The following is a 72089-nucleotide window of genomic DNA, read 5'->3' as shown; positions in this document are numbered from 1 at the left end:
TTTTTTAAATCCATCCTTGAACATAAAACCATACAACTAAGGGTGATACTCATGTATCCCACTATGAAACCAAAAACATTAGGGGAATCACCAAAACCCATTTTCATTATGAGGCTAATTATGCTCATAGTGATTGTAATCGAGGAATGTTTACCAAACCGCTCCCTAGTATGTTTTGGTCAATTTCAATACATTTAAGAAAATTCATTGACTTTAGTAGATTTTTTTTTTAAGAAGTGAAAAGGGGAAGAGAGATTTGAATTCAATACTTTTAATTTTTAAAATCTCAACCTTAACTATTAAATCAAAATTTCCTCGACAACCTTGTTACAAGTTAAATAATGTTCTTCAATTGATTAGCCGTTTGATCCTAATGTAAGAACATTAGAAATGGGGTTGTTTCATTTTTTGTGCTTAATTGAATGCATATACAAACTTTTTTTTTTTCAATAATTGTTTTTAGTTCTAGATATATAACCGTTGTAAAAGTTTAATAATCATCTCAAGCAATCCTATATTCCTATTCATATTTTCTTAAACAATGCATCATTCAACAAATTTTATCACATTATAAGCCATTGATGCATAAAAGAATTTTCTTTTTTCTTTTTGATTTGGCATTTTACTTTGAACATTTTTTCTTGACTAACAATATGTGTAATAATGTAAGTATCACCAAACCCTTTTTGTTAAATTACTTCACGTTATAACGTCTATTGCACGTGCTCACAATTGTTTATAAACAAAATTACGAGTTTCCATCATATTAATAAACTCTCACCTTCTCTCATTGCACGAGTGATCAACTTGTTTATCAATAGTAATTAGTACTCTGTTTGATTTGTCTTCATTCGATTTTTTAATTGTCTCTATTGTAAATATAAGCTCAAATTTTCTCCCAAAAAAGGGGATTAAGGGGAGACACGTAAAGCGTGGCATCAGTAACGGGTCTTTACGAGAAAGGCGTACAGCTTTTCACGCTTTTCACTCCATAAACCCTACTGACCTTCAAACGGCACTGCCCAAAACCCCTCTCCACTTTCTCTCCAATTCAACGGCAATGGCAAATCGACGTTGTATTCAAACCCTAATTAGCCGTTGTTTTTCCATATCTCATTCTCCAAACCCATCTCCCTATCCCATTCTCAAAACCCTAACTATAGCCCCTCATTTTCTCCTACAAACTGAATATTCCACTGTGCAATCCCTAACCCCGACGGATCCCGGCAAAATTTGTTCTGCGTTTCCGTCATTTTCGCGGCATCACTGCTCCGATAATCGGACTAGTATGGGCAGCATTGATAATGATGGAGACGAAGAAGAAGAAGAAGAAGAAGATGATGATGATGATAAAAGTGAGGATGAAGAGAGAGTACATTTGAGTGGGAAATCAGATGAACAAAAAGCTGAAGAGGCTGCGGAAATTGGGTATAAAGTTATTGGCCCGCTTGAGGAGTCTGACCGGGTTTTTAAACCCTATGAGCCGGTTTTTGCAGTTGTTCAGGTAAAATCTTGATCATTGTAATGGTTTTTTTAGTTAATGAATTTTCATTGTGGAATGTGCATTTGGAGCAATTATAATGTTCGTCTTTTGGGGTTGTATTTGGTTTGATGGTGATTGCCAGGAAGAGGTGATTCTTGTACGTTTTATAGTTTCTGCTAATGAATTTTCGTCATAGAATATGCATTTGAAGTAATTCAAATGTGCAATTTTTTATTGGGATAACTAGTGAAAAATTCCTTCTTTATTGTAAATATGATATAGACGGCTTACCCAAAAAAATAAATAAATAAATTGATATAGACAGTGCAATTTTGAGTTCAAATACCATAAAGGGTATTTGTACTGATTTCAAAGTTATTGTGTTGGTACACAGGGAAAATGTACTTTGGTGTACAACAATATTATAGCATACATGATACAGCTGTCCTTTTGAATATATAACTCAACATTGGGCTCCTAAGAGTGCTCACTTTCCGCAAATTTTTGCTGTGGAATTTTCACTGTTTGAATGTTCTGAATGTAGCAAATGGGTAAATTTTCACTGGGAAAAGAAAAGTGGATTGCTCGAGGTATTGTTATTATGCTAAATATGAGTGTAGAAATATATGTGATAACGATCATGTGGTTCTGTGTAGGTTGGTTCACATCAGTTTAAGGTGAGCAATGGAGATAGCATATTCGTAGAGAAGTTGAAGTATTGTGATGTGAATGACAAGGTGAGTGGTTTTTGTTTTTTTGTTTCTTATACAAATTGGATAAATATACTGTGTTAATTTTTCAATAGTTTTCTGTACTGAATGACCTGACTGAGTGCTAAATTTGTATAATGTAGATTGCACCAAACTGCTTTGTATTATTAACGTTCTAGTAAAAATTATTTTTTGTTATCTTTATAAAGTGGTTGACACCTTGACGGTGCATCTTGTTATGCATTTCAATGCCTTGTCATTAAGTTTTAGTGTGTATCCTAAAAGTTAAGCTTTCGAGAGAAGGCTGTGCTTTGTGTGGAGTATTGATTTTGGAAGTATTCGGCCCTACTTTTCATTGTTTAACAGTTGTTTCTTTCCTTTCCTGGTAATAAACCAAATCAAAATGAAAAAACGAGCTGCTGATTGGCATAAGTTGGAGGAATTTATCATATGATGGGCTTAGTTGATGTTTAATATGCTAAAAGTTGAAGCTTTCCCAGTAGTGTGAGAAAATAATTTGCTGATTGTTGTGTGCTAAGGGTTAAAGACGATTTGCTTCCTTTTAGTTATCATGATTGTCTGTTGGATCTCCTATGTAGGAATACAGATGTTTCCGCTGATACTCATTGTGCCAGGCTGCTGTGTACTTCACTGTCTACTGTTCATTGATGAATGTCGATGCATATGTTACCAATGGTTTTCAGACTTTGCATGTTAACTGAAGTAATGATGAAGGAAGGTCTTGTTTTTTTCTTGAAGGCTTATTTTCTGCCTAAAACATGTAGCATACATTTTCTTGGAAAAATCTCATTTCCTTGTGTGTTGTTAAGTGCCATATGAGAGACTGTAGAGATAAAAAATTTTGTTCTTCATATATTCTTTTGTACTGGGTAATGAAAGTGTCTTAAGCAATGAAGTTTCTATGGCTTTCCTTTTACTACATCCTTTCCTACCATATAAGCGGCATAATGGTGAAGCTGCTTTCCACTCCATTTTCCATGGTTATCAAACTTTTTCCAATCATAAGAGCTGCTTTGCAAGCATTTGGCACTGAACTCTTTGTTCTTTGTTTGACTAGTTAGTCTTAGGACTTAAATGCGAATTCCCTTGAGCCATTTGTTTGAATATACCTATCATGCACATAGATAATGGTGGAGTGATGCTATTATGCAACGGAGTGATGAATTAAAAATTTTCTTATTATCTTTTGTTTAGTTTCCTTTTGTTTTCTTCTGTGACCGTTGAACTTTTGATAATTCTGCTTTCTGACATTACCAAAACATCAACTCTGGCTTGAATATTTATAAACATATGCTCCTGCAGTTAATCTTAAACCTGGTTCTCATGCTGGGGTCTACGGCCCAGACAATTATTGGTCGTCCAGTGTTGCCTGATGCAGCTGTTCATGCTGTTGTTGAGGAGCATGTAAGATACAGAATCTATCACTTTGATCTTTTGATTTCAACTAAAACAGATCTGTGTTTTGACCTTGCATGTGTGGCTATTGAACAGAACAATTGCCTTTTCCCTCATCTGCATTAATTTTGAAGTTCTAGGGCGTTTATAAAATTGCCTTTTCCCTCATCTGCATTTATAAAATTGCAGCAACCAGCCCAATGAACTTTTATCTAGGGCAACACCTTTTTCTCTTGGCACATTGAACTCAATTCACAATTACCACTTTCCATTTTTACTACATGGCGTGCTATATATGTTGGATGTTGGAAAGAAAATTGGAGATTAACTAAGACTGTGGCACTGTAGCATTTTGTGGCTTTCTAATTGTAGTTAGTTCTGCAGGGTAGCTTATTAATGATGGAAGGGCTAGTTGGCATGTATCTTGTAGACAGTTGTGGGCGAATAGGATGAATGTGTGCGTGGCATAAAGTTTCATTCTATTGTAATAATTTTGTCTATGATTTATGGGTATATTATTGATGAGAGAAAAACTAGTTTTTCTCCTCAAAGTTGAAATGCATCATGGTTTCTAATGGTGTATTACTGAGCTAACTCGAGTTTCTTGCAATGGAGTGATGATCAATAATGTCAACAATTTTCTCTGTTTACACAATATTAACATCCAATTCAAGCTTGAAGATTTGAGCTGACATGAGAAGAGTTGTGCTAGGTTAGCGGGGACTTATTGAGTACTTGGTGAGAGGTTAAATGGAGGATGGATCACTTTCTTCTTTGAGGAAGAATTTACATGTTTGGAAACTTTACCAATTAAACTGAGATAGTGGCATTCTTATCTTGGGGGGAAGAGAGAGAGAGAGAGACAGAGAGACAGAGAGAGAGAGAGAGCTTGTAATAGACTCTTTAAGTCCTATCTCCAAATTAAAGTTCCAATTAGAAAATAATGCATTTTGGTAGTCAAGGGCAAAGTTATTTTCTTTCTCCTATTGTCCAATCATCTACATCTCTTTTAGTAGATCAGCACCTGTTTCCTTTTAGTAGATCATCACCTGTTTTCTGGAGTTTCAGGACATTTGTGCATTCTGTTAAAATGACATCAGTTTACATCTTTCCTTGTCACCAATTAGCTGCACTAAACATGTGTTCACGCTATCTAAAACTTGGTTACTTCACCAGTTTAATTTTGCACGTCGCCCTGGCTTTGCTTTTCGTTTATGGGGCCGCTCTTTTCATTATACTGTTAGTCAGGTGTTATGCCTGTGCCTGCATTTTGTTGTTTAGCTGAAGTTAAAACAATTCATTATATGAATTATTCTTCATTAGCTCTCTTTCTCAGTTGCCCATTGTAATTCTTTTACTTAAATGCTTCCTGTCAGGCATTAGATGCAAAAGTCATCATATTCAAGAAAACTCCATCATATTTAGTAGTTCTAAATTTTGATCTTTCTTCATATTGAATATCTGGAGGGCTTGGTCTAGGATAATAATTTTTTGAACTTACCATTTTCCAATTATCTTTGTTATTATAATTCTTTCTTTTTATTCGATTTATTTGATTATTTTCTTCTTCAAATTGGTTTTCTATTGGTGAAAGTATATTTTCTTCTAGATCTGAAGCTATTGATTCTTCTGATAAATCTTCTGATTCTTCAGTAGAATTTTCTTCCATTATTTGGTCTAATGTGTTTATTTTTGGAGTTGAAAGTTTAGAATCTGTAGTTAGATTTTGTAATGCATTAGATATTTTATTTAGTAAATTATCTGTAGTATTTATTTTTTGACTATTAATATTTTGTACTAAATCTTGCTCTTTTTCTCTTGTCAGACTTCTAGGTTGAAAATGAGGTGCTGATATATCATTTGGGAATTTTAAATCTGGTTTCTTTAGAGTATCAATTTTTGTATTTAATACTTCCATATGTTGAGATATCGTATGTAGAATTTGATTTGTATAATTATTTTGTTGATAAAATTTTTTAAGATCTTCTAGATTTATTGAATTATTTGTACTTGATTCAGCTTCTCTTCCTTTCTTAAAAGGTGAGGCTATAATTTCTCCTTGTCCTAAATTAATTTTTACTTCTTGTAATGGAGGGTGTATTGAAGTTATAACTTGTTCATCTTTTAATTTTCATTTTTTATATAAATTAGTTTGAACATTTATTTGAGGTGTATTATATATATCATTTATTCCTAATTTTGACATATAAAATGATAACCATGTAAAGAAAGGAAAATCAAACTTTTGTTTATCTATTTCATTTTTCCATTCTATAATTAATTTTTCTTTATAATCTGATTCTAATTGAAAAAACCAAATTCTTTTTTCTGTATTTTCTTCATCATCAAAATCTTCTTGTAAATATTTATGATTTATTTTATATGGTCTATCTATTACATTTATTTCTCCTTGCATTTGTGAATGTGTTGGAGAATAGTTTGATTGATTTTGATTTATTACTTCTGGTATGGGTGTTTTATACCTAAAATTTGAGGTACTTTCCATAGGAAAATTAACTTCAGTTGACTCATAATTTGAACGTCTAGCTGGTAACCATGAATAAGAGGATTCTGGTCTTTCTCTTAATGAGGTGAATCTTATGAGTGTACTACCATCTGTTTTTTCTATAATATCTTCTGCAGTGGTTTGTTCTATATTTCTAGCTATTTGTGGATTTTTAATTTCAAATTCACTTGGTATAGTTATTTCGTTCCATTTTAATCTTTTTGGTGTGTATGTTGTAGGTTTATCTGCATCTACTTGTAATAAAGTTGTTTCATCTTTCAGAGTTGGAGTCATTATAAATTTTGGATTTAAATGAGATGATAAAGGTCTGTAATATATTCTATATATTATTGCAAAATTCTTTGTATGTTTTTCGAATTCATTTCCTTGTAGATGAATGTCTAATATTAAAAAATTTAGAATATGAGGGTCTGTTAGATCTATTAAAAAATTTGGAGCACAGTTAAAATATATTGGTCCATTACATACATTTGTTTGAATCATAGATAGTAAAGAAGTTTTGTATCTTTTGAGTCTAGTATCTCTTAAGGCTAGATATATAGGAGCATCTACTTCTAGATGGAATAAAGGTTTTACAGCAATTTGTATTAAACCTATATGAATGTATCGATATTCTTTACTTAAATATTTTTTAATTGTATTATGATTTAATAATTGTATGGTTTGATATTCTTCTTGAATAGATATTGTTTCTTCATGAGTTTTAACTGATAAAGCAGTTTTGAAATCTAAAGGGCCAATTCTATAAATGTGTTCAATTTTTTCCTCTGGGATTGTCCAATCTGAATTGTTTATAGGCATATGATATTCATGACTTTGTACTACATTATCTTTCCTTGAATTAGATCCTATTTTTAATTGTCTAAGAAATGCAGCCATGTTTAATATTTAATTAAATTTTTACTTAGACGGGAACAACCGAGCCTATGCCTGGAACATCCTATCCTGGACTTACCAACGGTCTGACAAAGCATCAAGTCTTACCAACGTTTTCAGTAAAAGTTTAATAAAATATGCAAACATAAATGCATGAAATAGCCAAGTCAAAATAGAAGCGTAATTCAAATAAAGTAAATGTAAATCAAAGTTTAAATATGCGTATGCAAATTAAACAAGGGTGTGGCTCTGATACCACTTCTACCCAGGTAACATGAAAATAACATGAATGTATGAAACTGTAATTAGTATAAAGAGTTGGACTTACAATCAATTTTGAGAGTTGCAATAAGTTCTACGGAAGCTTTTCACAATTTCTTGAATCTTGACTTTAAGTAAGACTTTTGAAACAAGAGTGGTTGGGATATGTTGAAAAGTGAGTTGAAGTTGAGAATGGTGTTTGAGAGTGTTTACAATGGTTTTCTTACTTCTGAATTGCTAATTCACCGATACCTTCTGTCTAACATTTTGATTCTATTTATAGAGGCTCGGGAAGTTACATTTGAACTTCATTTCATCTTCATTTGAATTTCATCTTCTTTTTCTTGTTGAATGGCCGACATCTTTTTCTAAAAGTCGTTGGGGTCTTGTCCGCCTATTGGGTCTTGTCCTCCAAACGGATCAAAAGTTGAATCTGATGAGCCTGCTGACTCCTCTATTTTGTCGCTTTTGTCATCCTTATCTTGCTTTTGTAGATAGTCCAAATATTCTTTAAGCATCTCGGGATTCTGCATCATCTTTTTCATCAGGAAGTCATTTGAAAATGCCTCGGATGCCATACTTGTCACTTTTTCTTTATCTTTTTTCTTTGGAGTGGTCGGATTAGGTAGAATAGTAGTTGGATTGGGTGGCATTGTCGTTGGAGTGGGCGACAAAGTTGTTGAAGTAGTGGTTGAATCTTTTGTCCATTTGAGCTTTTCTCCCGTTGTTAGAAATCTTATCACATTTGCTTGATCTCCGAATTCCTGATTGAATCCTGTCCACCATTTAATTTTGAATTCTCTGACAAGGGACATTGGAAGTGGCTTTTCTAATTCTTGATGAATTTTGAAACTCCAGCAAAATATCCACGGAACTTTGAACTCCATATGAAATAAAATTGGTCTTATATATTCCTCCCCCTTTGCTCTTTTTAGATAGGTTTGAAATCCCATAAGTACATTTGGAGGGAGTATTTCTGATTGTGGTCCAAACCATTTCCACCAGTGATTGAACCAAATTGGAAATTCTCGATTGCAATTTTCTTTGAAAGTGAAGAACCAGGAATGATTGAATGGTCTAAAAAGAAAAGCACGATACCATGCCATTTTGTAATCTTGATATGTGAATCCATCTGGAATGAAATTGACTGAAAAGGATTTTTTCGAATAAAGAGAAGTCCATTCATTGGGCGAACAAACTTTCTTTATGATGCATTTTGAATGACTAATAACATTTGGATTTTTCCTATCTGGAATAGGGTAAATTTCTACAGATTGAGTATCTGTAAGGATTAATTCATAGTAGTCCAGATTTTTTGAAGGGTCATCTGGTTGCCAATAACATTTTGGAGGGAAATTTCTTTGGACAGTTTGGTTGAGTGTAGTATATAATGGTGTTTCTTGGAATCTGGTCAAAGTGATATGTTGAGTGTTTGGTTTAGTGAAGTAAATATTTTCTTTGGATTTTTCAATGGGACTTTGAATCTGTTGAAGAGATCTTATAGGAGGAAAAGTTGGAGTACGAGCAGCTTGACTATAAGTCAAAGCTGGAAAGTCCTGTAAGATTTGAAATCTATTTTGAGAAACAGGAGTAAGACTCATCTCATAATCCTGAGGAGTCTTTGGCCTGGAAGTGCCTGCTTTTGAATCCATTTTCCTGCACAATTAATAAACAACATCTTTAAGTTGGTCAGATAATTGTTTATTCTGTTCTTGGTAATATTGAATAAATTCGTTGTGAAGAAAATCTTCACTTCTGCTTGCTCTTTGATGGGTAATGAGTCGAATGGTGTTTTTCTGAATTTGTCTTTGAATAATAAAGGCTCTTTCTTTTGGAGTAATGGTTGCATAAGGGCTTTTTTTTGAACATAAATTTTATCGGTGAATTAGCAATTCAGAAGTAAGAAAACCATTGTAAACACTCTCAAACACCATTCTCAACTTCAACTCACTTTTCAACATATCCCAACCACTCTTGTTTCAAAAGTCTTACTTAAAGTCAAGATTCAAGAAATTGTGAAAAGCTTCCGTAGAACTTATTGCAACTCTCAAAATTGATTGTAAGTCCAACTCTTTATACTAATTACAGTTTCATACATTCATGTTATTTTCATGTTACCATTTTGTAATCTTGATAAGTGAATCCATCTGGAATGAACCTTACTGAAAAGGATTTTTTAGAATAAAGAGAAGTCCATTCATTTGGAGAACAAACTTTCTTTATTATGCATTTTGAGTGGCTAATTATATTTGGATTTTTTCTGTCTGGAATTGGGAATATTTCTACAGATTGAGTATCTGTAAGAATTAATTCATAATAATCCAAATTTTTTTTGGGATCATCTGGTTGCCAAAAACACTTTTGAGGAAAGATTCTTTGGGTAATTTGATTGAGTGTAGAATACAAAGGTACTTCTTGGAATTTAGTTAAAGTGATATGTTGAGTAAATGGCTTGGTAAAATAAGTATTTTCATTGGATTTTTCTGGGGTCTTTGGAATCTGTTGAAGAGGTCTTATTTGCGAAGAAGTTGGAGTACAAGCAGCTTGACTATAAGTCAATGCTGGAAAATCTGATAAGAGTTGGAATCTGTTTTGAGTAACAGGAGTAAGAATCATCTCATAATCTTGAGGAGTCTTTGGCCTGGAATTTCCTGCTTTTGAATCCATAATCCTGCAATATTAATAAACAATATCTTTAAGTTGGTCAGATAATTGCTTATTTTGTTTTCTGTGATATTGAATAAATTCCTCACTTCTCTCAATTCTTTTCATAACTTTGATTCGAATGGTATTTCTCTGAATCTCTCTTTGAATAAGAAAGGCTCTTTCTTGAGGAGTGATAGTAGCGTAAGGGCTTTTTCGAATGTATATGGTGTCATATTTAGGAATTTGATGAGCTGGAATACTTTGTCTGCCATAGCTGGTTTGGGCAAAATATTGATATCCTCTGGATTGGATATCTTTTTCTTTGTTTTGGAGTTTGGGAGAATCCCTTTGAGCTCTCAAATAATTGGTATATTCTCGTTCTTCTCTTTGAGCCAACATTTCACGATCCATGTCCTTGTAGAAATTCTCTAGTAAGAAAATCTGATAAAGAATTATTTTCTCCTTTGATAAATTCTATTTCAAAATCAAATACAGATAAAATAGCCTGCCATCTAGCAAATATTTGTTTTGAAACTATATTTTGAACATCTTTTTGTAAAATTTCTTTGGCAGATTTACAATCTATTCTAATTAAAATTTTTTTATTATATAAATCATCTTGAAATTTTGATATGCACAAAACTATGGATAAAATTTCTTTTTTAATGGTTGAATAATTTTTTTGAGAATCAGACCATGTTCCGAAATGAAATCTAACTAATTCTTCTTTTGACTTTTCTATTATTTATTTTAATATTCCTCCATATCCTAATTCTGATTCGTCTGTTTCAACTATCATGAATGCTTTAGGATGAGGTAAACATAGACATGGTAAAGATTCAATTTTTTCTTTTAAATATTTTATTTTTTGAGTATGTTCCTCTGTCCAAGGTTTTGGATTTTTCTTTAATCTATTAAATAATATAGAACATTCTTGTCTTAATTTAGGAAAGAAGTCTGATGTATAATTTAAACATCCTAGAAATCTTTGTAGTTGATTTTTATCTTTTATTTCATTTGGAAATTTAGTAGCAAAATCTAAAGCTCTATTAATTGGTTTTATTGTTTCTTGATATATATTATGTCCTAAAAATCTTATTTTTGTTTGAAATAATTTCATTTTTGGAGCAGAAACAACTAATCCATTTTTCTTCACTATTTTTAAAAATATACTTAAATGTTTAAAATATTGTTCTATTGATTCTGAAAATATTAATACATCATCTATATAGACTATACTGAATGAACTATAAGGATTAAAAATATCATTTATTATATTTTGAAATTCTGATTGTGCATTTTTTTAATCCAAATGGCATAACTTTCCATTCATAATGTCCAAAAGGTGTTGTAAATGCTATTTTATATCTATCTTTTGGATCTATTATTATTTGCCAATATCCTGATTTTAAATCAAACTTTGAGAAGATTTTTGCATTAAATAGTCTATTAAGCAAATCTTTTTTATTAGGAATAGGATATCTAATCCATTGTAGAACTTTGTTTAAAGGTTTATAGTTTATTACTAATCTTGGAACTCCTCTTTCTTTTTCAGCTTGATTCATTACATAAAATGCAGCACAGCTCCAAGGTGATTTTGAAGAAGTTATTAATCCTTTATCTATTAATATTTTTATTTCCTTTTTACAAAATTCCAATAAATCAGAATTCATTTGTATTGGTCTAACTTTTGTTGGAATATTTCTTTCATTAAAATCTTTTTCATAAGGTAATTCTATCATATGTTGTTTTCTATCCCAAAAAGCATTAGGAATATCTGCACAAATTTCTTTTTGTAATAATTCTTCTAGTTCTGATATTCTTTTTTGTAATTTAATTTCTTTCAATTGTTCTTCAATTTTTAAATAAGATTTTTCTTCCTTAATATAACTTATATGTTGTTTTACTTTTGTAATAGTATTTATTGTTTTATAAATAGAAGAGGCTTGTAAGGTTTGCAATTCTCTTTGTTTCATTGGAGTTAAAAATTTAAAAGTAATAATTTTTCCCATTATATTTATTGAAATTCCTTCATGGCTTACTAAAAATGGATATATTTGAATTAAAAAAGGGGTTCCTAGTATTACATCATGATTTATATTTTTTACAACTATAAAATTATGTTTAATACAATATTCATTATTGCATATTGATCCTTTTGTAAATTTATATTTTACTTGTAAATTTTCTCCATTTGCTGCAATTAATGTTTCTTTTGTTCTTTCACAATATTTAGTAGGAATTATTCCTTCTTTAATGCAACTTGCATCAGCTCCACTATCTATTAGAGTTACATAGGTTTCTTTGAAATCTTCTACTGTAATAGTTACTAAAGCAAACCATTTTTGAAATGTTATTTTTTCTATAGTATTTAAATATTGAGATTCTTCTACCGGTTTTTCTGATATTAATATTTCTTGTGTTTTAGAGGTTGAGGGCTGATTATTTATTAATGCTATTTTTGATTCTATTTCTAAATCTTTTAAGTTTCATTCTATTATTTCTTGTTGTAATTGTTTTACCTGTATTTTGAGATTATTAATTTCTGTTTGAAGATCTTTAGTAGTTTCCTTTTTCATTATATTTATATTAGGATATTTGTCTATTAATTTAGAAATACTAAAAGGTTCTATTATCTTAGGTATTTTATCTTCTTGAATAATTAAGTTTTTTAATTATTCTAAATATTCTTTTTTAGCTATTGGATCTTCAATTTTATCTATTATATCTAATAAAAATTCTTTATCTTCTTTTTTAGTTATAACATTTATATATTTTGGAGTACAATTACAATTTTCTTCACTTTCTGAACTAGTTATATCATTATAATAATCATCTTCAGAACTTTGATTTTTTTCATTTATTAATAGATTTATTAATTTATTCTTAATTTCTTCTTCGTTAACACAGATTTCTGTAATTTTTTCTTTTAATTTACATTTATTTGCTTTATATCCTATTTTTCCACATTTGTAACAAACAATTTTTCTTTTTATGAATCTTTTCTTTTTAGTTGGTTCATTTTCCTTGGGTTTTTTATATCTTATTTTCTTATTATATTTTTTAACTTTCTTTTTATATGCTGATGGGGATTTTTTTCTCTTAATTCCAAAAGCATCACAAAATGATCCTACTTCTTTTGTTTTTGAACCATATTTTATTTGCAGTCTTAACTCTGAACATAACATTAACCCTTCCTTTTTTACAAAAGCGAATAATTGTCCAAAAGTAATACTTTCAAATGAAATTACATCTGTTCCCATTTCCTTTTGTAAACTATCCATTATTCTTTGTGAAAATAAACTTGGTAATCCTGTTATGAATCTTTCTTTCCAAAATGAAGCATTACAATCTGGTCTTCTTAATACATTAGTTAAAAACATATCTTTATACCATTTAAAATCTGATAATGTTGGACATCTTAAGTTTGTTAGAAATGTTTTATTAGAGTTTAATTCTTCTTTTGGGTTTCCTATAAAATACATTACTATAGTTACAATTAAAAATTCTGCAGCATCTGACTGTATTTGAATATTTCCTTGATCATCTTCAATTTCTTGTGTATGTTCTAATATTGATAATTTATCTTGTAATGTTAAAGCATTATCCCACCAATTTTTTAATTGTCCTGTAAATCCTGAAACTAATAATGTTGCAATATTTCTTTCTTGAATGTTTTTAATTTTGTAAGCTAGTCTAGCCATTCCCATTTCTTGTAAATTATTTAATACTTCATATTCTGTTTTATCATCTATATTCCATTCATAAATTGAATCTCCATCATATTTAGTAGTTCTAAATTTTGATCTTTCTTCATATTGAATATCCGGAGGACTTGGTCTAGGATAATAATTTTTTGAACTTACCATCTTCCAATTATTTCTTTTATTATAATTATTTCTTTTTATTCTATTTATTTGATTTCCTTCTGCTTCTTCAAATTGATTTTCTATTGGTAAAATTATATCTTCTTCTTCTGTTTCTGATTCTGTTGATTTTTCAGATAAATCTTCTATTTCTTCAGTTGAGTTTTCTTCTATTATTTTATCTAATGTATTTATTTTTGGAGTTGAAGGTTTAGATTCTGTGGTTAAGTTTTGTAGGGCTTGAGATATTTTATTTAATAAATTATCTGTAGTATTTATTTTTTGACTATTAATATTTTGTACTAATTCTTGCTCTTTTTCTCTTGTCAGGCTTCTAGGTTTAAAATGGGGTGCTGAAATATCATTTGGGAATTTTAATTCTGGTTTCTTTATTGTATCTATCTTAGTATTTAATACTTCCATATGTTGAGATATTGTATGAAGGATTTGATTTGTATAATTATTTTGTTGATAAATTTTCTTAAGATCTTCTAGATTTATTGAATTATTTGTACTTGATTCCGCTTCTCTTCCCTTTTTAAAAGGTGAGGCTATTATTTCTCCTTGTCCTATATTAATTTTTATTTCTTGTAATGGAGGATGTATGGATGTTATTATTTGTTCATCTTTTAATTTCCATTTTTTATATAGATTAGTTTGAACATTTATTTGAGGAGTATTATATATATCATTTATTCCTAATTTTGACATATAATATGTTAACCATGTAAAGAAAGGAAAATCAAATTTTTGTTTATCTAATTCATCCTTCCATTCTATAATTAATTTATTCTTATATTCGGATTCTAATTGAAAAAACCAAATTCTTTTTTCTGTATTTTCTTCATCTTCAAAATCTTCTTGTAAATATTTATGATTTATTATATAAGGTTTAATTATAACATTTATTTCTCCTTTCATTTGTGAATGTGTTGGAGAATATTCTGATTGATTTTGATTTATTACTTCTGGAATTGGAGTTTTATATTTAAAAGTTGAAGTATTTTCTATAGGAAAGTTTATTTCAGTAGATTCATAATTAGAATGTCTAGCTGGTAACCATGAATAACTTGAACCAGGTCTTTCTTTTAATGAAGCAAATCTTATTAAAGTATTTCCATCAGATTTTTCTATAATATCTTCTGCAGTAGTTTGTTCTATATTTCTTGCTATTTGTGGATTTTTAATTTCAAATTCACTTGGTATTGTTATTTCATTCCATTTTAATCTTTTTGGAGTATAAGTTGTAGGTCTATCTGCATCTACTTGTAATAAAGTTGTTTCTTCTTTAAGAGTTGGAGTCATTATAAATTTTGGATTTAAATGTGAAGATAAAGGTCTATAATATATTCTATATATTATTGCAAAATTCTTTGTATGTTTTTCAAATTCATTTCCTTGTAGATGAATATCTAGTATAACTGAATTCAGAATGTGTGGGTCAGTTAAGTCTATTGAAAAATTTGGTGCACAGTTAAAATATATGGGTGCATTACAAACATTAGTTTGAATCATAGAAAGTAAAGAAGTTTTATAACGTTTGAGTCTAGTATCTCTTAATGCTAGATATATATGAGCATCTACTCCTAGATGGAATAGAGGTTTTACAGCAATTTGTATTAAACCTATATGAATATATCGATATCCTTTACTTAAATATTTTTGAATTGTACTATGATTTAATAATGGAATTGATTGATATTCTTCTTGAATAGATATTGTTTCTTCATGAGTTTTAATTGATAATGCTGTTTTGAAATCTAATGGGCCAATTCTATAGATATGTTCTATTTTTTCTTCTAGAATTGTTCAATCTGAATTATTTATAGGCATATGATATTCATGACTTTGTACTATATTAGCTTGCTTTGAATTAGATCCTAATTTAAATTGTCTAAGAAATGCAGCCATGTTTTATATTTAATTAAATTTTTACATAACCTGGAACAACCGAGCACTATGCCTGGAACATCCTATCCTGGACTTACCAACGATCTTACAAGGCATCAAGTCTTACCAACGATTTTAGTAAAAGTTTAATTTAATATGTAAACATAAATGCATGAATTAGCAAATTTAAAGTAGAGAGATAATTCAACCAAGATAATAAATTCAAAGTCTAAATACGTATAATTTGTCTGAGTGTGGCTCTGATACCACTTCTACCCGGCAATATAAACTTGTAATAAGGATGAATATTTGAACTTACAATGAAATTGAGTAGACAACGGAAGCTTTGAGCAAAGTAAATCCTTGATTCTTTTATTGAATAAGCTTGACAATAGCTAGAGTACATGAGTTGTTTGAAGTAGGTGAGAGTAGGTTTGAAGTAAGTGAGAGTAGGTAAGAGGTTTGTACTTTTAGATGTAAACTGAAATTTTTCTCTGATATATTCACCGGTGCCTTCATTCTGCAACCTTCCTTCAATTTATAGAGGCTCGGGACTTTGTCATTTGAATTTCATTTCTTCTTTATTTGAGTTTCATCTTCTTTTTATTTGTGACCGACATCTTTTTCAAAAGTGATCGACCTCTTTTTCAAAAGTCGTTTGGATCTTGTCCGCGTGATCCTCCGAATGGATCAAAAGTTGATTCGGATGATTCTGCCGACTCGTCAATTTTGTCGGTTTCTTCTTTCTTATCCGACTTTTGTAAATAATCCAGATATTCTTTGAGTAGTTTTGGATCTTGCATCATCTTTTTCATCAAAAAGTCATTTGAAGTTGTCTCGGATACCATCTCGGTATCTTTTTCTTTCTTTATTGGAGTAGTGGTTGGAGTTGGTGCCGTAGTGGTTGGAGTTGGTGAAGACCTTGTTGTAGTGGATACAAAAGTTGTTGGAGTAGATGTTGGTTTGGTCCATTTGAGTTTATCTCCGGTAGTTAGGAATCTGATAACATTTACTTGATTTTCGAATTCTTGGTTGAATCCTGTCCACCATTTAACTTTGAATTCTATAACTAATGATATTGGAAGTAGTTTTTCAAGCTCTTGATGAATTTTGAAACTCCAACAAAATATCCACGGGACTTTGAACTCCATATGGAATAAAATTGATCTTGTATATTCTTCCCCCTTTGCTCTTTTTAGATACGTTTGAAATCCCATAAGCACATTTGGAGGTAGTATCTCTGGTTGTGGTCCAAACCATTTCCACCAGTGATTGAACCAAATTGGAAATTCTATGCTGCAATTTTCTTTGAACGTGAAGAACCATGAATGATTGAATGGTCTAAAAAGGAAGGCACGATACCATGCCATTTTGTAATCTCGATATGTGAATTCATCTGGAATGAACCTTACTGAAAAGGATTTTTTAGAATAAAGAGAAGTCCATTCATTTGGAGAACAAACTTCCTTTATTATGCATTTTGAGTGGCTAATTATATTTGGATTTTTTCTGTCTGGAATTGGGAATATTTCTATAGATTGAGTATCTGTAAGAATTAATTCATAATAATCCAAATTTTTTGAGGGATCATCTGGTTGCCAAAAACACTTTTGAGGAAAGATTCTTTGGGTAATTTGATTGAGTGTAGAATACAAAGGTACTTCTTGGAATTTAGTTAAAGTGATATGTTGAGTAAATGGCTTGGTAAAATAAGTATTTTCATTGGATTTTTCTGGGGTCTTTGGAATCTGTTGAAGAGGTCTTATTTGCGAAGAAGTTGGAGTACAAGCAGCTTTACTATAAGTCAATGCTGGAAAATCTGATAAGAGTTGGAATCTGTTTTGAGTAACAGGAGTAAGACTCATCTCATAATCTTGAGGAGTCTTTGGCCTGAAATTTCCTGCTTTTGAATCCATAATCCTGCAATATTAATAAACAATATCTTTAAGTTGGTCAGATAATTGCTTATTTTATTTTCTGTGATATTGAAAAAATTCCTCACTTCTCTCAATTCTTTTCATAACTTTGATTCGAATGGTATTTCTCTGAATCTCTCTTTGAATAAGAAAGGCTCTTTCTTGAGGAGTGATAGTAGCGTAAGGGCTTTTTCGAATGTATATGGTGTCATATTTAGGAATTTGATGAGCTGGAATACTTTGTCTGCCATAGCTGGTTTGGGCAAAATATTGATATCCTCTGGATTGGATATCTTTTTCTTTGTTTTGGAGTTTGGGAGAATCCCTTTGAGCTCTCAAATAATTGGTATATTCTCGTTCTTCTCTTTGAGCCAACATTTCACGATCCATGTCCTTGTAGAAATTCTCTAGTAAGAAAATCTGATAAAGAATTATTTTCTCCTTTGATAAATTCTATTTCAAAATCAAATACAGATAAAATAGCCTGCCATCTAGCAAATATTTGTTTTGAAACTATATTTTGAACATCTTTTTGTAAAATTTCTTTGGCAGATTTACAATCTATTCTAATTAAAAATTTTTTATTATATAAATCATCTTGAAATTTTGATATGCACAAAACTATGGATAAAATTTCTTTTTTAATGGTTGAATAATTTTTTTGAGAATCAGACCATGTTCCGGAATGAAATCTAACTAATTTTTCTTTTGACTTTTCTATTCTTTGTTTTAATATTCTTCCATATCCTAATTCTGATGCGTCTGTTTCAACTATCATGAATGCTTTAGGATGAGGTAAACATAGACATGGTAAAGATTCAATTTTTTCTTTTAAATATTTTAGTTTTTGAGTATGTTCCTCTGTCCAAGGTTTTGAATTTTTCTTTAATCTATTAAATAATATAGAACATTCTTGTCTTAATTTAGGAAAGAAGTCTGATATATAATTTAAACATCCTAGAAATCTTTGTAGTTGATTTTTATCTTTTATCTCATTTGGAAATTTAGTAGCAAATTCTAAAGCTGTTTTAATTGGTTTTATTGTTCCTTGATATATATAATATGTCCTAAAAATCTTATTTTTGTTTGAAATAATTTCATTTTTGGAGCAGAAACAACTAATCCATTTTTCTTAACTATTTTTAAAAATATACTTAAATGTTTAAAATGTTGTTCTATTGATTCTGAAAATATTAATACATCATTTATATAGACTATACTGAATGAACTATAAGGATTAAAAATATCTTTCATTATATTTTGAAATTCTGATGGTGCATTTTTTAATCCAAATAGCATAACTTTCCATTCATAATGTCCAAAAGGTGTTGTAAATGCTGTTTTATATCTATCTTTTGGATCTATTATTATTTGCCAATATCCTGATTTTAAATCAAACTTTGAGAAGATTTTTGCGTTAAATAGGTTATTAAGCAAATCTTTTTTATTAGGAATAGGATATCTAATCCATTGTAGAACTTTGTTTAAAGGTTTATAGTTTATTACTAATCTTGGAACTCCTCTTTCTTTTTCAGCTTGATTCATTACATAAAATGCAGCACAGCTCCAAGGTGATTTTGAAGAAGTTATTAATCCTTTATCTATTAATATTTTTATTTCCTTTTTACAAAATTCCAATAAATCAGAATTCATTTGTATTGGTCTAACTTTTGTTGGAATATTTCTTTCATTAAAATCTTTTTCATAAGGTAATTCTATCATATGTTGTTTTCTATCCCAAAAAGCATTAGGAATATCTGCACAAATTTCTTTTTGTAATAATTCTTCTAGTTCTGATATTCTTTTTTGTAATTTAATTTCTTTCAATTGTTCTTCAATTTTTAAATAAGATTTTTCTTCCTTAATATAACTTATATGTTGTTTTACTTTTGTAATAGTATTTATTGTTTTATAAATAGAAGAGGCTTGTAAGGTTTGCAATTCTCTTTGTTTCATTGGAGTTAAAAATTTAAAAGTAATAATTTTTCCCATTATATTTATTGAAATTCCTTCATGGCTTACTAAAAATGGATATATTTGAATTAAAAAAGGGGTTCCTAGTATTACATCATGATTTATATTTTTTACGACTATAAAATTATGTTTAATACAATATTTATTATTGCATATTGATCCTTTTGTAAATTTATATTTTACTTGTAAATTTTCTCCATTTGCTGCCATTAATGTTTCTTTTGTTCTTTCACAATATTTAGTAGGAATTATTCCCTCTTTAATGCAACATGCATCAGCTCCACTATCTATTAGAGTTACATAGGTTTCTTTGAAATCTTCTACTGTAATAGTTACTAAAGCAAACCATTTTTGAAATGTTATTTTTTCTATAGTATTTAAATATTGAGATTCTTCTACCGGTTTTTCTGATATTAATATTTCTTGTATTTTAGAGGTTGAGGGCTGATTATTTATTAATGCTATTTTTGATTCTATTTCTAAATCTTTTAATTTTAATTCTATTATTTCTTGTTGTAATTGTTTTACCTGTATTTTGAGATTATTAATTTCTGTTTGAAGATCTTTAGTAGTTTTCTTTTTCATTATATTTATATTAGGATATTTGTCTATTAATTTAGAAATACTAAAAGGTTCTATTATAATCGATTCTTTTCTGCGCAAATTCACATTTGGATTTCTTCATATATAGTTGGTTATCCTTCAGTATATTCAGAACAATTCTCAAGTACTGGAGGTGATCCTTTAGTGTGTGGCTATATCTTAGTATGTCATCAAAGAATACTAGGAGAAACTTTCTCAGATAAGGCTGGAATATTTGATTCATCAATGATTGGAAGGTTGCAGGGGCATTTGTGAGGCCAAATGGCATAACCAGGAACTCAAAATGCCCACAATGCGTCTAGAAAGCTGTCTTGTAGGTGTCTTGAGGTTTGACTTTGATCTGATGGTAACCTGCAGTCAAATCTAGCTTAGCTTTGAACACAGCTCCTGCCAATTCATCCAGTAGTTCATCTACATTAGGTATTGGAAATCTGTCCTTGATAGTGAGTTCATTCATCTTCCTATAGTCCACACAGAACCTCCAAGTTCCTTCTTTTTTTTTACCAGTAACACATGAGAGGCAAAGGGGCTGTTACTGTGTTTTACAATGCCTTTCTGCAGCATTTCAGTCACCTGCCTCTCTATTTCCTCTTTGTGGCAGTGAGGATTTGAGTTTGAATAGTTGAGCGTCTGGTTTAAGGGGTATCTCATGGTCTACACTCCTGCTAGGGGGTAATGAACTGGGAGACTGGAATATGTCTTCATACTCCTGCAGTAGTTCCTGCACTTCCTGTGGGGTGGACTCCAGTTTGCTTCCCTCCTGCTGTTGAGAAGTCATGGCCATGCACATCTACTTTTTGTATTCAATGAATATCCTCAAGTCCTTGCCCCTGATCAGGTCCATGTCACAATTGTCTGCTTGCCCGTGTAGGTGAATCTCCCCTCCTTCATGATGCAATGATATCTTGAGCTGCTGAAAATCAAATGTGATGGGACTGAAGTGTGTCATCCAGTCCACGCCTAGTATTATATCCCACCCTCCTAGTTCCATCACTTTGAGGTTGAATTTGAATTTGTGTTGGTTAATGCTCCATTGTACCCCAGGACAGATAGCATTGCTGGTGATAGAAGTCCCATTTCCCATAATAACGGAGAAAGGCTGATCCACCCACTGGTACTTGACATCCATTCCAATAACCAGTTCACTGCTGATATAGCTGTCAGAACTTCCAGTATCTACTAAGATGAGCACCTTTTCTCCATCTAAGACTCCTGTGAGTGTGATTGTCTTCCTCTTTAAGGCCTCAAATAATGCATGCAGGGACATTTCCATGGTTTGACCAGGATTTCCAATATGTTCATCCTGCTCTCCCAGAGCATCTTCAAATGCAGTTTCCTCTTCTTCTTCTAACATCATACAGTTCGTATGGCCAACCTTGCACTGATGGCCAATTCCATATTTCTCTCCACATTTGAAACACAGTCCATTGTTCCTCCTATACTGCATTTCCTGTGCAGAAAGTCTCCTAGGATCCTTAGTGCCTTCTTGCCAATTGACCAATTTAGGATGTTTGGGGTTGCTGTGGAGTGGAATCCTATATGAGTTAACCCCCAATGCTGTATTAGTGTTTCTTGACAATCCAACCCTGTTTTCTCCTAGTGGTTTGACATTCTCTTTAAAACTCTTATTCTGCAGTTTCAATGAATACTCTTGCCACTGAGACAGTTCAAATGCTTCAGCCAGGGTAGCAGGTTTCAACATCTTGATCATAGGTTTGATCTCTTCCTTCAGTCCACTTATGAAACTAGAAATGAAATAGGTCTCATCCAGATTTCGATTTCTTATCATCATCAAGGCCTTTAACTCCTCAAATTTCTCCTGATATTATTCAACATTGCCTATCTGCTGTAGCTTATTAAATTCTTCCACTATATCTCGACAAGTCCTATCATTAAACCTGCAACATAGCAGATTCCCAAATTCTTCCCAATTTAGCTTAGGTTTCTCAATTTTTACTCCCTGGAACCATTTATCAGCCCTGCCTTCCAAATACATTTCAATTACATCCACTTTATGTTCTTTTGGAACTTGATAGTTCAAAAAATATTTATTGCATTTACGTAACTATTCCCTAGGATTTTCTCCAGCAAACATCTGTAAATCAATCTTAGGAGGATTTGGAATTTGAAACTTACTCCAATCCTTCCTGAAGGATCTCTGAGCCTCGCAGTCTATGGTTAACCTCTGATGAGCTGGTGGAGTTGGTAGAATTGGCGGCTGGTCGATCATTCTGCCACTCCCCTCGGTTGCTTGTTCCTTGCCAGAATTCAGCTTTAGTAGCAGATCATTGAATTTCTGCTCAAGCATCTGAGTGAAGTTCTGCTCCATTCCTAATAACAGGCCTTCCATCCGCCTGTTGTTTTCTTCAAGCTCCATCTTCAAATCTTTCTTGATTTGCTGGTGTTCAAATTTGGAAGTGTGTAGGGATTCTATCAATTCTTGTAGCTTGATTTCTTATTTCCTGACTTGCTCTTCGATGGTGCGGAATCTTGTGCTTTCTACCATGATTGTGTTGTAAATTCCAAGGATCTACTGCTCTGATGCCACTTTGTCACGAACTCAAGGTTGTTTTTGGAATTTTGTTGATTGAACTTGGATGAACTGGTAGAGTTCAGGAGAATTGGGGGAGAAGCAGGGAATTGAAAATAGAGAGAGGAGAAGGAGAAGATTCAGAGGAGAAGGAATGGAAACAATGAACGTATATTTTTGTTATTCCTCATTCATGTGGGCCCCGCTTATATAACCAATCCTAACAACTTTGTGTTAGATGGTTAACAACCGAATTACCTAACTGATGGATTTCATTACATGAAACGACATCGGTTGCTAATGCTTAAGTAAGCCCAAAACAGCATTGTTTTTACTAACCTATTGAATTAGCAGGCTAATGCTCAGATTGAGCCTTTATTATGCTTAAGTCCCTACACTTTGCAGCTTGACAAATGCTTAGTTTAAAAGCAGAGACTAAGTTCTAGTTCTCTTGGGTCTAGAAAAGTAAACAAAATAAAGCGTATTTTGCTACTCATTTTTTTATAGGAATAATTGCAGAAACCTCCTCTAAGGTTTCTGATATTTGCACTGATCTCCCTTGTGATTTGAAAAATTACACTGACCTCCACTGAGGTTACTAATCCTTTGCAAATTTAGTCCAAACGATTAAAATATTATTTTAGGGAGTGAAATTAAAATTTTATACCAGATTTGCCGTTTGTGCTACATATCCAATGAATGACAAAGTACTATAATTAACAATTAATAAATTTTAAGGAGTTTAATTTATGGACAAACACGCAGTACTCATTTAAAGTACCAGTTCTTTACGAGTATTTTATTTTCAAATATTTAATTTATGATAAATATATCAATATTTGTAAGTAAAATTCAAAAATTGTTATAGTAATATTCTTGCAAAAAGGAAATCGATAGGTTATTTATTTAATATAAATTAAATATTTTTAAAAAAAAATAAATGGCCCATAAAGTATTATTTTTTTATGGTTTTCATCTATTACACGAGTAAAGTATTTGTTCTTTATGTGCATTTTATTATGAATCAATTAATTTATGTTAAATACATAAATGTTTGTAACTAAACTTAAAAAAGTGTTATATTAATATTTTTACGGAAGGGGGATTGGTAGGTTTTGTATTTAAAAAAAATAAATATTTGAAAGTAAATACAAATATGTATTTGAGCGTAAATATTTGTATTAAATTAAATATTTGAAAGTAAAATACCCTTAAAGAACCGGTACTTTAAATAGTTACCGATTCTTTATAGGTAAACACGCATTACTCATTTAAAGTACCAGCTTTTTACGGATATTTTACTTTCAAACATTTAATTTATGATAAATATATCAATATTTGTTAGTAAAATTCGAAAAAGTGTTACAGTAATATTCTTGCAAAAAGGAAATCGGTAGGTTATTTATTTAATATAAATTAAATATTTTTTAAAAAAATGACCCATTAAGTATTAATTCTTTATGGCTTTCATCCATTACATGAGTAAAGTATTGGTTCTTTATGAATATTTTATTCTGAATCATTTAATTTATGTTAAATACATAAATATTTGTAACTAAAATTGAAAAAGTGTTATATTAATATTTTTACGGAAGAGAGATTGACAGTTTTTGTATTTAACAAAAATTAAATATTTGAAAGTAAATACAAATATGTATTTGAGCGTAAATATTTGTATTAAATTAAATATTTGAAAGTAAAATACCCATAAAGAGCCGGTACTTTAAATAGGTAATGCATATTTGTCTATAAACTATACTCCTTAAAGTTTATTAATTATTAATTGATTTGTAGTATTTTGTCATTCATTGGACATGTAGTACAAAGGACAAATTTGGTAAAAAAAAATTCTAATTTCACTCCCTAAAATAATATTTTAATCGTTTGGACTGAATTTGCAAAGGATTAGTAACCTCAGGGGAGGTCAATGTAATTTTTCAAACCACAGGGGAGGTCAATGCAAATATCAGAAACCTCAGGGGAGGTTTCTGCAATTATCCCTTTTTTATATTATTAACTACCTTTTTATTCCACAAACACCATATCATAAAAAGTGTTATAATAATTACTTCGAATGACATTCTATCCAAACATGCTCTAAGCTTCCAGTTCTCTCAAAGCTACGTGTATTAATGTGTGCAAGGGTCTACTGTGTTCTTACAAGGGTGGAAGTAGGGGTGAACAAATTCGGTACATACCGAATTCATAACTGAATTCAAATTCAATTTTATAATTTGAAATCGGGTATTTGGTAATTTGGTACAAATTCGGTACGTACCGAATCCACCGAATTCTAATATGGTATAAAATAGGTAATGAGATTATGAATTTGATAATAACCGATTTTGCATTCAAATTTTGTAAAATGAAATAGGGTACCGCATTACCGCATTCGAATACCAAATTAGTTTATAAAATTATATAATATATAGATAAATGCTATTTAGTATTAGTATATACTACTAATATATTATTATATTATATAGGTAAATGCTATTAATAATAGTTAGTATATGGTATTATCACGTACTTATAATAATAATAATATATATAATAATGTACAATATATAATTTTTGTATTTGTTAATTGTTATATAACTATAATAATACAAATATATAGTAATACATAACAATATAACATAACTATAATACTTATTATTTTATACATGAGTAACGTGACTAGAATTAGATAATAAGTAATACGTATATGTATAATACTAAATATTAAACAATAAACAGAATTAGTAATTAGAATTTAGATATTGGTAATTTGATACATCATTCATGTCTGAATTATTGAATATTTGAATGCGTAACCTGTAACTTGCAAGTATTAATGTGCTCTAAATTTACATTACATATTTAATATAAAATTCATATTCTTTATTCACTAATCTTAAGGTTTTAAGTATAGAAAAGACAACTAAGCAGTGTAAGTGAATGCATACGAATTGCAAATCAATGTATTAGTGTATTGACTTTCATAATAACATATGTAAGTAAATAAGTTTTATTTTGATTTGAAATAAATTATAAGTTTGTAACTAATATAACTTATCACTAATCACTGTAATTTGTAAGTTTGTGACTAATATTACTTATTATTAATCATTGTAAACTATAAATTCATAAATTATCTAGTCTAAGCTTTATTCTAGTTTAAATTAATCACTTTTTATGTGTTCCATAAATCATATACTAAGGATTCTAGGTATAAGTGATCAAATAAATGCCAATTAAATTAAATCATAAAGTGATTATAACATAAGTAATGTGTTAAATTATGAATAATTTTGGGGATCAAATCAGTAATAATTTTTAAAAAATCAGTTTTTTTTAATAAATGAATTCGGCTAACCAATTCATTATCATTTTCGAATTCGAAATCAGTTGCGAAATAAATTTGGTTATAGCCAATTCGAAATTGAAAGCAGTTTAGATTTCTATAAGTCAAATAACCAAATTCACCGAATTCAGCTAACCGAATTACCGAATTTGTACCGTTTGCTCACCCCTAGGTGGAAGACTACAATCTAATCCCATTGGTTGGTGGTGAAGGATAAATAAGTGAGAGTGAGGCGCGTTAGTGTGCAAGGGTCAAGTATAGACTATGATCTAATCTGTGGATTGGGAAGGTTTTGAAATCATGCTAGCTTTGATTAAGTACTAAAAAATGAGTGATTATGGTGGAATATGATCTATCATTGAGTGATTAGGATAAAGAAGTGGGGTGGATTCTTCTGTCCATATAAGCTAATCCGTTGATTGGGAAGTGAGGTGATAAAGTGAGTTAGGTGGTAAAGAATAGGTAAGTGGGGTGGGTTCTTGTCTCTAATGGTATAGCAGAGTTTGATCTAATCCGTTGATTGGGAAAGTTTTGGAATTATGCGAGTTTTGATCGAGTACTCAACCGCGAGTGATTAGGGCGGAATATAGATTTATCATTGAGTGATTAGGGTGGAATATGGATCTATAGCGAAGTAGGTGCTAGGAAATTTCCTAAAAGCTCACTATTATTATTCTATTTTTTTTCATTTTTTCACAAATTTGGAAAATTGAAACTTGGTGCCCAAAATATAAAATAAAAAGGTGAATTTTTTTGTAATTTAGGATTATTCACTTACCCTCCCTTTTCTAACAAAATTAAAATGACAAAACATCGGTGTCTATAGTTAGATTGCAAGAGAAATGTTATTTAACTGGAGTTTCTAATAGGAAGTTATACCAAGGAATTAGAATTAGAAATTGTACTAAGGAACAAGTTGTTTGGATAGTGAATTATTTGTCAAAATTTATTTACTTGCATCATCAATACTTTTTCCAACCACATTTTTATCTCACATACAACATATCATAAAAGTGCTACACTATTTTTTTCAAAAATTATCCCAAATAATGTACTATCCAAATATATTTAAGGATTACAAAGTTATGTCAAAAAACAAAAGTGCACACCTTTTTCATATCTGATTTGTCCATTCTTTGTCTAGCACTATAATCTTAATGTTGAAGAGATATGCTTGTTCTAGTTATCTTATTAGGAAAGGGTTGGATTTGGTGGTAAGATGAGACGGATTGTAAATAAAAAGTTTTGGGTTCCCAAATGCCCAAGACCTCTTAAAAAATTTTAAAAAAATTGTGCTTTTATTGGACTACGGTTGGGTTGGGTAATAAGGTGGAAAGGGTTATAAGTAAGTGTTGGTTCAAATCCTCCCATTTACACAAATAAAAAAGTTAAAAAAAAAAGACGTCTTATTACTTTCAATTGGAATGTAGTTATTCTCCTATAAAAACAGGTTTTTCGACAAGGAAAACTAAATCTTTAGGTTCTCCACCCAACTAAATCTTTGTTGCTTCAATTAGATAGAGAAATTTAGTAGTATTTTTCCTCACATAGCACTTCTTCGCCAAGTTAAATGGGTCTCTCACTTTGTTTAACAAAAATTTATTATTTTCATTTTTATACAAAAATGAATGTTATAAGTGGATGGTGCTTAAGGGAGACATAGGGCTATCAATAGAGTTGGGCTAGACGAGTTCGACCCATTATGTTTGAAAGAAAATGAGCCGAGGTTATTGTAATTTTGGGTCAGGCAGAGTTTGGGTGTAGATTTGAAATTCAATTAAAATGTGGACAGAACTTGGGCCTCCATAGGCCCAGTCCAATTAAAGTTCAACTCGTTATTATATACACATACAATATTTATAATTTGATATATATTAATATATATGTGCACCTTAATATATATAACTATAAATGTATTATTTTTAAATATGTAATGTATCATTAGATGATTAGTAATTAGCAAAAAAAAAAAAGAATTAGGTTCGTTAAACATGTAATGAATAATTGACAGTTGATCATGTTTTGTTATTATTTTTCATGTATTTTAAAAGAATTAGATACAATTGTTGTTGCAAATATTTTGGTTTATGTACTTTTAATGAACTTTTTAATGGTTTATGTGTAGTTTTAATGTTATAGATTTTAAAGTAGTTTTATTGCTTAATAGTCACAGTAATTATGTTAAAAAAATTAAGAAGTAATAAGTGAATTTGAGTTGAACTCGAATAAGGCTAAAAACTCGAATGTATTTTGAGTTAAGTACGAGTTTCACATATATTAGTTCGAAACTCATAATCCAAAATTCGAATATCTTACTAAGTAGATGAACCGAGTTTGAATTTGTTAAATTCCAACTCAGATGCCCCAATTGCAACTCTACGGGGGCTTGGAGTACGGACAAGATGGCTTAAAGCACTCCTGCCCTACTGCAATTTTTGCTTTCCTGGATATAAAGGTTGTTTTTCATTGAAAACCTTTATAAAAAAGGTCACACTTTAGCTAAAAAGTGATAAGAAAGTGCAAATTTTTGCACATTTTTCTCTAGTTGTATATCTAGTAAAACGTATTCTATGTAAATTATAGATATTTTACACGTGAAGTAGTACATTTCATATTTGAAGCTTTTAACAACATATAGATAAATAATGTTCTTCATCTTCTTTATTTTTTTATACTCTCAAGCACTACTTTTCAAAAAAATTTCTCTAAATCATTTAGAAATTATGGAATTCCCCATTAAAGTTTTTTCTTTTTTTTATACATCAAAATCAATCGGATTGGCCCCAATCCAATTCTAACTTCTAAAGGGAACACCATAGGCAGGTTAGAGAAAACCTTAATTGCCCAAGTAAACTTTGAGGTTTAACCAAAATCACTGACATCCCTTGTTGCCTAAAATGTGGGGGAAAAAAATGAAAAGATGTATAAGTACAGGGATGTATAAATGTGTGTATACAAAATAACTTATTTTTAATTAGGTGTGCTAATGGATACCATTGGGCTCAAGATAGACAAAATCCTAACAAGTTACAATATAATTAAACTTCTAAGTTGGATTATGATTTTGCAAATATACTTTTCAATTTAAACTTCTGTGTTTGCAAAAAATGAAAAGATGAGTCAAAACACTTGATAGAGCAAAAATAAAGTTTAATCAAAACACTTGATCAAATCCAAGGCTAAAGAAGATTCATCTTGTGATCAAAGGAAATGAAGATTGTATGTGAAAGTAATAGATCTTAATTATCTTCTATTGTAAATACATAGGTCGTATGTGCAATCTTGCTATAGGCTCAAGAATCATACAAGTTAAACACTTATAAGAAGGTTTCTAGAATTGATAGTGGCAATTATAGAGTCCTTGTCACCTAAATAAAGTCACATTAGGTTGTTTCAATTTGAACCGTTTATTTTGAAATATTAATAAAAGTTTCTTGAAAATTTTAAGTCAGCAGCTCACACTTGAGAAGTTAACCATTTTTGTTTTTATTTTTTTGAAAAACGAAGTTAACCATTTATATATAATATGAGCTATTAAACATGGGTTCAAATTGGGCTGTCAATTATTTTTTGCAGCTCCCAAACTCAAATTTAGCTCAAAAAGAGAACGAAAATAATAGAATACAAATTTCAATGCAACTTCAAATTATACGATATGTTTGGATAGGTATTATTTGCAAATAATTCTTTTTAGGAAGCAAATAATTATTTGCTTGTATCACAAATATACTTTTTTAATTTTTTTTAAATTTTTAAATTATTTTTTCTCTCAAACATATTATACCGTAAAATGTACTACAGTAATTATTTCAATAATATTTCAAATAATCAACCATCCGAACACATTTTATATTTCAAAAAATAATCAATTTCTTTGACTTCATTATACTTATCGGGGCATTACCGTCTTTTCACGTTTGACACCTGTCCCAGATATCTCAATGCACTATCATTCAATGCATAATCAATTGTATCGTATTTTTATTTTATTCTTTCTTCAACGCATAGAAAACCAGCTCCTGAATTATTCTCTCTAAAACCTTCACAGCAGAAACTGTGTGTGTATAAATACATATACACACGCACTACACACACTTATTTTATATTAATTTAATCTCTGAGAGTTGGGTGGAGCTTTTTCTACAGTAGGTGGTGGTTGAAGAAGGGAGGCGGCAAAAAAAAAAAAAGAAGGAATGGGAGTGCCGGCGTTTTACAGGTGGCTGGCCGATCGGTACCCGTTGTCCATCGTCGACGTGGTGGAGGAGGAGCCGAGGGAGGACGCAAACGGTGACGTTGTACCTGTAGATGTCTCGAAGCCAAATCCTAATGGAATGGAGTTTGATAACTTGTATTTGGATATGAACGGGATTATTCATCCGTGTTTTCACCCAGAAGGCAAGGTATTGTCGAAGTTTTAAGAAACTCAATTCTTTTTAATGATTATCAATTGGAGAAGTACATTTGTTGATTTCCCTGGTTTTTGATTGGTTTTCAATATTTTATTGTTTTGGAAAGTCTTGAATTTAGGGTTTATTATTGGATGGAATCCTTTTTTCTTGGTGGGAAGAACGTTTGAAAGTTTAATATGAAAATAATGATGAGTAAGAGCCTGTGTTGGTGGGAGTGGCTTTTGATGAAGTGTTTATTGAATAAAAAAAGTCCCAATTTTGAACTTCATAATAAGTTATTTTTAAGCCGAAATGAAGATATGCTTATTAAATGTGTTGCAATCTTTTGTTGATTGAGTTTGTTAGGGTATCAGAACTTTGGACAGTCATACTTCCAATTCTGTGGAAAGCAGGTAGAGCGTAGGGTTAAGGGTTGTGTTGCGTTTAGAATGTTGTGGGCTTCTTGAGGGGTACCTGGAATAAGAACGTGGAATGTGTTTTCCAATTTAGTTTGGAGATCTGTTGGTAAGAATAGTCTGCTAGGTTAAAGTGGTAGGCCTTTTATTTGTGAGCAATACATGGTATGGATCCACACAAGTCCATGCTTCTGTATTTGGGTGCAGACTACTCTTCACTAAACATTTGCCTGCTTCTGTGTTTGCCATAGTAACTATCTGTTGGAGAGAAGAATAGCGAATATTTGTGGAATGCTCATATGGCACTCTTAGTTTAGAAGTGAGGTCTTAGGTAGAGCTTTGTAATGTCATCTAGGTTGGAGAAAACATTCATCCCGGGGTTAAGTGGTGTCAGTTGCTATGTGTTTAAATATCTTTGTCTAGTATCAAAAAGAGGGGGAAGTTCAATTTTGTGGAAAGCTAGGAGTCATGGAGGAGGAGGAAGGAAAATGACTAAGAAAAGGTAGGGAGGGAGCTGACAAAAAGAAAGGGAAGAGAAGAAAATTAGAAGAACTTAGTAGTTGGGGGGGGGGTTGGGGGTTGGGTTTGGGATGGGATTAGCAAAGATGGAGATAAAAAAAGAAGAAAGTAGAACTGAAATTGTTGCTGACGGGTGGTTGGGGCTCGGGAAGAGGCAGAAGGAGGACTGAAGTGAAACAAAAGGGGAAAATGGGAGGACTGAGATAGAGGACTTTGGAATATGTGGCATTGGGGTGTGGAGTATGAGAAGGCTTGGAGATAAGTCTTAAATGACAAAAAAAAGAGTACATCTTGGTGATTAATTGCTTCTTGGCATGGAAGATAACTGAATTTGAGGAATTGAGACTAGAGTTTCGGAGTTGAAACTTATTGCCGTAAGCCATCCTAGTGCTCTTGAGGCATTTATGATCCCATGCTTTGGTCCCCTGTTGTTGGACATTTAACGAATTCAATGGTGGAGAATAAATGTCCAATTGCTGAAATAAATAAGAATGAATGGAATCTTTAAAAGATAATAGTGTGGTTTTCTTTTTTATATTTATATTTGCACAGTTGTTCACTGAAAAGTGGCTGCTTTTCATGTTCCCAGTGCTGTGGGATTTAAGGTCTGAAAACCAATACCTCTGACTCACTTTATTTGTGCTTACCCTAGAGTTTGACTAAAAAGGTTATTGATTCTACAATGTCCATAGGTTGAGGATATACACTTCAGTATTCAAGTGAAATTTTCTATTTTCTTTTATTTAGACTACTAACTGAAGTATGGGGAACCTGTTGGTAGATATTGGTTGATATTTAAATATTAATATTTTTTTTTCATTGAAAAGTTTTCGTGCTATATGCATTATCTAAAAATTGTGAATTTGATTTTTGTTATGTTTTATTTGAACTGAGTTGTTCTATTTCCCTTTGTTTTAGCTATGTCCTTTTTTCTCCGTTGCATCATTTACCTGGAGAAATATTCAACGCAACAGTCTCTGGTTGTGGAACCATGCTAGACAACATGAATACTCTTGAGTTGATCTGTTAACGATACATCTTGAAAAGAAATTAATAACAAAGAGGATTTTGGAAGTTGAAAATGAAAGTTATCTTATATGAGCATAATCAGCATTTTTGTCACCTCATCAATTAATCCGTTTTTCCTGGAACTTTAGATTTTGATTGGGCATATAGAGACTATAATTTACACACACAGGCATCTGTCTCCTTTTGTGTCCATGTAAATATAAGTATATACACTTGGTCTTACCTGTGGATTAATTTGTCTTAGCAGACATTATTTTACAATAAGAAAGATACTGCCTATGATTTGGTAACCTTTTGTATCTACTATCTTCGAAGGCTGTCATGTTAGTAGGCCTCTCTCTTGCGACTCGTGTAATTAGATGAGATGTTGCTGCTATAATTTGGAGATGCACAATGTCTTGAAGCATTGAAAATTAATATTTTTCTAATGCAATATGTCAATAATTTTTTACTCCCTCTGCCCATTTTAATGTCATATTTTTCTTCTGGTTTTTTGGGAAATGTGTCCACCAAAATTGGCTAACAAAAACTTCAGAACTTTCCGGTTCATGATGCCTCTTGATTGCCATTGCTGTAGTTTGCAAGAAACTGAGATGAGTTCTTTAACGTATGTACTCCATATGTGTGACATTCAGAGATATGCACTTGTGCAAGTTTGTCAAACAAGCACATTCATTTATCTGGAGTTTCACATAGATCAATGGGCCCCTCAAGTTTAGCTATGTAATTGGAAGTAGTAGAAATGACAGACAATCCACATTGTAATAGACTTTACAAAAGGTGAAAATGGAAATAAAGCCACCAGTGCCTGGCAATCTTTGCAATGTTGCTAAAAAGTTGGATTTATGAAAGCAACCCATTATTTTGGGATTGAGTGAGTAAATTGTAAGACTGGAATATTGTCTGTTAATTTTCTGTGAAATTTTCTACTCAATAGTAAAGGGGTTCTTTTCATGTATGGCCTTCATTAGCCCTTCTGTATAATCCAATGTCCGAATAAGTACATAAAGTTTTTCTTAATTTATGGAGAGCCTCAAATCTAGAGTTTTTCTATATTGTGTATGGTCTGAGATTTTTATTTTACTTTTATTTTTTTGGGTTTCATTTGGGGACATATTTATTGGTGCTTTTTTCATGTTGACTTCACATTTGATGCAACTCTTGGATAAGTCTATATGGCTGTGGATCTGTGGTTGAATGTCTAGCAATTGCATTTATGAAACGTAATGATGTTTATGAAGTGTCAAGTACCAGCTACATAGTTATTTACATGAAGTTGGTACACATAATTGAAATTGATAGCTCTAAGAGACGTCTCTAGGATTTATCAATTGTATATTGAGCAGTTGATTCTTGCAAAAGCTTTCCTAATATGTGTTTTCTAGCTTTTTTGTTTAGTTTAATGAAGCGTGGCTTTGTCTTGTATGTACAGCCTGCGCCGACCACCTATGATGATGTATTCAGATCAATATTTGATTACGTCGACCACTTATTCTCACTGGTTCGCCCAAGAAGGCTTCTTTATATGGCAATTGGTAAGTAAAGAAATTGTCCTTCTCAGTGTTCTATTTGGAATTGGACCCTCTGTGTCTTAAATTTGTTATTTCTTCTGTAGATGGCGTTGCTCCTAGAGCTAAAATGAACCAGCAACGATCTAGGCGTTTTAGGGCTGCTAAAGATGCTGCTGAAGCTGTAAGAATTCTTTCATCTCACTTTTGAAAGTAGAAGAAGTTTTAGTCATGTAGTCTAGTTCCTCCTCCAGGAAGCTGAAGAAGAAAGGTTGAAGAAAGAATTTGAGGTTGAGGGGGCTAATTTATTGCCAAAAGAGAAGCCTGAGACATCTGATTCAAATGTCATCACCCCTGGTACTCCATTCATGGCAGTGCTTTCTGTAGCGCTTCAGTATTATGTACAGTCTAGGTTGAACCACAATCCTGGCTGGAGGTTTACAAAGGTGCGATGTTAGAGCTTTACAAATTCCTTTCCCTGCTCAGTCTTTGAAAATTAGATGATCCTGCAGAGTGATCTTTTCGGGTTCTATCTTCAAAATATTTCTGGTTTTCAGGATACTTTGTCATCTCTTAATTAATTTATGGGGCTGCATTGGGTGCTTATTTGAAGGTTATTCTTTCTGATTCAAATGTTCCTGGTGAGGGAGAGCACAAAATCATGTCATATATTCGTTTACAACGTAATCTTCCTGGCTTTGATCCAAACACCCATCATTGTCTATATGGTCTGGTGAGTTATATAATTGTTACTTGCTTTGCCTTCATTTTTAACGTCATTGTTTCATTTCTTTGCATACTTTTTTAGCTTTAACAATTGGCCTGATGGATCTGGTTTGTAATTCTGTGATGGTAATGTCTGAAGCAATTTTTTGATTTGTCTGAACGTAGGATGCTGATCTGATTATGCTGTCTTTAGCTACACATGAAGTCCACTTTTCTATATTGAGGGAGGTAAGTGTGGCATTATTGTGTAGACTGTTGTAGGGATTCTTTCTGTAAACGTTTAATACTCTGAATCTCTCCATGGATGGTACAGGTAATTACTCCACCTGGGCAACAGGAAAAATGTTTTTTATGCGGTCAAGTTGGTCATTTGGCAGCTGAGTGTAATGGTGCGGGTAGTGGGTCTAAAGATGCAAATGGGAATTTGGTAAATGACGTTCCTATTCACAAGAAAAAGTATCAGGTGGGGTAATCAATTATGAGCTTAAAGTTTGAGGTTTCATGTTCAAGTCTCTTTCCATTTATTGTTGTTGTATTATGGAACCCTTCTTACTTCTTGTCACCCTTTATTTATTTGGCAGTTCCTCAACATATGGGTTTTACGTGAGTACTTGCAGTATGATTTAGAGATAGTCAGCCCTCCATTTGCGTTAGACTTTGAAAGGCTGGTGGATGATTTTGTGTTTTTGTGCTTCTTTGTTGGCAACGACTTTCTACCTCATATGCCTACATTAGAAATTAGAGAGGTATGTATCACTGAGCCAGCTATTAGAAGCGGTTATTGCTGTGACTAGTCTCTGCGCAATTGTTTGATATTGTCATATATTGTTGTTATGTATATATGTATTACTAGGATCGTGGTACATTGATATCATAGAGATTACATAACTCGTTAGATAGTGGGATATTCTTTCGCTAGTTTGTGGCTTCCTTGGTGCTTTCTCTATTTAGCTGTCACTAAATTTTTTTAAGTCCAATAGGGGGCTATCAATCTGCTGATGGTTGTATACAGAAGGGAGTTCACGGCAATGGGTGGTTATCTTACTGAAGAGGGTGAGGTAATTTTCTGTTCTTCTAGTGGCTTTAATATTCTTGATTAGTGGCCATCCTCTTTTTTGATGACACATACCTGCATTATGACTAGAATTAATGATGTCTGAAATGGTAAAACCTCAATAATCCTTGTTACTTTAGGGAAAAAGAAAAGCAAAATAATTGTATGGGTGACTATTTGAGATTTATTAGGTGCAAAATGCCAATTTTGCTTAAAAGGTAATTCCAGATGAATACCATCTAATGGTGGTTAGATCGTTGAGTACAAATTTGGGTGTCCTTGCTCAGTGCTTTGGTTTGGGTTCCCTGGTTGCTTCGTGGCTCTTAAAATTCTTATTAGAGCTCATAGTGGTACTTAAGATTCGGTCTGCAAATAGGTGTTATTGGATCTCCTAATAGAGGGTTGTTTGGTGCTGAAAGGCAATGCTTTATCATGAGATTTCTGACTAGCCAATCTGTCTTTCTCCTTTTTGGCCTCAGAAAGATAATATTGTCAATGCTATTTCCATTGCCATGGACTGGACTGGAATTCGGTCCCTTTTTTGAGTTGATATTTCAAAATGAGAAGAGGATATAATGTAGACTGAAAGTTTTGGACTGTAGATTATAGGTGCCCTCATGGTGCAGAGATGTCTGTGTGTGGTTCATCAAATTTTAAAATCAAACTCATGTGCCAAACAAGCCCAACATTTCCTGCACGATGCTTTGTAGGAAATCTTAACAATTTGATCTTTTGATGAATAACATGATTTCTTGCATCTGCATCTACATGCTTTGTGCTTTGGCCGACTTAAATGGCAGACCTTTGTACTATGGACAACTTAAATGGTAGATCTTGTGGAAAGAAAGTATAGTACAAAGATTTTGAGGTTAGAGAGTGGAAAAACAATTTGATATGACCTTTTGATTGCTCTTTCTTCTATTTTTTTCTTAAATTGACAAGTGAGAGTTCTCATAATGTCCGCACAATATGTAGATGAAATTTAGGGTTAATTGAATGAATTTATTTTCCGGATTGTGTTAATGCAAGTATAGTTCTACAAGTAAATCTGTTAGGCGCATCTGCAGTATAACTACATGCATAATTGTGACGTATGGTGTACAATTTATATTTGTTAGTTCTTAAAATCATTCTCTTCTCGTATATTAGCACCTTACAACTTTTAGCTCTTATGGTGCTTATTTGTGTGTATGTTCTTTGTTAAATACCATAAATTTATCAGAACAGGATGTTCAAGGTCGACTAGTTTGGTCCTTTAACTTACTTTAATGAAGTGGTTCTATTTAAGTGACAGGTTTTGCTTATTGTTTCCCCTGCATTTCAGGTTCTGCTGGACAGAGTTGAACACTTTATTCAGGCTGTTGCTGTTCATGAAGATCAAATTTTTCAAAAGCGTGCTCGTATACAGCAGGTGCTTGTGATTGTTTTAATTCTGAAGCCTATTCATGAGCATCTTAATGAATTAGCTAATATGCTGAGTTTTCCCCCCCTTTATTGTTCAAAAAATTACTCTTCTTCACACTTACTAGTAGGTTCTTGCCAAGGATGTCTATGTCTGATCACCCACCATATACCTGATGCTTTAATATCTGTTGAGGACTTGAAGTTATTATTTCAGAATAGGTTATTTGCAAGGATGCACTAGCTTTATTTCCTTCCTATTTTTTCTGTATCAGCGATTACTTCCTGGGGAAATCTAGGTTTCTTTTCTCCTTCATAGTGATTTTGATGTAGTTTTTGTGTTTTTATGTTATTTTGACAAATACTTTTTCAAACATGATTTGTTGGTAATCTTTTGTTAATTATGTTTCATCAACTGATTATGAACCTTTGAGTCAGATCTCCTTCTGCTACTTAATAGTTAGCTGAATTGTTTAGGGTTTGTATCACCTGCACCATCCAGCATTATAGTTGCCTAGTTTTATGTAAGTTTTAGTTTTTTGTTATTTATAACCGTAGTTGCTATTTCAGGCCATAGAGAATAATGAAGAGATGAAGCTTAAAGCAAGAGGAGAGACCAACGAGGAGCCCCAGGCTCAAGTTGTGGATAAGGTACAACAAATTAGATGAGGATTCTGTCGGTTCTCTGCTATTTCCACTTTGATTCACATTGGACAAGGCCTCTTAACTACACATGTCATTTTGGGGGAAGGTTTGCTGGAGCAGGAAGGCTTGTAGTTTTAGTCTACATGTTTTCAACTTCCTGTCTTCTTCTATGCATGTTCACTTATCTTTTAATGTGTTAGCATCACATTCTAATGCTTAATGTTGTCAATGCTTTTTTCCACCTCTGATTAGTTATTCTGCATTGTTTGTTGTTCACATTAGGTTTTGAGTGTTGCCAAAATAGAAAATTGGATGGAGGGAGAGATATACATGATTTACTGTTGGAGTTTGTTTCTAAGTAGGTGGAGAGACAGCTTGTGAGTGTTGTCCAGATAGAATTGGACGGAGAAAAAATATATAAAATTACTGTTGGAGTTCGTTTTAAAACTTAGGTAAGTAGGTGGGGACAGATCTTGGATATGAGGAAAAAGCTTATGCAGAGTGCCGATAAAACCTGAGGGTCTGTTTGGCAGGGCTGTTTTAGAAATGGAAAGTGTCCAAAATCACTAACTAGAGTAATTGGTAAAAACACTTTAAAAAATAGAAAATAACTGACAACCTCGTCTCCCCCCCCCCACCCAAAAACCCACAAAAAAAAAGAAAAGTAAAAGACCCAAAAACACGCATGAAAACGCCCACCACCCGCCTCCCTTTATCCACCAGCCACCCTCCATCCTCCTTTCGTTTCCCTTCTTCTACCTGTCACCCCCTTCCTTCCCCTCTTCTCCCCCACTTCCTTCCTCCTTCCCTTTCTCCCCTCCCTCCTTCCAGCGACACACACACACACACACACAACCCCCCGGGACCCGCCCCCCAAAAAAAAAGCCCAATCTGGTTGATTGGGCTTTTTTTTGGGGGGGGGGATTGCGAGAAGGGGAGGTGCGAGGGGAAAAAGGGGAGGGGAGGGGAGGGGAGGAGGGTGGTAGGCATAGGGAGAAGATGGGAAGGAGGGGGATGGAGGTGGGTGGTGCGTGGAGGGTGGCAGGGTTTTACCACCATGTTTTGAATCACATAAAACACCCTAAAAAGCACCAAACATCTTTCCAAAACAATTGTCTTGGACAGACAGCAATATTGTCCTAAAATAACTATGCTGAGCAACAGTGAAATTTTAGACAAACACCTAATAAAAAACCAACCAAGCGGACCATGATTAAATTCTAAGTGAATGTACACAAAATGTGCTTTAAAAGTTTGAGAAACTTCTCCATCCAGCCTTCTTTACTTAAAAAGTTATCTATGTAAAATTTTTTGACTTTAGCATGTAATTTCATCTTTGTATCTCTTTTCTAAGGAATCTTATCTCAGATATTGACATTGGTATGAATGCTCACTGACTCATCCAATCATTTTACCTTATATTGTTTATGACTTGGCTAAAAGCTTAGATGGTTGGACCTAAATATAACTAAAACCAGAAAGAGAAGAATGGGAGTGGAATATGTCAATTCCTGTACAATATGAGTTCCTAAATGTATATTTCTAGGTAGTTTTCAAATCGAAAGGGAAAAAGTGGGGTTTTTTTTTTTATGAGTTGATATAATGCCTCAAGTCAAGCTCTGAGATGTAAACTTTTCTTTAGATGAGGAAGAATTGGATTGCAAATGGGTACTTTTTTGTGTTTATGGATAAATTATTGTGAAAAAAAGAAGTCAAGGATTGCATGCCATCCTTATGCCTTGTATTGGTGGTGTTTTTGTAATTAGGACTGCAGTAATGCTAGTGCTGGGACTAATTTTTATTTATGCCTCTCTGCTTTCGTGTAGTTATTTTGGTAATTTACCTTTCTCTTTCAGGTAAAGTTAGGGGAGCCTGGTTACAAAGAAAGGTACTATTGTGAGAAATTTGGAGTATCAAAGCCAGTGGAGATTGATGAAGTCAGAAATGATGTAGTAAGTTTCTTGAGTCCTTCTATTTGCTTTAATGAAGAACGAATCGAAATCTTCCTTATTTTAATGCTTCCATTTGTTGGATTTTTTGTTTTTTGGTTCTTCCTTGCACACCAGTGTCATCGTACTCGAAGTAAGATTTCCCTGATATGTCAATATTACAAGTCCATCTATTTTGGAAGGAAATAACCTCTTCTGCTTATGAATGACACTCTATAAATGAGGAAATTACTCTTATGTAAATCAGGAAGTATAAAGTACTGTTGAAAAAGTCTGTATGAGATCTGCCATTTTTCTATCTCAATCTTTGGTGAATATATTTGCACTACACATCCCTTTTAAGTGGGAAATTTACCATGTAATATGCAACTCTAATTCTTTGTAAAGCCAGTTCTGGCATGAAGAAAAACTTGCGAAATGCTAGTGGAATATTTTGCTAGTGGAATAATTGTTTAGGAAGTATAAGTAAAAAGTTTGATTTAACATAGAAAGCAAGTTGTCAATGAGTGGCATTGGTAGGTAAAACAAATAGTGAAATATCGGTCTAGGATTGTGTGCCTCAGAGTAGCATATTGGAAACTAAATGACATGATTCTTCCTTCTTTTTGGCCCTCCATCCAGTCTCTCGCTTTCTTTTCCCCTTCCAGTTTTGGTCTTTAGGTTGTATTAAGGCCTTGATTTTAGGTTGTATTTAGAAACATTGCATCTTGTTTTTTTTATAGTTCTTGTTCTTCTTGATGTTTAGTTTATATTTTTTTTCCTTTTGCTGTCTTTTGAACTCTATTGCTAATCTTCTAATTACCCTAGGAAAGGTTCATTGCAACTCCACTTTAATAAAAGGAATAAAAATAGTTGATTGTATGTCATTGTAGTTCCTCATTTCTGCTTGTATATCTTCTGTATTTGCTTGAGATGGAAATGTTGTATTTAGAGATAACTTAAGTGCCATGTTGATGCCTGTGATAACATACGAGATGATGCAAATTATTGTGCAGGTTCAGAAGTATGTGGAGGGGTTATGCTGGGTGTGTCGGTATTACTACCAAGGTGTCTGCTCATGGCAATGGTTGGTTTTTTCATTAGGCAACAATATTGTTTTTCCTGTTGTACTAGACTCTGTGTATTGGATGTTTGACATCTGATGTTTGTTTGAATAAGATTGGGATGGTGATGCAACAAAGTGTATCCATGTGGTTATTTATTCTGACCTGAATGGAATATCTGACATCATCTATGCTATCATGACCACTAAGTGTCTTATGGGGATATTTGTATATTATTTTTGTTTCCTATATGATTTATCTTTTCTTCCTTTATCTTTGGGTGCAAGGGTAAGAAGTTTGTTTCAATCAATTTCACTCAGTTTTTCTGTCTTGCAATCTTGCTAGTAGGGGACACTGTTTAATGTTGGTTTATGGGTCTGGCTTTTTTTTTTTTTTTTTTTTCCTTTTCATGTTCCTTTATGCATTAAATTAAAAGTTGAATTTTGTATTTTTTTTGCTCGGTTTTTGTTTCAGGTTCTATCCATATCATTATGCTCCATTTGCTTCTGACCTTAAAGATCTAGCTGATTTAGAGATTACATTTTTTCTTGGGGTGCCATTTAAACCCTTTGATCAGCTCATGGGTACCCTGCCAGCTTCAAGGTCCTTCTCCCTCTCTCTTTCTCTCTCTCTCTCTCTCTATATCTCCCCCTCCTTCCCTCTCTCCCTCTCCCTCCCTCTCCCTCCCCCCTAGGGCTGAAAGATGAACCTAGCTACTCGATACTCGAATTGAGTTTGGTTGGGTAAGAGCTTGTTTGAGAATTGGGATTGGTTCGCTAATTTGTCAAATCAAGCTTGAACAGCATTTTATGTTCGATAAATTTTCAAGCTTGGCTCAAACTTGGCTTGATTAGCATAAACTTGGCTTGATTAGCATAAGAGTGAAGCTTATAGGTAAAAAACTCGGACTACTCGAACTCGGCTTGATAAATGCTCGTTTGAATTTGGCTTAATGTATAAACAGACCAAGCTTGAACACAATGTTAAACTCAATAAAATAATCAAACAAACTTGAACATTAGGATGTTCAGTTTGGTAAGACTGATGTACAATCACCTGCATGCACTTTTATAGGTTATTGCAGATTGGACTTGTCTCTCGTTTTTGTTTGTTGTAGTTCTTTTATTTGATTCTATTAGTTCTTCTATTGTTTTGTTGTTTACAACATGCTCCTCGTTCGAATTGCCAGTTCAAGTGCTCTTCCTGAGAAGTACGGGAGCTTAATGACTGATCCATCATCGCCTATTATACATTTCTATCCATCTGGTAATGCAAGTTGACTATTTGTATTTAATTCAGTAATTTCCTTCTGTACCGTCAGAAATGTCAACAGGTATCTTGGGAGGAAAACATCTAGTCACATATTATGAGTGACCAACTAGTATTTATAGGAGTACAACCCTAATAAACTATTTACAAAAATACCCTTACTAATTTATTATCTACAAGAATACTTATATTCTCTTAACACTCCCCCTCAAGTTGGAGCATATATATCATAAGCACCCAACTTGTTACAAAGGTATTTCACCCTAGAGCCCCCTAAGCTCTTGGTAAACACATCAGCCAATTGATCTACAGACGGTACATGAGATGTCTTGATGACCCCGTCAAGCAATTTCTCTCGAATGAAATGACAATCAACTTCAATATGTTTTGTCCTTTCATGAAACACTGGATTAGACGCAATATGAACAGCCGCCTGATTATCACACACTAAATTCATAGGCTGTTTATGCTCAAACCCAAGTTCAAGTAACATGCTCTTCAACCAAACCAACTCACACACAGTGTGAGCCATAGCGCGGTATTCAGATTCTGCACTTGATCTGGATACAACTGTTTGCTTCTTACTCTTCCACGACACTAAATTACCACCAACGAACACACAATATCCTGTAGTCGATCTTCGATCTGAGGCAGAACCAGCCCAATCTGCATCACTATATCCTTCAATATCAGCGTGTCCATGATTTTGATACAGCAACCCTTTTCCAGGAGCACTCTTAAGATACCTGAGAATCCGTATAACAGCATCCCAATGACTAGTACGAGGGGTATCAAGAAATTGACTCACAACACTCACTGGAAACGAAATGTCAGGTCTCGTTACAGTGAGATAATTTAATTTACCCACAAGTCTTCGATATTGCTTAGGATCATCAAGTAATGCACCTTGATCTCCTGCTAATTTCACATTGGGATCCATAGGAGTATCCACAGGTCGGCAACCTAACATCCCAACTTCACTCAACATATCGAGTACATATTTCCTTTGACATAAATAAATCCCATATTTAGACCGAGCTACCTCAATACCCAGAAAATACTGTAGATGACCTAAATCCTTTGTCTGAAAGTTTGCCTGCATATTGGATTTAAGCTTCTGGATCCCCACAACATCATCACCTGTAATCACAATGTCATCCACATAAACAACTAATAAAATTTTACCAGCATTAGAATGCCGATAAAATACAGAATGATCTACTCCACATCTTGTCAGACCGAACTCCATGACAACACTACTAAACCGGCCAAACCAAGCTCTCGGAGACTGTTTCAATCCATATAAGGATTTTTTCAAACGACAAACCAACCGCGGATTCTCCCCCTGAACAACAAATCCAGGAGGTTGTTCCATATATACCTCTTCTTCCAAATCTCCATGCAGAAATGCATTTTTCACATCCAACTGATGCAATGGCCAATTATAAGTGGCTGCCAAAGAGATAAGAAGACGAACAGAGGTAATCTTTGCAACAGGAGAAAAAGTTTCTAAGTAGTCCACTCCATACACCTGAGTAAATCCTCTAGCTACCAAACGTGCCTTTAATCTATCAATAGAACCATTAGGCTGCACTTTTATAGTGTACACCCATTTACAACCAACAACAGGCTTACCTGAAGGACGAGGGACAAGATCCCAAGTACCATTTTGTTCCAAAGCAGACATCTCTTCTTGCATGGCTAATCTCCAACCAGGATGATTAAGAGCATAGGTAATAGACTTAGGAATGGAGAAAGAATCAAGGGAAGCAACAAAAGAAGAATATGACATAGAGAGATGAGAATAAGAAACAAAATTAGAAATAGGATGAGAAGTACAATGTCTCTTACCTTTGCGTAAAGCAATAGGAAGATCTAACTCAGAGGAGGGCGTCATACCTGGAGTTGAAGAGTGAGAGTTAATTGGTGAAGTGCGTGGCATATCAGGAACTTTCTCAACCATGGAACGACGAGAGTAAACTTGAAGATGAGGACGAGATAATCGAGCTATGGAATCTGGTGGATTAGATAACTCAGGTAATAAAAGAGAAGGGACTGGTAAAACAGGAGAGGAAAAAGAGTGACACTGGTCTAACTCACAAGACATACTTTGTTTGAGAAAATATGGAGTGGATTCAAAGAAAGAAACATCAGCACAAGTAAAAAATCGATTTAAAACTGGACTGTAACATCTATACCCTTTTTGCGCTCGTGCGTATCCTAAGAAAATACACTTAATAGCACGAGAATCTAATTTATCCACCCCGGGAGCAAGCTGATGAACAAAGCACACACATCCAAAAATACGAGGAGGCAATTTAAACACAGGTTCATGAGGAAAAAGAATGGAGTGAGGTAATTGACCTCCAAGAATAGTAGATGGCATGCGATTAATTAAATAACATGCAGTTAGAACTGCATCACTCCAAAAATGTTTGGGCACATTCATGTGCAACATAAGTGTCCGAGCAACCTCGATTAAGTGTCCAATCTTTCTTTCAGCAACTCCATTCTGTTGTGGATTGTGAGGACAAGAGGACTGATGAATAATACCGGACTTAGTCATGAAGGTAGTAAAAGGAGTGGAAAAATATTCTTTCGCATTATCACTGCGAAGTATACGTACAGATACACCAAATTGATTCTTTATTTCTGTAACAAATGCACAAAAAATGGAATATAGTTCTGAACGATCTTTCATTAAATAAAGCCATGTAACTCTTGAAAAATCATCAACAAAGATTACAAAATATTTAAAACCTAACTTTGAAGTGACTCGACTAGGACCCCAAACATCAGAATGAACTAACAAAAAGGGTTCCGAAACCCGTTTATTGACCCTAGGGGCAAAAGAAACACGATGATGCTTTCCTAATTGACAAGACTCACATTCTAAGGAAGACAACTGACTCAAGATAGGAACCAACTTCTTCAAATTTTGTAGAGACGGATGACCCAAACGACAGTGAATTTCAAGAGGAGAAACAGTAGCAGGACATGCAATCGGACCATTAGAGTTGAGAAAATAAAGACCATTATGCTCGCGTCCTCCACCAATCGTCCTCTTTGTCTTCAAATCCTGAATAACAACAAAATCAGGAGAAAAAATAACTGAACACTGTAGAAATTTGGTAAGCTTACTAACGGACATTAGATTAAAAGGCAAATTTGGTACGTAAAGAACAGAAGGCAGCGGAAGAGATGGGTTAATTTCTACAGTGCCTAGTCCTTTAACTTTAGTTGTAGATCCATCAGCTAAAGTAACATGAGGGAAGGAAGTAGACTCTTGAAAATTAGAAAAATTTCTAGAGGTACCTGACATATGATCAGTAGCTCCGGAATCAATGATCCATGTGTCAAAATTTTTGGAAGTGGAGAGACAAGCCATAGCATTACCTTTTTGTGCTAAAGAAGCAGAGGGAAGAGATGCTTGATTTGCAGTTTGGTACTGCAGAAATTTGACATAATCTTCCTCGGATATGGTAAAAGTTTTCTGGGACCCTTGTGCTGAAGAACTTGATTCAGCTTGGTCAATGGTAACCGCATTAGCAAACCGAGGTGGTTTTCCATGTAAATCCCAACAAGTATCATGAGTGTGGTTCTTCAAACCACAATGAGTGCACTCACGGGTGCCTCGACCTCCACGACCCCCACGACCTCCTCTACTTCTTCCTCCACGAGAGCCACGTCCCAAGTTGAGTTGCTCTATCTGACCATTGTTAGCAACTAAAGCAGATTTGTCATTAATTAGAGCACCATCACCATGTGTAGTGTCCTTAGATGCAGAACGTAAGACCCGAGCATACGCCTCTGCAAAAGATGGTAATTGTTCACCTGCTAAAATTTGAGATTTGATTGGTTCAAATTCTGGCTTGAGACCGGCCAAGAATTTGAGCACAAGCATTTGTTCTCTTTGCCTCTGCATAACTGTAATATCACTTGAGAGAGGCATTACGGCATTTAATTCTTCTGAAACTCGCTTAAGATCAGCAAAGTATTCAGTTACTGTCTTGTTTTCTTGTTGCAACTGAAAATACTCCAAAGAAATATCATACATCCGTGAAAGATTACTACAGTATAATAACCGGACATAATCCCAAACTTCTTTTGTTGTCTCACAATGAGAACACATGTAAGCAATTCGTGGCTCCATAGAATTCCATATTGCTCCAAGAATTTGGGCATCCTCTTGAATCCACATTAGTTTCTTGTTGTCCTCCGTAGGAGAGTCATCTGTGAGATATCGTTGCTTTCCTAAGCCTGTCAGATAAATCTTAACGGCTTTTGACCACTGTTGATAATTAGTGTCATTCAACTTCCAATTTGTGATTTGAGGCATCACCATTGGCATAATATTAGTAGACGTTACAATACCTTTTGATAGACTTTCAGCCATAACGAATAGCACTCCAAACCAAACGAAGGGTCAAAACTGAACCGCGCGTGAACAGTGCCGTGAACAGTAACGACGTCGCGTGAACAGTGCCGTGAACAGTAACGGCGCCCCGTGAACAGTGTCGCGTGAACAGTCGCGATGACCAAAACTTTTGCTAGATGTTTAACCCTAACCCTAGGACTTTTGCTCTGATACCATGTCAACAGGTATCTTGGGAGGAAAACATCTAGTCACATATTATGAGTGACCAACTAGTATTTATAGGAGTACAACCCTAATAAACTATTTACAAAAATACCCTTACTAATTTATTATCTACAAGAATACTTATATTCTCTTAACAAGAAATAACTTCATCTCTCCAAACAAGTGCAGATTTTGAAGTTGACATGCATGGGAAGCGATTTGCCTGGCAGGTATACCTTGATATTCCTTTTATTATGAAGTCACCTTTTTAGATGGATGGCATCACGAGTAGGAGTGACACTCATTTTCTTCTGTAATAATCAGGGTGTTGTGAAGTTGCCATTCATTGATGAGAACAAATTGCTTACTGCTACAAAGAAACTTGAAGATTCGTTAACGGTATGGATAAGTAATTATTGTTTCCGTTACCCTTTTTCTATTGTTCATAGACAACAGAAGTGTGTTTCTGAACTCATGCTGTCATTATATTTGCAATCCATGTGGTCTTTAAACAAGACTTGGAGGTGCTTACGAAATGGAGTCTTTTAGGTCGTGCTCTTTGTGAGTTTGGTTAGGATTTGTAGATGTGGTATTAGTTTGTGGCTACAACTTCCTCACCAGGACAATCAAAGAATGGTGGCCTTGGACTTAACGGGCCTAAGGAAGAGTGCAGGCAGTGTCCACAATGTTATATCCGGTCCCTTTGTAATTTGTAATAATGTTTATGAAATATTACCTGGTTTGACAGTTTCGGTTTTTCATAGTTAATTATAAATCTAGATGTATGTAGACTTTCTGTGGTGGAGTTCAACTAGTAAGATGCTGCTGAAGCCATAAAAAGAACTTGTGCAAATGTGTTGTTCTTTTTTCATTTTTTGGGAAAAAAATAAAAGATTTTTGGCCTCTGGAGTTCTAAAAAATTAACCATGTTTATTAATTAATTAGTTGACAAACAGCAAGGTGGGTACCTGGTGGGGAAATTGTTAAAAATGTTATGTAATTCTTGACGTCCATGAAGGACTAGTAAATTGTATCTTTCTCAGCCTTAATGTATCTGAAATGCCTTTGATTACAGAGCTTGCTTCTACAATTTCATGGTTTTGTTGTGGAATGCAACTTGTGTTCATATGTATCTGGTCTTTGCAGGAAGAAGAGCGGCATCGTAATAGTGTGATGTGTGATTTGCTCTATGTCCACCCCCTCCATCCTCTCGGTCCACATGTTCTGTCATACTATCACCTGTCTGGTTTAGTGCCTCTAAAAGAGCGGCACCCTTGCGCTATTGACACCAATGCAAGGTTGGCCAGCCAACAATGCTGTTAATATTTCTCATCTTTTATCTTGGAAAGTGATTGCACCAACTTGCTGTGTGACACTTGGTTTTGATCTATGTTTGTGCAGTGTTGGAATGAATGGATTTATGTGGTTAACTGAGAGGAATCGTAAGACATCAGTAGTTCCTTCCTCAGTTAATGGATTTCCAGATATCATCAACAATGAAACACTGTAGGTCTTTTTGTTTCTTCTTTTCTTTAACTATAAAAGAGAGAATGCAATTGGTTAAGTTCTCTGTTCTTCTTTCATCTTTCAGAAATATAACCTATTTGAATCCGTTACCTCATAAGCACATCCCAAGGCCTCCTGATGGTACAGTAATTCCTGAAAAGGTATGTTGTCTGATGTGGGTCACTTCCCTACAGCCCTTGCTTTAGAATATCCATCTTTTGGGAGGACAAACTCCCCATGTGATTGCTAATTTCCTTTTATTGTGGCAGTCTCTTATACTATAGTTGTTTTAATTTCTTGAAGTAGTGGGCTAATTTTCTTTGTGGCTTTAGCTGGCCCTTTTAATGTGTTGGGCGTTAGCCTTGACAACAAACTGACCGAAATTCAAAAGTTTCACCTTTTGAGAGGTATATTTTTCTAAGAATTTGAGGTATTAATTGAATAAATCAACTTTTAGATAATATAAGAGTGATCCAAATTAGTATTCCATTATTTATCAATAATACTAAATTTTAAATAATTGGAACTACATTTTATTTTTGGTGCTATATTTTTTAATCCATTTTTTTGGCAATCTAAACCAGTAATACAAAACCTTGAATCCCTTTCTTTACTTTCCATTTCTCTGAATCCCAGTGAACTGTAATAACTCTTCTTTCCATTTCTCTTAAACCAATAAATTGTAAGAAGCACACTGATCAAAGATTAAGGGAGATAATTCAATTAGTTTTAGGAAAATGAAGGTTTTTTTGGGTTTTAATGCTGATTTTATGGCAGTTATGAGTATTATAAATAAGCAGACGCTCGAGTCAATTCCAAGCTGCTACTTCTGTAGTAGATATTTCAGGAAGAAAACTTCTAATTGTAAGAAGTCCTGTTTGATCTGGTATGCTTTGAGCACTGCCACATCCAGGGTAATTTTACTTTGAAATGTCTGGTCTTGGGCCCAGCTTTTTGGGGATTGCCAATTTTTTTTTTCAAAAAATGTTTTGGAAATGTTCCCTTGAAACATTTCCCAACTACCTTTTTATTTTTCCAACAACATTTTGTCTCATATACATCACATTTGAATATGTACTACATTGTTATCTTTCTAAACTCTCATAATAAATGCAATCCAAATGCTTCTGTCCTAGTTGTAGCTACTATGCTAACTTCTATGCTAATTCTGTTTTGAGTTGCTTGATGTTTCCTTGTTCATATTAAAGCAGCCTTTGCTATGTTCAACTATAGGTCCTAAGAGCAATTGACATTAAACCATTCCCTGTGTTATGGCATGAAGATGTTGGTAGCAAGCGCCAGCTAGGAAGAAATAGGTAAAGTGCATTTTGATAAGAGGCCTGTGTTATTCATTTCCTTTTGGTTTTTGAACTTGTTTTTAGAATTCTGCTGGATTTATTCATTTGTAAAAGCTAATTTTGAAATTTATGCCACATTGAAAAGTTCATTCATTCTTTGAAGGTGATTTTTTATGATCTGTTGAACTATGCGGCAACCTAATTGGGGAAAAATCAATTTCAAGTAATTAGTGTTGTTTGCCTTCTTTAGCTGTCTTATTTAGTCTTGTGAGGATAGTCACCTTTCGCATCATATGACAATTTATGCTCTCAATGACATTATTATTTGTTTATTCATGATTTTTTCTGTTTTACAGGCCACAGGTACCTGGAGCAATAGCTGGTCCTTCGCTGGGTGAAGCAGCACACCGTCTACTTAACAACACACTCAATATAAATTCCAACTATAATTACTCTGGGGTGAGGGCACAAAAGGCTAACCAGAATTTCCCAAGAAACCATCTTACAGATAAGCCGAGACCTGCTGGACCATCAGGATATGAAAGGGGCTTCTCTGAGCAAATGACTTATCGAAGCGCTCTGGGCAACGATGCAGGAAATAAGCCTAGGCCTCCTGGACAATCTGGATATGGAGGCTTTGTTGGGGAACCAAATTATGTCAATGGATATCATAATTCTCGGGGCATGTTGGGTGGTCAGGGATATGCTTCTTCACCATTTGAGTTGCAGAGCCACAGGCAAAATTTCAGGGCACAATGTCGATATCCAAGTCAAGATCAGTATTACAACTTAAGGAATGGAATGACTACCCTGACAATTGAAACTGGCGGCCGAACAAGGCCAAATGCTGCATTTTCTCCAAGGATGCCAAATTCAGTGCAGTCATCTAATACAGGCCACATTCATGTGCAGAATGTCAGTCCACTTCCATCACCTCCTTCAAAGTGGATCGGCAAACCTGCTGCTGGAACAGCTTCAGGATACGAGAAGCAAGTGAAAAAAGTTTATCAAGTCAAAAGCCGACCCAGTCAGAATTCATCTGATATAGGATCCAGTAATGCTGTTGCATAGGTTGGACTGTTTGCTGCTGTCAAGTGGACCTTTACGTAATCTGTTTCAGTAGAGCAAGGATGTCAAAATATTTGGTGCATGAGTACAGGTCCTAGACTCTGGATGAAACAATTACGAACAGTTCGAAGCTTGTCGCTATGTAATCTTGTTTCAGAGAAATACCAGAAACAACGGTATGAATCAGATTCTACAGCACCTCATTTGTTGTTGTCTTCCTATTGCTTCTTCTCATTTTGGTTCTTAGGGGAGAGATTTTTCTTTTTCCCTTATTTTTTTGCAGTTTTTTGGGTTTTGGAGATCTTTTGGTTGTGGGTAGGGATGGTAATACCTTTTAGGTTCCTCCTATGTATAATCACCAGGGGGTTTTTTATTCGCCCTGACATGTATGTTCTACTTGGTTGGATAGGGTAGGATAGTTTCTCAGCCTGCCTTCTCTTCCCATCCATTTATACATACTGGTTGTGGAAGAGAATTGTAAAGTACCATGTGTGTGGCAGTTTCCACAAATGTGCAGCATCATCAGTTAACATTTTAAGAAGATATATTTAATTCTTTGCTAATTGACTGCTACAGTTCATTATATATGTTCAGTTGTGATTATTAATAACCTTGGTCGTGCGAGTAACAATGCAAATGTGCATCGGAATCTTTCTTCATATGCTCCTTTTGTCTGAACTAAATATGCTCGAGAAAAATAGAAGTGTATGTAGAGCAGTTTCATGGCATTCTGTTTTACGAAAACATTCTGGTATATGCAGCTTGGTCTTCTGGTGCAGTTTGCGCTTTTAGATTTCTCCACGTTACTTGCTTTGCTTCTAGTGATTTTATTGAAGAATATTGCAGATGTTCGTTACCTGAGTTGGTAATGCACGAGGATCTCCAATAGTGTTTTATCTCACAAAAGAACTTGCTCTCTGAACATAGACTTGCTGTTAACAACAGGGTATCACAAGCAAGATATACATGCTCGGTCGCTCTCATGTTTCCTATCATTTGCCCATGTGGTGCGGCGGGGCTTGGAGATTTCAGTGTTATTCACAATCAACAGGAGTATTCTAAACAGCTTGTGTGCTACAAATAGAGAAACTTCAGTTAAGTTTCTGTAGTAGGAGCAGCCAAGATAAAAAAATCCAAGAAACAAAGCCAGATTTGAAGTGATATACAAAAGACACAGGAGCAACAGACAACCTAAGTTCCATACCATTTGCCATTAGCTTGGCATCTTCTGAGCCTACTCTCCATACTGTAAGCTGGTATCAGTGGCCAAATTTAGGTTCTCAATAATGATTTTAGCTACTCATGAAGGAATCTGTCTACGCAGGTATTGTGTAAATCTTACTAGATGTAGAAGGTGCAATTTAAGAAAATCCTTGTTATATTCATTTGCTAGATGCAGGCTAGCTTTCATAATGCTTACAATATGCACATCACTACCAGACGAGATGTGGTACCCCTTAGATCTACCTTTCTGCTTTCCAGTTGTGTAACTGTTTTAAGGGTAAGCAACACAAGTCATGGACAAACAAGCTAACCAATTTTTGACTTGAATATTTGATTAGTTTCTTCCTGTCAAAACTGGGATACTTTCCAGGCGAAGGCTTTACACCAAAGGAAGCAAAATCTGCAAAACTATGATCAAGAAATATGTTATAGTACTTGAACGTTTGGGCAATTGTTTCTCGCGATGGATTTTTTTTATCTTACTTTCTGTATCGCTTTCTATTTCACTTTTTATTATATTGCTATTTCTCTTGTGTAAACATCGTATTTAATTCTATTTTTGCTTTCTTAAAATCGAACAACTATTAATTGAGCCAAAAAAAGAATACAACAGTTTCAAAAAAGCAATATATAGTAGAAAATTAAAAAATATAATAGAAAATTCGTAAAAAATCTCATTATTTTTTTTGTGTATTTTGACTTTTTGAGTTTGTTTGATTAAAAAATATAATAGAAAATTCGCAAAAGAGATATAGTAGAAAAATACAAAATATAATAGAAAATTAGAAAAAAATCTCATTTTTGTCAAAAAAGCAATATACGGTAGAAAATTAAAAAATTATAATAGAAAATTTGTGAAAAAAATTTCATTTTTTTTTTGTGTATTTTGACTTTTTGAGTTTGTTTGATTAAAGATATAATAGAAAATTCGTACAAAAATAAAAAATATAATAGAAAATTAGAAAAAATCTCCTATTTTGTGTATTTTTTTGCTCAATTAATAGTAGTTTGATTTTAAGGAAATAAAAAAGAATTAAATGCGATATTTATGAAAGAGAAATAACAATAAAATAAAAAATAAGATACAAAATGACATAAGAAATGAGACAGAAGATCTATTGCCGATGTTATAGTTCTTCCAAGTCCTCTTGGCAGCAAGCAAAAATAAAGTTGGACCATCTTCAGTTTTCACAATGATGTTCAGGCAACTCATAAGTAACATTATATTAGATGGATAGTTCAAGGCATAAGAAAGCCTCTCTCCTTGCCCAACATATACAGAAAGCAAGAGGAAAGAAACCATCACATCTTTATTGTCTGTAAAACTTGCCCAGCTCCACGCGTACGTTTCACCCATAAAACATATAAAACCTATCAAACATGTATCATTTTGGTGACTAGCATGTTTCCGCTCCTGGGAAAAGCTTTCCTGAATGCCGTGCAATGGATCACAAGAATGCCTACATAGCGGAACGCTTCTTTCCGGGCTTTGATATACATGCTTTCATCAGAATCAAAAGGATACCAGAACTAAGGCTTTAAAATGCATCTTATATCCCAGTTAGACAGGGCAGAGGAGAGGAATTGATCAATGTTGACTAATATGTTGATTAGCTACATACCTTTAGTATGTTCAATTTACTACTATGATGCATATGTTAATTGATTGCTATAATCTAACAAGCATGTTTAAGTAAGTAGATTCAACATAAAGAATGGTACAGAGTAACAAAAACAAAGGTATCCTCTAGGGACGGATAAAAAGGCCCTCTAAGCTGAAAAAACACCCCTTTAATCCTTCAAAGTTTGACCCTTCCAACTCTAAAATTATCACATAAACTTGAGCAAGATCATCTTATTAGACAAATCTATTACGAGTTGCATTTTAAATTACAAGTTTAATCAGCGTGATAGGCCTTCTACTTGTATCAGTGTGTTAATGCATTAGTTCCAAAACATTGAATTCTTAAATTTTCTTTATCTACACATCAGTAACAGATGCTCGAGTACATTTTGCCTGTACTTAAAAAGTGCTAAGAACAACAATAACAAAATGATAAAACTCTACAAATCATTATTCGGCCCAGATTAATCCTCCACTATTGAAGAAGATAACCAGACAAGAAGAACAAAAAGCCTAAAGCTAGACCACCATATATGAGCAGAGCCTTCTGGCCAGAGGTTAGTGAATTACCACCAAATCCAAACTGCTGATTCTGAGCGAAACCAGCAACTTCCACACTTTTACTCTCAAAGAAACCCTTGGCAGCCCCACAAGTTGGGCACCTCCAATCATCAGGCAGCTTGTCAAATGGCAGCCCTGGTGGAATGGGATATGAAGGGTCCCCAACAGTTTCATCATATCTATATCCACAAGACCTGCACTCATGAATTCCAGTGTTCAATACAGCAAATTTCTCCTCAAGTCTTCTCTTATCAAAATTTGGAGCCTCTTCTTGGGAAGGTTCAGTGATTGTTTCTGATAAATTCTTGGCTGTTTCTTCCGCTAATGAGCTTGTGGGCTTATCTTCTTTGGAAACATCAATGGACTTAACAGCAGGGGTGTTGAAATAGGATTTTCTAGTGCTATGAAGGGATGAAATGGAATGGGATTTGAAGAAGAGAGGTGGGATTTTGAGCTGGGGATTGGGTTTATGATTGTTGGATGGTGGAGTTAGAGAAGAAGTGGTTGGAAGATTAAATGTGAAGGAAGGTTTTGTTGCGGCTGAAGCCATCTAGAAGCCTAATGAAGAAGATGATGTTTTTGTTTTCTTGATTGCGGGATAGATCTGTTTCTTCAGTTGGTATTTTTGGCGCTATAATTACCAGAAAAATGTGTTGGCAGTGTGTGTCTGTGGAGGAGGCATCAATTGGATCCATTGAAGGAATTGTATATGCCCTTTGAAAGAACTGGATAAGGTATAAATCTTTTTTACTTGTTTTCTTTCTGCAATTCAAATTTGGGTGAATAACTCTAAGGCCCAATATTTTCTAAGAATCCCTAGATGCACCAGAAAATTATGGGATGCATCAAGTACAAATTTGACTAATTTTCTTTTTCTTTCTTTTCTTGATTCCTTTGGAGAAAAATGGGAAATGCTGAACTCTTGCATACTAGGAAGCAAGCATTCTAGTCTGGATTATCTGCCTGCCTGATGCCAACCTAAACCATTTGTTACTAAGACATGGTGCAAGGATATTAGTCATGCAAGAAAAATACAATTAAATTTCTTAAGATAAAGGAAAAAAATGCGAACAAGTAAAATAGTTTGTGGTATAAACTTTTTAGATCATTCTTTCTTACAACATCATTGTAAAGATTTTTTAACTAGTGATTATGGATGCATGACACATAATTTCTATCAAATTTAAAATTTTATTTTTACACGTGTTGTTGTGCATCCACATCTACTAATATAAAAGAATTTTTACATTAAAGCTGTAGGAAAAATTAATAGAAATTTTTTCTTATTTATTTTTTAGATTAATGTTTCTTTTCCAATTTGGAGGTGTATTATTTAAAATTTGTAACCAAACAGTGTCATCTCCCTATTCCATATATTCATTCAAAATCTTTGTCTTGCCTCCTAAGTTTTGAGCTATGTTTTCAGAACCGGACCGGATATCGACTCGGCAGAGGTCAGGGGTCAGGGGTCAATGGGTTCGACCGGGGGTCGATAGGGGTCGAATCGGATGACGTCATAAATAAAAATTATTTAAAAATTAAATTATTGTATATAAAATATCCAATAACATATTGATATTAATAAGGTATATTCATATATATTTGATGTTTCAAATATATTTAACAAGAAAATACAAAGAAATTAGAACAATCAAATAACAATTTATATTATTTAATAAACATTAACAAGTTTAGAATTAAAATTATGGATTTAATTGAAAAAAAACATCAAATTTTAGGACAATATTTCTAAAGTTTGAAATATTTGAGGTATATTAATAAGTTTTCACAATTTAGGGGGCCAAAACATAATATTAAAAAAGTTTGAACTTTTTTTACAAAATCTCCTGTCGGACCGGTTTTTCCGGTTCTGTACCGGTCAAACCCGGATTTTGACCGGAGTTGACCGGGTTTTGAATCTCCCGATTTTGATGACCAACTCGGACCAGACACTTGACTAGTTCCCGGTTCAACCGGTCGGACCGGCCGGTCCGGTCCGAGTTTGAAAACACAGGTTTTGAGTTTTTTAAGTTTTCATTCAAAATCTTCCTCTTGCCTTCCTTAGATTTTGATGAAAGTCCATTGCTCCCCTCCACCTAACTTTTGCTTTATGAAAATTTGAAATTTACTCTTTAAGTATTTCTAAACTTGCTATTTTGTTAATTAATCTATGAAGTTCAAATCGCTAATAATTGTATTAGTATTACATGTTAACTTGTTAAAACTTTGTCTATTATGTCAAAAAATTTTGTTCATAACTAAATTGCTTACACATTCAAGTAAATTATTTCTCTTTTTGATCATCTAAATCTTAAATTTAAGTATTTTTCCTGCATACATATGTTTGTTTATATGAGAATTTGAAATTGACAATTAAGTTCGTATATTTTCAAATGTTCTATCCTTTAACATATCAAACTAATGTATGTTTCAAAAAAAAAAAAAATATCAAACTAATGCAGGCATCTAATTAGCAATATTATATGCATATTTTCCATTTGTATTTTGAGATATAATCGTGTTCCAAAGTTTAAGATTAGAGATTAGTCAACTTATTCTTTTTCAGAAAAAGAAAAAGAAAAGAGAAAAAAGAGAAAAGTCAAATACTAATGGTTGCCCTTATGATTGTAAGGATGAGAAGATTGAGAAATGAGTAAGCGTATTAATAAATGGATTAATTTTTATACACTGTCAGTGTAAAGATTTTTTTTTTTTTTTTACACAAGAATGTTTAGATCATGTTATATAATATAAATATAAATTTAAAATTCAAATTATACATATGTGGCATAGATCCAACACTGCTAGTGTAAAAAAATTACTATACCTTCAGTATATAAAAGTTAATCCTTAATAAATAGCTAATGCATATTTTGATTTAGTATAGGCTCAGTTCCTGCCACCGGCCGCGGGGGGGGGGGGGGGGGGGGGGGGGAGATATGTGAACTAAATCAAAATGCAGCTTCCTAATTTGTGAAAACATTGTAATGATAAAAAAGAACTTGCTGATATAGAACTTTGATTTAAAAGTTTTTTACTTTTGTACGCTGCAATCAAATATAAAGATTGGATAATGGAAAACCATCTTTCAATTATATTTTTGTGTTTGTTTGGTTATGTTTATAAGTTGCGGTAGTGATATTCCTTGAAATTATTTGAGTTGAATTTAGAGTTAACTCATGTTGATCGCTGCAAGTAGTTTATGTGCCATCTATATTTTTTTTAACTAGTTCTTAGTCTGTTACTTGAATGGGGCGGCATATAATTAGTTGAAAGATTTTTAAAAAAAAGGAAAAACTATAAGTTAATTGAAAAAAAAAATTCGGAAAAATGACCTGTTTCATTCCTCACATTTCGCAAAAATATTCTTTTCGTCCCTCACTTTTAAAATGAAGTAAATTCGTCCCTGACATTTAAAAATTAAAGCTATTACATCCCTGAACCTAATTTTCAATCTGAATCAAACCATCCAATAACCTAGTAATAAATTTCGAAAATAGAATTGATAGATCATTCGGTCAACTTCATCATATTCACATGACATTTATTAAACCAAAAAAATAAAAATTATAACATAAAAGGCCATTCTTTGTCTTGGAATAGTAGAGTTTTTTTTTGATAAATCTTTTCATGCACCGTTAATATATCCGCTTGCGAATCTAGATGTGTATCATAAATATAAAAATTGGTGTTTAAATTTAAATTTAAATTAAAATGATATGGCAGTACATAAAACCGTCAGTGTATACAATGATAATGTAAAAAAGATTAATCTTTTTTTTATGTTATAATTTTTTATTTTTTCTTTTTAGGTTCATTAAATTTTACATGAATATCAATTTGAGTTAACCAAGTGATTTACCAATTACACCGCCAAAATTTATAATCAGGTTGATTGGTGGTTTGATTCAGATTGAAATTTGGGTTCAGGGATGTAATAATTTTAGTTTTTAAATGTCAAGGACGAAATTGTTTCATTTTAAAAGTGAGGGATGAAAATAATATTTTTGTGAAATGTGAAGGATGAAACCGATTATTTTCCCAAAAATTTAATAAGGTATGTACAAGTACATATAAGGTGAAAATTAATAAATTGATTGAAAATTACTATAAATAAGAAAGTGAAAAAGGAAGGGATAGTTCACAAATATTAAAGAAGTTCATATGGCGAAAAGATAGATAGTTCACTTGGTAGAATATGAATTCATCTAATTCAGTAACCTACCATATAGAGAACTGAATATTATTTTATTTTATATGCCCCACATGCACATACGTACATACACACACAAACACACACACACACACACACACACACACACATATATATATATATATATATATATATATCGATGGCTTTAGAAATTTTGTGGATTATGAGATCTGACATGAATATATGAAAATTCTGTTTCTCTCTGTTCTTAATCTAACGTGGGCACCTTGGATATGCTTTGATTATGTTAAGCTCATATAGCCTGTGGTTGTCGATGGCATTAGTCCCGACTTCATATGAACGTTTTGCTTATCTATTGCAACATCCATGTGATCGTTTGGCCTGCTTGACTGGTGTAATAGTCACGATTGGATATCTAAATTCTAAAGAAGCGAAAGGCATCTTGGACTAATTATGATTGGAGTGAATGTTTGATTGTGTGATACGCTTATGCTTACCACCTATAATCTAATTGTCGATTACATAGTTGAACATGATCATGATCGGGAGGATTGTGTTGGGTGGTAAGGTGGAAGGGGAGGTATTGGATTCAAGTTCTCTCACTTATAAAAAAGATTAAAAAGAAAAGAATATGATCATGCCCATGTTTGAAAAGCTTTGTCAAATAAATTATGCTAGACCAACGTTCTAAGGCTAATAGGGAAGTACATGAGTTTCTTATTGGCAAAAATTTGCTAATCTGTCTTCATTAACATTGTGTACTTGATATATTTTTCGATGAAGAGGAGTTCTACAATGCTTAGGGATATTAATCTTTGGATAGACCTTTTGTTTCGTGTATTTTTGAATGTTGGACTTCTGAATTGACTTTTAAGCATGTTTTTTTAGACCTTTTTTTTATAACAAAGAATATTTTATTACTAAATTTATTGAAAATTATCCAGTACGAATTGCTTAATGAAGGTCACTAGAGAGTTCCGTAGGAATTCAATAGACTCCAATATTTTAGCAAAATGTGATAATTCATAAGCTACTTGTTGAGAAATTCATAAACATGTTTTTAGACTTGTACGTTTTTTTATTAATGAGGTTGGAACTTGTGAACTGTGTTGATCCTTGGGACTGTATTGATGGATAACAAATACCTATTTTGGTTTTTTCTTGTGACGCTGAAGTGTTGAACTTACAATTTAAATTTTCTTAGTTGCTTTGATATTTTGATACCTTTTTGTTAGGATTCAAGCTCGGAATAAATAATTATTGAGATATCAAATATATAACAATTTAATGGCAAACAAACCATAAGCATGTTGATCCTTGGGACTGTATTGATGGATAACAAATACCTATTTTGGTTTTTTCTTGTGACGTTGAAGTGTTGAACTTACAATTTAAATTTTCTTAGTTGCTTTGATATTTTGATACCTTTTTGTTAGGATTCAAGCCCGGAATAAATAATTATTGAGATATCAAATATATAACAATTTAATGGTAAACAAGCCATAAGCATGAAAAATAAATGACACACAATATTTAATGTGGTTCGGTTCCGCCATTGATCCTACATCCACGGAGAGAAACTCATTCTTTATTATGAGAGGAAAAACCCTATACAAGAATACAACTTGAATCCAAATCTAATTCTTATATACTATCTCTTTTCTCACAAGAATTCTCTTCCATACCCTATGTATAAGGCTACATCTTGCTCTTGTGTGCCCTTGTGTGTCTCTTGTATAATGTGCCAACCCATCTATTTATAGGAAATATTATTTAGTCAAAAAATCCAAATAATAATAGAAAACCAATTCTAATTCCTAAACTTATACAGAATAGGAAATAACTTCTGATCTTAAACAAAATAGAATATTCCTTGGCTACTATTTCAAATAACTAAAACCAATTAGCAAACTAATTACTTTCACACAAAACAAGAATTCTATCTAAAAAAAATTAAGCCAATTTCCTAACAAATCTCCACCTTGGCGAAAATTTCTTTTAACAACCATTTGCGTTCAACTACCAAATAATATAGTACCAAACTACATACTCGAATAAATACAGTTCTGACACCAAATTGATTCAATTGGCAAATGAACATGTGTAGTTACCCCGAGTCCAACCTCCAATTAATTTGTCAGAAAGTGCCTCAATTCACCGTCTCCTTTTGCAAGATTTTTTCTCATCACTACTTGCAATCCGAGATTCTCTTCGGTGAGCTCTAACCCTAACCATTAAGGCAATCAAGTGGTAAAATTACCATACTTCTTCCCATTCTCAAAACTGTCTCACCATGTATGATTTCCAAGACTCCACCTAAAACGAAAAGCTCGTAACTATAAGAGTTTTCTGGCGCATGAAAATTAAATTGTTTGGTTTCTTTGGGACACGTGCCACACCACCGAAAAAACATAACTAAAATCTAAAATCCATCGGTTACGGTGCCGAACCTATGCAATAATAATAAATAAAACCTAACTACCGCAAAAGTAGTCAATAATCAATTTTAAGTATTGAAGCAGGGACTCTAGGTGTGCAATGAGTTACTTGATTCACCATGTCCCTGAAGAGTTTGCTTAATCCGATATACCCGAATTAATTATCTAACTAAATTCGCTAACTATTAGATAGTGGCAAGCAGGGTTGTCTCCTCATGAACTGGGGAGAAATTTATTTCCTTTCGAGTCAAGATAAATGGGGGGTTTGCGATTAAATGCTAATGAATTAGATAAATCAAATATAGAAAATAATTAATTAAAAGAAATAATTGTGAGAACTCTAGTCAAGGGTACACTTTAGAATTGGTTCATACACTGATCATCGATTCACAGTTAATTCCATTATTTATTAATAGATTGATTATAGTTGTCATGCAGGCGATAAACAATCAACCTTTCCTTAATTTCTTGATAGTTAAGGTACGACATTAACTATTTCTCTAACCCAGAAACAATCTTAGATACAACCATAGGATTTAATTTATAGATTACATTAATAATAAGAAAGGCTCAATTCTAACTAACAAACACGCTATGAGGGTTTGTTTAACTTAGATCGTATGTTTCCCTGACATAAACCCAATTACGCCAGTTACTACAGAGATAGAGATATTCGAACAATTACGGATTCAATTACCCCTAATTAGCAAAATCACCTATATGAATAATTAATTATTGCGCACTAATCAATCATACACAGAGCTATAATAATTAAAAGCAGGAAACATATAAATACCAATAAATGAAAGAAATAATTAAAAACGGTTTAGATCTCACAGTAATTGTCGAACCAATTCGTCAGTTGCCCCTTTGACTAGAATTAGGAATTTAGTTCTCCATTAATGGAGAACGAACCGCATGTGGGGAATTGGGAAAAGTGTTCCAATTGATTTTCCCAATTCCCGTCAACAACAGGAGGAAAGAATAAGGGACTTGATCGCCTCCAATTGTCTCCAAAGCAACGTAAAAAAGAATCTGAAAAACTCTTTCAATTTCGGTCAAAGCCAAGTGAAAAACAATTCCAATGGCCCACAATTGCGGCTCTTGCTGGTTTCTCACAACACATACGAGAAAATGCTTTTTGGTTTCTTCAATTTGGTCAACAAAAGAAAGAAAAGCAATACACAAGGTCAACAATGCTGGCCCTCTTGTTTCTTTTTACCCTAATTGTTTTTACAAGGCGAAAAATGAAGTCAAGCCGAAGTTCCTTGGAAGTAAAAATCTCCCCTACTTACGTTGGTAGCCACGAAATTAAAGGAATTGGTTTCCTTCTACTCCGCCGGCCCCACCAAAGAGGAAAACAAAACGGTTCCCCTAATTCGCGTTTTTACTCCTTTCTCCCCAAATTGGTATTCAAATACCAAAACTCCCTAAATAAAAGAAAAACTATTACAATTAAATCTCTTCAGCTTTCTTAAGCGGACCCCACTGCCTGAAGGGCTCCACGTGTGATGAACCACGGAGATCCGGCTCTGAGGGCTGGAGTTAGGCGTGGTTACGCTTACTCATCAAGAAGTCCTTCGGAATGTGATTTTAAGCACTTCTCAGCACCAATCCCTGCAATTAACACCATATACCACATCTCAGTAGAATCCACCCAATTAATGCAATATTTAGTCAAACAATTGTGCAATATTATCCAAAATATCCCACTAAAATGCACCCTATCAATCTCTCCCACACTTAAATTATGCTTGCCCTCAAGCATAATTAACTCAGAAGTGCAATCAAGATACCAAGCAATTCACAGCAGTTCATGCCAAAAACTGCATTCCAAATTCTCCAATAACCTCATCGAATTCAGAATATACCAAATCAACAATTCTCACATTTAATGTGTACTCATTCACACCAAAGTGTCTAGGATATGTATATAAGATGGCTCTCAATTCAACATAACAGAATGACACTACCATAAGCTTGCTCATATATCATATCTCCATCATTTACTTATGAATTTAAATGCAACAATCAAGAGACTTTGCAAGGTTGTAATGGGGCTGGGGTGAGAGGGTAGGATAAAAAGGATTCTAAAGTGTGCAGAAATTATCACCGGTAGTATCTCCTTGTCCCTAAGGAAGGCATACTTCAAGTGCTTTGAGAGAGGTTTAAACTCCAGCTCGGGTGCCTGCACAACAGAAGGCAACAATTTCGTTTGAGTTTCAGGCACAAATACAGAAGGGATTTCATACCTTGAGAAAATTGGTGGAAGTGAGTGCAGTGCTTCGACCGCATGATACAACTCATCACTGATTTCCACACTGAAAGTTGCTCCCAACTCAAGGTGCTTCACCAAAACCACTTCCAATGTGTCTTCCCCATCAAGTTCAAATGTTTCCTGTACAAGTGTCTCAATAACACTCAAAGCAAAAATAGAGTTAGATTTCTCTGGGTATTTCATCGCATAAAAAATATTGAAATTTACAATTCTCTATCAAATTCTACTGACAAAGTACCCTCATTCACATCTATTTTGTCCTAGCAGTGCTTAAAAATGGTCTACCTAACAAGATAGGTGACGAATTTAATGACCTTTCATCTCCCATATATAGGACTTAAAAATCTGCCGGGATGACTAATTCATTGACCTGTACCAAAACATCTTCAACTAACCCTTCTGGATAAGCATTGGCATGGTCTACTAGTTGGATTATAATGTCTGTGCTTTTTAATGGCCCAAAATTAAGAGATGCATAAATAGTCTTAGGAATTACATTTATCGACGCCCCTAAATCCAATATCGCTTTCCTAATTGGGTACCTTCTATTTTACATGGAATTGTGAACATACCTGGGTCCCCACACTTTAGTGGGAGTTTCCTATGGAGTATAACTGACACATTTTCTCCCACCGTCATTTTTTCGTCACCCCTTAGCTTTCTTTTGTGGGTGCACAAATCTTTCAAAAATTTGGTTCACTTCGGTATCTGCTTGATTGCATCCAACAAGGGAATGTTGATCTCCACTTTCCTGAACACATCCAAAAGTTCTTTTTCCTTCTCTACCATCTTTGTCTTTTCCAACCTGCAAGGAAAAAGAGGTAAGTTAGATTTAATAGGGTGTGAAGGAGTGAATGTTACTATAGGGTCTTTGCGAATGCGTATTTCCTCTTCAATCTCCTTTTCTGTCTCCTCGTCACTTTTGTTTTTCGAATTTTCTAACTTAGGTCACTCCACTTCCTTGCCACTCCTCAATGTCATGGCACTTACATTATTGGGATTTGCCTCGGGTTGCTATGGTAATTTTCCATAAACGTGGGACTTTAGGCATTTAATGACAGTTGTCATTTGACTCATTCGAGCCTCCATATCTTTCATGTCTGCTCTGGCGTCCTGCTAGAACTGAGTAGTGCTCATGGCCAAGGATCTGGTTTCTTGCTAGAGCTGAGTCTCAGTCGTGACCAAGGATCTAATCTCTTGCAAGAGCTAAGTGGTAGTTGTAGCCAGGTTCTTGACAATATCCTCCAAAGAGCTTCCTGAGTTGAGGATGAAGGTTGAGACTTTGGTTGCCATGATTGCTGTTGTTGAAATCCAGGTTGACGATTTGAGAAAGAATTTTGTGGCCTGTTCCCATAACTGAAATTGGGATGGTCTCTCCAATCGGGATTGTACGTGTTGGAGTACGAGTCATACTGCCTACGGGGCGCGTGCACACCTCCGGCCATATTTACCTGTTCCACCCCATGCTCTTGCAAAAGGGACATGTGTCCGTACAGTGATCAATGCTTATACAGATTCCACAGACTTTCGGTCGCTGCTTATTCCCCATGGCTAATTGCCTAACAACAGACGTCAACTCCGATAGTTGCTGCTGACTGGATGACGTCTCTTCATCGTTGACTCTACGGGTAGGTAGTAGATGAGGGTTATTCTCACGGAAGCCAAATTGCCGCGAATTTTCTTCCATCGATTCAATAAGTTATCATGCTTCCCTTGGTGTCTTATTTGCCAGTGCTTCCCTTGGTGTCTTAATGTGCACTAATTCACTCCAAAGTGTCTAGGATATGTATATAAGATGGCTCTCAATTCAACACAACAGAATGACACTACCATAAGCTTGATCATATATCATATCTCCACTGCTTACTTATGAATTTAAATGCAACAATCAAGGGACTTTGCAAGGTTATAATGGGGCTGGGGTGAGAGGGTAGGATAAAAAGGATTCTAAAGTATGCAGAAATTATCACCGGTAGTATCTCCTTGTCCCTAAGGAAGGCATACTTCAAGTGCTTTGAGAGAGGTTTAAACTCAAGCTCGGGTGCCTGCACAACAGAAGGCAACAATTTTGTTTGAGTTTCAGGCACAAATATAGAAGGGATCTAATACCTTGAGGAAATTGGTGGAAATGAATGCAGTGCTTCGACCGTACGGTACAACTCATCATTGATTTCCACACTGAGAGTTGCTCCCAACTCAAGGTGCTTCGCCAAAACCACTTCTAATGTGTCTTCCCCAACTAGTTCAAATGTTTCCTGTACAAGAGGCTCAATAACACTCAGAGCAAAAACAGATTTAGATATCTCTAGGTATTTCATCGCATCAAAAATATTGAAATTTAAAATTTCTCCAACAAATTTCATTGACAAAGTACCCTCATTCACATTTATTTTGTCCTACCAGTGCTTAAAAATGGTCTACCAAACAAGACAGGTGACAGATTTAATGACCTTTCATCCCCCATATATAGGACTTAAAAATCTGCCGGGAAGACTAATTCATTGACATGTACCAAAATATCTTCAACTAACCCTTCTGGATAAGCATTGGTACGGTCTGCTAGTTGAATTATAATGCCTGTGCCTTTTAATGGCTCAAGATTAAGAGACGCATAAATAGTCTTAGGCATTACATTTATCGATGCCCTTAAGTCCAATATCCCCTTCCTATTTGGGGTACCTCCTATTTTACATAGAAATGTGAACATACCTGGGTCCCCACACTTTGGTGGGAGTTTCCTTTGGAGTATAGTTGATACATTTTTTCCCACCGCCACTCTTTCGTCACCCCTTAGCTTCCTTTTGTGGGTGCACAAATCTTTCAAAAATTTGGCGCACTTCGGCATCTGGTTGATTGCACCCAACAAGGGAATGTTGATCTCCACTTTCCTGAAAGTTCTTTTTCCTTCTGTGCCTTCTTTGTCTTTTCCAACCAGCAAGGAAAAGGAGATAAATTAGATTTAATAGGGTGCGAAAGAGTGAATGTTACCTTAGGGTCTTCCGAATGCGTCATTCCTCTTCAATCTCCTTTTATATTTCCCCCTCACTTTTGTTTTTCGAATTTTCCAACTTAGGTCCCTCCACTTCCTTGCCACTCCTCAATGTTATAGTACTTACATTCTTGGGATTTGCCTCGGGTTGCGATAGCAATTTTTCATAAACGTGGGACTCTAGGCGATTTATGACAGTTGCCATTTGTCTCATTCGAGCCTCCATATCTTTCATGTCTGCTCTGACGTCCTGCTGGAACTGAGTAGGGCTCATGGCCAAGGATCTGATTTTTCGTGACCAAAGATCTAATCTCTTGCTGGAGTTGAGTGGTAGTCGTGGCCAGGCTCTTGACAATATCCTCCAAAGAGCTTCCTGAGTTGAGGATGAAGGTTGAGACTTTGGTTGCCATGATTGCTGTTGCTGAAATCTTGGTGGACGATTTGAGAAAGAATTTTGTGGCCTGTTCCCATAACTGAAATTGGGATGGTCTCTCCAATCGGGATTATACGTGTTGGAGTACGAGTCATACTGCCTACGGGGCGCGTGCACGCCTCCGGCCATGTTTACTTGTTCCACCCCATCCTCTTGCAAAAGGGACATGTGTCCGTACAGTGGTCAACGCTTGTACAGATTCCACAGACTTTCGCTCGCTGCTTATTCCCCATGGCTAATTGCCTAACAACAGACGTCAACTTCGACAGTTGCTGCTGAATGGATGACGTTTCTATGTCGTTGACTCTGAGGGTAGGTAGTAGAGGAGGGTTACTCTCTCGGAAGCCAAATTGCCGCGAATTTTCTTCCATCGATTCAATAAGATTCCATGCTTCCTTTGGTGTCTAATTTGCCAATGCTCATCTACTCGCAGTGTCAATGATACTTCTGTCAGATACCTGGAGCCCTTCATAGAAATACTGGATCAATAGCTGTTCACTAATTTGATGCTGCGGGTATCTAGTGCATAACTTGTTGAACTTTTCCCAATAGTCATACAAGGACTCCCCGGGATACTACTTAATGCTGCATATTTCTTTCCTCAAACTCATAGCCTGGGATGCAGGGAAGAATGTTTCTAAAAACTTCTTTTTTAACTATGCCCACGTGGTAATACTACCTTCTGGTAGGTTGTATAGCCAGTCTTTAGTTGTATCATTGAGAGAAAAAGAGAAGACTCTTTGTTTAATTTGCCCCTCAGTGACCCCTAGAGGTTTCATGTTTGAGCAAATCACTTCGAACTCCTTGACATGTTTGTGGAATTTTTTACCAGAGAGACCATGGAACGAGGGTAGGTGGTGAATCAACCCCGACTTTAGCTCGAAAGCGGTATTTTCTACCAAAGTAGAGAATGTGATGCACAAGAGCTGGTGCGTCAACTCCGGGGCAGCTAGCTCCCTTAGTGTTTGGTTGTTTGCTATGCTATATTCGTCTTCTACTGACTCGTTTGCAGTAGATGATTGCTTTTTTTTCGCCTCCTGCTCTCTTACCTTCGCTTACGCGCGGCATTTTCAACCTTAGGGTCGTATATCAATTCACGTATGCGAGAAGAACGGGGCATAAACTAGCAAAAATACCAAGAAAAAAAATTGAACTAAAAAAGAAATAAATATTTCAAACGCCAATCCCCGGCAACGGAGCCAAAAATTGACAGGTGTCAAATCTGTGCAATAATAATAATTAAAACCTAACTACCACCGAAAGCAATCAATAATCAATTTTAGGTATTGGAGCAGAGATTCTAGGTTTGCAATAGGTTACTTGATTCATCCTGTTCCCGAAGAGTATGCTTAATCCGATATACCAGAATTAATTATCTGACTAAATTCGCTAACTAGTAGACAGTGGCAAGCAGGGTCGTCTTCTCAGGGATTGGGAAGAAATTTAGTTCCTTTCGAGTCAAGATAAATGGGAGATTTGGGATTAAATGTTAATGAATTAGATAAATCAAATATAGAAAATAATTAATTAAAAAAAATTGTGAGAACTCTAGCCGAGGGTACACTTTAGGATTGGTTCATACTCTGATCATCGATTCACAGTTAATTACAACATTTATTAATAGATCGGTTATTGTTGTCACGCACGCGATAAACAACTGACCTTTCCTTAATTTCTTGATAGTTAAGGTATGACCGTTAACATTTTTTGTAACCCAAAAACAATCCTAGGTACGGCCGTAGTATTTGATTTCTAAATTGCATTAATAATACGAAAGGCCCAATGCAAACTAACAAACACGCTATGAGGGTTTGTTAAAGTTAGATCGTATGTTTCCCTGACATAAATCCAATTACGTCAGTTGCTACTGAGATAGAGATATTCGAACAATTACGGATTCAATTACCCCTAATTAGCAAAATAGTCTATATGAATAATAAATTATGGCGCACTAATCAATCATACGCAAGAGCTATAACAATTAAAAGTAGGAAACATTTAAATACCAATAAATGAAAGAAATAATTAAAAATGGTTTAGATCTCACAGTAATTGCCGAACCAATTTGTCAGTTGCCTCCTTAACTAGAATTAGAGATTTAGTTCTCCATTAATGGAGAACGAACCATGCGTGGGGAATTGGGAAAAGTGTTCCAATTGATTTTCCCAATTCTGGTCAACAACAGGAGGAAAAAATAAGGGACTTGATCGCTCCCAATTGTTTCCAAAGCAACTTAAGAAAGAATCTGAAAAACTCTTTTAATTTCGGTCAAAGCCAAGTGAAAAACAATTCCAATGGCCCACAATTGCGACTCTTGTTGGTTTCTCACAAAACATACGAGAAAATGCCTTTTGGTTCTTCAATTCGGTCAACAAAAGAAAGAAAAGCAATACACAAGATCAACAATGGTGGCCTCTTGTCACTTTTTCCCCCAATTGTTTTTACAAGGCGAAAAACGAAGTCAAGCCGAAGCCCCTGGAAGTAAAAATCTCCCCTACTTACGTTGGTAGCTACGAAATTAAAGGAATTGGTTTCCTTCTACTCCGCCGGCCCCACCAAAGAGGAAAACAAAACGGTTCCCCGAATTCTCGTTTTTACTACTTTCTCCCCAAATTGGTATTCAAATACCAAAACTCCCTAAGTAAAAGAAAAACTATTACAATTAAATCTCTTCGGCTTTCTTAAGCGGACTCCACTTCCTGAAGGGCTCCACGTGCGATGAACCACGGAGATCCGACTTTGATGGCTGGACTTAGGTGTGGTTACGCCAACTCATCAGGACGTCCTCCGGAATGTGATTTTAAGCACTTCTCAACACCAATCCCTACAATTAACACCAAACACCGCATCTGAGTAGAATCCACCCAATTAATGCAATATTTAGTCAAACAATTGTGCAATATTATCCAAAATATCCCACTAAAATGCATCCCATCAATCTCTCCCACACATAAACTATACTTGCCCTCAAACATAATTAACTCATAAGTGCAATCAAGATACCAAGCAATTCACAGCAGCTCAGGCCAAAAATCTCATTCCAAATTCCCCAATAACCTTATCGAATTCAGAATATACCGAATCAACAATTCTCACATTTAAAGTGCACTCATTCACTCCAAAGTGTCTAGGATATGTATATAAGATGGCTCTCAATTCAACACAACAGAATGACACTACCATAAGTTTGCTAATATATCATATCTCCACCACTTACTTATGAATTTAAATGCAACAATCAAGGGACTTTGCAAGGTTGTAATGGGACTGGGGTGAGAGGGTAAGATAAAAATGATTCTAAGATGTGCAGAAATTATCACCGGTTGTGTCTCCTTGTCCCCGAGGAAGGCATACTTCAAGTGCTTTGGAAAAGATTTAAGCGCCAGCTCGGGTGCCAGCACAACAGAAGGCATCAATTTCATTTTAATTTTCGGCAAAAATACAGAAGAGATCTCATACCTTGAGGAAATCGATGGAAATGAGTGCAGTGCTTCGACCGCACGATACAACTCATCATTGATTTCCACAGTGATAGTTGCTCCCAACTCAAGGTGCTTCGCCAAAACCACTTCCAATGTGTCTTTCCCATCTAGTTCAAATGTTTCCTGTACAAGAGGTTCAATAACACTCAAAGCAAAAACAGAGTTAGATTCCTCTGGGTATTTCATCGCATAAAAAATATTGAAATTTACAATTTCTCCATCAAATTCCATTGACAAAGTACCCTCATTCATATCTATTTTGTCCTAGCAGTGCTTAAAAATGGTTTACCTAACAAAATAGGTGACGGATTTAATGACCTTTCATCCCCCATATATAGGACTTAAAAATCTGTCGGGAAGACTAATTCGTTGACCTGTACCAAAACATTTTCAACTAACCATTCTGGATAAGCATTGGTTCGGTCTGCTAGTTGGATTATAATGCCTGTGCCTTTTAATGACCCAAGATTAAGAGACGCATAAATAGTCTTAGGCATTACATTTATCGACGCTCCTGAATCCAATATTGCCTTCCTAATTAGGGTACCTCCTATTTTACATGGAATTGTGAACATACCTGGGTCCTCACACTTTGGTGGGAGTTTCCTTTGGAGTATAGCTGACACATATTCTCCCACCGCCACTCTTTCGTCACCCCTTAGCTTCCTTTTGTGGGTGCACAAATCTTTCAAAAATTTGGTGCACTTCGGTATCTGCTTGATTGCATCCAACAAGAGAATGTTGATCTCCACTTTCCTGAACACATCCAAAAGTTCTTTTTTCTTCTCTACCATCTTTGTCTTTTCCAACCTGCAAGGAAAATGAGGTAAGTTAGATTTAATAGGGTGTGAAGGAGTGAATGTTACCTTAGGGTCTTCGCGAATGCGTATTTCCTCTTCAATCTCCTTTTCTATCGCTTCCTCACTTTTATTTTTTGAATTTTCCAACTTAGGCCCCTCCATTTCCTTGCCACTCCTCAATGTCATGGCACTTACATTATTGGAATTTGCCTCGGGTTGCTATGGCAATGTTCCATAAACGTGGGACTCTAGGCGATTAATGGCAGTTGTCATTTGGTTCATTCGAGCCTCCATATCTTTCATGCCTGCTCTGGCGTCCTGCTGGAACTGAGTAGTGCTCATGGCCAAGGATCTGGTTTCTTGCTAGAACTGAGCAGCAGTCGTGACCAACGATCTAATCTCTTGCTAGAGCTAAGTGGTAGTTGTAGCCAGGTTCTTGACAATATCCTCCAAAGAGCTTCCTGAGTTGAGGATGAAGGTTGAGACTTTGGTTGCCATGATTGCTGTTGTTGAAATCCAGGTTGACGATTTGAGAAAGAATTTTGTGGCCTGTTCCCATAACTGAAATTGAGATGGTCTCTCCAACCGGAATTGTACGTGTTGGAGTACGAGTCATACTGCCTACGGGGCGCGTGCACGCCTCCGGCCATATTTACCTGTTCCACCCCATGCTCCTGCAAAAGGGACATGTGTCCGTACAGTGATCAATGCTTATACAGATTCCACAGACTTTCGGTCGCTGCTTATTCCCCACGGCTAATTGCCTAACAACAGACGTCAACTCCGATAGTTGTTGCTGAATGGATGACGTCTCTTCGTCGTTGACTCTACGGGTAGGTAGTTGAGGAGGGTTATTCTCACGGAAGCCAAATTGCCGCGAATTTTCTTCCATCGATTCAATAAGCTATCATGCTTCCCTTGGTGTCTTATTTGTCAGTGCTCATCCACTCGCAGCGTCAATGATACTTCTATCAGATACGAGGAGCTCTTCATAGAACTATTGGATCAATAGCTGGTCACTAATTTGATGCTGTGGGCATCTAGTGCACAGCTTGTTGAACCTTTCCCAATAGTCATACAAGGACTCCCCGGGATACTACTTAATGCTGCATATTTCCATCCTCAAACTCACAGTCCGGGATGCAGGGAAGAATTTTTCTAAAAATTTCTTTTTCAACTGTGTCCACGTGGTAATACTACCTACTGGTAGGTAGTATTACTAATCTTTAGCTTCATGTTTGAGAGAAAAAGGGAAGAGTCTTAGTCTAATTTGCTCCTTAGTGACCCATGAGGATTCATGCTAGAGCAAACCACTTCGAACATCTTGACATGTTTGTAGGGTTCTTCACCAGAGAGACCATGGAACGAGGGTAGGTGGTGAATCAACCCCGACATTAGCTCGAAAACGGTATTCTCAACCAAAGAAGGGAATGTGATGCACAAAGGCTGGTGCGTCAACTCTGGGGCAGCTAGCTCCCTTAGTGTTTGGTTGCTTGCCATGCTATATTCGTCCTCTACTGACTCGTTTGCAGTAGATGAGGTACAACCGTTAACATTTTCTCTAACACAGAAATAACTCTAGTTACGATCGTAGGATTTAATTTCTAGATTGCATTAATAATAAGAAAGGCTCAATCCTAA

The 72089-nt window shown here is 34.3% G+C and overlaps 3 protein-coding genes across 5 annotated transcripts; 2 read left to right on the top strand and 1 right to left on the bottom strand.

Moving 5' to 3' along the window:
• Window positions 1-915: 915 nt before the first annotated feature.
• Window positions 916-5066, top strand: LOC140035747 (uncharacterized). Its single transcript, XM_072077108.1, has 4 exons — window positions 916-1504; window positions 2140-2220; window positions 3517-3618; window positions 4986-5066. Exons 1-4 carry the CDS (start codon window positions 1061-1063, stop codon window positions 5064-5066), a joined length of 708 nt encoding a protein of 235 aa, XP_071933209.1. The 5' UTR covers window positions 916-1060.
• A 25023-nt stretch (window positions 5067-30089) lies between these two features.
• LOC113727484 (5'-3' exoribonuclease 4-like) lies at window positions 30090-51858 on the top strand. 3 transcript variants are annotated; one of them, XR_003457826.2, is made up of 23 exons: window positions 30090-30444; window positions 33829-33931; window positions 34012-34088; window positions 34159-34350; window positions 34518-34637; window positions 34796-34858; window positions 34944-35093; window positions 35212-35376; window positions 35611-35688; window positions 37009-37095; window positions 37656-37736; window positions 39587-39682; window positions 40675-40745; window positions 41197-41325; window positions 41912-41988; window positions 46763-46803; window positions 46898-46972; window positions 47720-47871; window positions 47975-48079; window positions 48165-48240; window positions 49313-49395; window positions 49734-50621; window positions 51391-51858. XR_003457826.2 is itself a non-coding variant. In XM_027251679.2 (22 exons), exons 1-22 carry the CDS (start codon window positions 30238-30240, stop codon window positions 50446-50448), a joined length of 2943 nt encoding a protein of 980 aa, XP_027107480.1. In that variant the 5' UTR covers window positions 30090-30237; the 3' UTR covers window positions 50449-51008. The 3 variants fall into 3 exon arrangements, 1 of the variants encoding a protein (XP_027107480.1); XR_011839541.1 differs by lacking the exon at window positions 34518-34637; XM_027251679.2 differs by lacking the exon at window positions 51391-51858 and having other exon boundaries at window positions 49734-51008.
• Window positions 51859-53627: 1769 nt separating this feature from the next.
• LOC113727483 (uncharacterized) lies at window positions 53628-54567 on the bottom strand. The gene has a single exon (XM_027251678.2). It carries the CDS (start codon window positions 54402-54404, stop codon window positions 53769-53771), a length of 636 nt encoding a protein of 211 aa, XP_027107479.1. The 5' UTR covers window positions 54405-54567; the 3' UTR covers window positions 53628-53768.
• Between the last annotated feature and the right edge of the window lie 17522 nt (window positions 54568-72089).

The sequence above is a fragment of the Coffea arabica genome, chromosome 2c, assembly GCF_036785885.1.
Source record: "Coffea arabica cultivar ET-39 chromosome 2c, Coffea Arabica ET-39 HiFi, whole genome shotgun sequence".
Taxonomy (NCBI): Eukaryota; Viridiplantae; Streptophyta; class Magnoliopsida; order Gentianales; family Rubiaceae; genus Coffea; species Coffea arabica.
Note: the sequence above shows the minus strand (reverse complement) of the source record. Positions and strands in the feature narration are given on the sequence as shown.

Coding starts and splice junctions, on each gene's coding strand:
- LOC113727483 (XM_027251678.2), bottom strand. CDS start 54,404: ATGGCTTCAGCCGCAACAAAACCTTCCTTCACATTTAATCTTCCAACC.
- LOC113727484 (XM_027251679.2), top strand. CDS start 30,238: ATGGGAGTGCCGGCGTTTTACAGGTGGCTGGCCGATCGGTACCCGTTG. Junction 46,973..47,719: donor AACTTGAAGATTCGTTAACG/GTATGGATAAGT, acceptor TGGTCTTTGCAG/GAAGAAGAGCGGCATCGTAA. Junction 47,872..47,974: donor GCTATTGACACCAATGCAAG/GTTGGCCAGCCA, acceptor ATGTTTGTGCAG/TGTTGGAATGAATGGATTTA.
- LOC140035747 (XM_072077108.1), top strand. CDS start 1,061: ATGGCAAATCGACGTTGTATTCAAACCCTAATTAGCCGTTGTTTTTCC. Junction 2,221..3,516: donor ATTGTGATGTGAATGACAAG/GTGAGTGGTTTT, acceptor ATGCTCCTGCAG/TTAATCTTAAACCTGGTTCT. Junction 3,619..4,985: donor ATGCTGTTGTTGAGGAGCAT/GTAAGATACAGA, acceptor GCTTCCTGTCAG/GCATTAGATGCAAAAGTCAT.